Below are 71,822 nucleotides of genomic sequence, written 5' to 3'. Positions count from 1 at the left end.
CGTGACCGAGAAGGAGTGCCTCGCCATCGTGTCTGCACTGCGCAAATTCGACGTCTACCTTGATAGAACGCAATTCGTGGTGCAGACAGACCACAGTGCGCTCATTTGGCTGATGCGGCTCCGCGAGCCTGCTGGTCGGCTGGCGCGCTGGGCTCTCCTGATACAGCATTACGACTTTTCGGTGCAGTATCGAAAGGGGAGCACGAACGTGGTAGCTGACGCGCTATCCCGTGCCCCACTCGCCAGCGGCGCCTTGACGCCTGAAAGCGGACGGGGCGAAACAGCGGACGAGCCGCCGGGCGGCAAGGAGGGGGAACCCGCAAACGGGTTAACCCATTCCGCTAACCAGGCGAGCAGCGCTTCGCAAAGCGGACGAGAGGCAAAGCTCTTCGTGAGCGCCTCGGAGGTGCCGACGCGAACGGAAATTTTGGCTGCAAACCTGAGTGGGGACGAGACCATGCTCCCCTCTGGGATGACTGGAATCGTTTTCAGCCGTAAGAGCTACTGAAAGCCCAGCAAAATGACCCCTTTTGTCGCGAGGTGAGCGACGGTCTCAGGGAGACGGAGCGCCGTGACGCTACTTGTATTGTAGCGGGCGCAGGGGGGGGCAGAAGCCAGCGTGTGTCGCGGCGAACCCCGGGGAGTCATATTTGCTGGACCATGACGGGCTCGTGCTGAAATACATAGCCACCGATGACGAGTCCATCGACCCGTTCAAGGTGGTTATCCCCAAAAGTCTAAGAGGCGCACTTTTGCGATTCTCTCATGACGAACCACTGGCCGGTCATCTGAGTGACTCCAGAGTTTTTGCAAAACTGAGTCAATCGGTGACGTGGCCCGGCATGAAGCGTGACATTATCCGCTATTGCCGTTCCTGCCATGTCTGTCAAGCGGTGAAGTCACGGGGTGGCAAGCCGCCTGGAATGATCATCAACGCACCATACATCAACGGAAAGAAGACCGCCATCAGTCGTCGGCCCTCCCAACCCGTTCAACTTGGAAGTCTGCGAGCGGTGAGTCGCCGACCGGCCCAATTTGCCGCGCCATCGAACTTTGAGGCTGGCATCCACCTGTAACACAGCTGTACAGTGGTATTCACATCTTCTTGTGTACCGTGTATATAATCTGCAAGCTGTTTTGATTTACTGAAGCGTATGCAAGTGTTGTTTGCCTTGTTTTTCCTTTGTTTTCTTACGTTGTTCTGACTGGAACTGAAGGGTAGCTAGTTTTGTTGTGTGTATTCATTTCTTTATTTTGGAACTGAAGTGTAGCTAGTTTTTTTCTGTGTATTCATTTCTTTATTTTGGAACTGAAGTGTAGTTTTTTTTGTGTATTGATTTCTTTATTTTTGGCCGCGTGCTTTGCCGATGGGTAGGAGGGCATTTAAGGAGAGGGGGATGTGGGAATCCTGGCTTTTCGCCGTCGCCTTTGCGCGGCTGTGCCGGCCGCCCGCGTTGTTTCTCCTCTTTCCCTTGCTCCCGCCTCAGGCGGTGGAGAGGCGGCTGGGTGACTAATCACTGTCATTTAGCCACAGCTCCGCCCCGGCTCCCCAAGGGCCTTTGCCATTGGCGCCTTTTGGCGGGAATCCAGGACCCGTTTTGGCGGCCGCGCATCCCGCGACCGTCCGAGCGGGGCCGAGAGAGAGAGATCCCTCCGAGACAGCGAAAGGTGCGTACGTTACTGTTTGTCCCTGCCGGCCTTTGCCGCTCGGACGAGTGCTTACTCGAGCTCGCCCGCACGTGTCCTCTGACCTGCAGCGGCTCGAGCCTGTCCAGCGGGGTCCAGCGACCTCAGACAGGCGTACCTTGCGTTGATTGCCCACTCTCTTTCGCAACCGGCCCAACGGTCGACACGAGAGAGATATCACAGCACTGCCGCGGGGACATTCTCCTGCAGCGGCGTGTTAGCGGCGCGCATAACTCTGGTCGCTTCGTGCGCGCAGCGGAGCCTTGCTCCTCGCGCGCCCCCGGGACGGGGTGACTATTGAGTGTGTGTGTATCTGCTGAAGGACGACGTGAATAAACGTCTCCTTGGTGAACTTGGAGGCCTATTTCTTTGCGGCGAATCGCTCTCCTCCCAGCGGAGGTTGAGTGCACCGCATCGGTGTCCCAGTGTGTGTGTGGTGACGGCTGATCGGGGCCCTTGGCTCGCGCGAAGCTCGAACCCGCGGTGGGTGGTGGCCTGTGTCCACGTAGAAACCCACAATCTTAAACTCATGGTAAAATTATCGAGCTTATCGACACATTAATATGTGCTAAGACAAAAAAATATTACGACTGCATTCGTAATATTCTGGAACCACTGACTGCTGATGCAATTTTCTGGGAGGTTCAAACTTTATGGTTTTCACCTCTGGTTTAACGTGGTCTGCCAAAACTTAGACCTGGTGTGCTCTACACGCACAAGACATACACACATATTTATATACACAGAGAGAATCTTACGGACATATAACCCTCATGTTAGAGAGTGGAGCGGCTTTGCGCACGAGGCTATAACAAGGAATGACTGAGTCTCCAATCTTTTTTTTTTCTTATCTCAGCTTCACCTGAATGAACTACTCCACAAGAACGTCCCCATGTGTGTAGCTGCAGATTAGCAAAGTAATGCAAGTTAGTGTTGTTATTGTCTGTTTACTTTATGAGCTGTAGAATTAATTAGGTTGACATGAGAGTTTTGTTAGGCGAAGAAATTTATTACTTCCACCACAACAAAAATAAAGGCTCGAGTAAGAGGCTTTTTGTGTTCCACTGCGTGGCAATCTATCTATCACAACATTGACCCTTCTCACGTTGCTGCTTATTTATGAGGAAGCTCTCAGCTATTGCTTTGCAACAAGAAAGCAGCAGGGTGCGCACCCTTCAAATATACTTTCTAAAAGAAGTCCATTTCCACGTTTAAGGTAATGTCCCCGCGAAATTAAATTGATTACTCGAATGGCGAGCAAAACAACAACTGAAAATTAACTAATATTCAAAAACAGAAGCTTTGTTGGGTAGAACACAACGGAGATTTCCTTTAGCAAATGTAGAGTATTGTACGCTTGCGTCATTTCTGCTTTAAGGCGGTCTATAGTCTCTGAGAATACAGTTGCCAGTTTGTGCTCGCGTGTGTGTGCGTGTCTCTGTCTCCCATCACTTGTTATTCTGCGCCAAGTTGTCCTGAATAGACGGTGAGGGCGCGCGCTTTCAGAGCGCGTTTAGCAGCGCGCCGAAGCGCGTGGTTTGTTTCATATTTCGCGGACATTCTTTAAAAGCTGGAAAAAAAAAGACCACGTAGAATATATGCTGTTCCAGAAAAATGGATGAGTTGTTTTTAACCTCTTCAGCAAATTAACAAAACGACCACCATCCGAGGTGAATATTTAAAAACAAAATTGCAGTTATTTTTATCAAACACATAAATTGAGTGGTTTTAAAAAAATAGTCTTAGGATGCCGCACGAGAGGAAATAATCTGTCGTTGTTCTCATCTTGCTCCGATGAGCCACCTGCTTTTATTACTTGGTTCAAGTTACGTGAAGCAGTGCTGAGGGTGCACAACTTGCGTAATGACATTAAAGGAATGATAACGCTTGCGCTATTTATTCCAAAGTTTAAAGATCTACGCAACATGCGCAATTGTTCTAATATATTTTCCAGGCAGACACTACATGGAAAGCAATGTGCAATAATCATTTGGCGTTGATGCTACTTTGGCTCATGAAGGAATGTTTGGCGACAAGGCACGTATTGCTGCTGAGAACACTGAGGTGCTGTGAGCGCAAGAGCGGCTCCCAAACCAATTGCGCCGCGACAATACGGACAATTTTGAAAATTCTGGAAGTCTGCTACCTCGCACAGGAAAAAAAAAAAAGATATCACCTTAGCGGCGTGGTCTGTTTTGGGAGCAGAAATTAGGTGCAGAGGTTGAGACTTCTGTCGGCAGAATAATGGCGGGCGCCTTGTCTACGCTCTTCTGCCGTATTTTGCACATGCAAGAAACGATTGAGCGCAGCTCTTCCATGCCACGGCTTGGGAGGAGTGACGCAACTGCCGCGCGTAAAAGTTGCAACAAGAAATGAAGCAGAGCTGTCACATGTCGTTGCAAGACTGGTTCTTGCAGGGCACAGGGTTTGGGAAAGGCGCTACTAGCGCTGCATCTAACTTCTGCTTTAAAGACGGACCGCGACACCGTTCTGGATAGTGGCTTGCCGTTTGTGACCAAGGGGACTTCCATATCTTGAAACCGGTCTCGCGAACAAGAATTGGAATTAAAATTCAATGAACTTATACTCTCGGAAACTTGAATTTTCGTTTATTGATCTGAGGCTATATGAACAACCCTGTCAACGCGGTAAGTACACCATGCAGCTTAATAGATTTTATGGTTACTTGGAAGTGCTTTCGATTTAGGTTACACGATTTGGCACGCCGGAAAACTTGTAGTCACGCGGGGACAAACCGGGATCAGGTTACGTTAAGTGTGCCCTAATGCTGCCTTTACACTCCCCTCGTTTCGTTTAAGCGCTTTCTGTCAAAGGCAAGGTTCGCGGTGTCCGCGTAGCAGCCGTCTTCGTAACCATCCAGCGTCGGGAATAGTTTGACAAACCCGTGCACGTAGCCGGTGCCTCGCGCTAGCTTCTTCGTGCTAGGTGGCAGGCACATCCTCACAGAGACGCTGCCAAGCGCCTATAAGCGAAATAACATCCTGAAATGACTGCACGATGCGTATTCTGAACGCCTGGCAGTAGCAGCCTTCGCATCTTCGAGAAAGCCCCCTACTGCTACGTGGTATGCCACTCGTGTTGCTTAAGGGCTGTGGGAGAAGCCGAGGGGCAGCGTCGTGGTATGAACGGTACACGAATGCGTCAGATCAGAGCCACAATCTTGCGGTGGCTCGCAGAGAGTAAGGACGCTCTTGGAACATTGGTCGAAAACTCACCGCTCGCAAAATGCTCATCTTCAGGTTCACACTCTTCTCACACCATGATGTACTAGTAGTAACCCTCCCAAACCAGAAACGCAATCCTCAAACATTTCTGCTAGGCAGCAGCACTGAATGAAGGTGAAACAATCTCAAAAGCAGGACTTCGACAAGCTACAACGCTGATGACTTGTTGCCATGGGCACATTGCCATGTTTTACGCAATCTATCCGAGATAAATATCACATTGCACCACTATGTTCGTTCAAACCTGGTCAGGTAAGAACCACATTATCAACCGACTTCTTTCAGGCAGCTCTTTTCTGGACGGCCTACATAATACACTCTCCCCTTTAAATGCCAAAGGCTATGGGAAAGCAAAACAAATACGTAATACAAAGCTGTTATCTGTGAGTAGGAGATAATGTTTGCATACCTCCGTTGCAGGTACAACGGCAGCGCCCGCGTGCTTGAGCCTTGTTGCAGCCGCAACCGAGGGTCTGGAGCCTTCATTCTTGGCGGCTGCGCTGAGGGCGACCGCGAGCAGTTGCTCAGCACAGCGCGCATGGGGTGTAGAAGCAAAAAGGGTTTCCCATCCGGGCCGGGGACTTTGGTGGCAGAGAGCGCGGAGCTCGTTGGCCATGTTTCGCGGCGCCTGGATTGCGTGGACTGCAAACTGGGCGCCGAAGAGAAAGAACTGTAGCAAGGGCGCTTTCGTGCATTACGTACCGAGAGCAGCTAAGATGCTGACCCCCTACCTGTGGAAAGGCGGCTGATGGCTGAGCGGCTCGAATGTCCTCGGCCGGGTGATGTCCCTGGCTAGCACGGCCGTGGCCGCCTTCTTCAACACCAGAATATTTTTGGAAGAACGAGATGGCTGTACACTGGTGGTAGAAGACAGGTGCTGCAGTCTGCCGTGATGATGCAAAGGAAGCCTTGAGAAATAGACAATAAGCAGGGCAGAAATGCTCAAGAAGCCTAACGGAGCGATTCGTAGGAGCCACTCAGCCCGCGTGCTCTCTTCGTTTTCGTCGCGGCTGTTCACGCACCCGTAATTTCGAAAGAAGAGGACCGACGTACAAATGTGTTTTCTATAAGGAAAGGCGGCGAAAAAAGCGGAAAGGCACAGTGTATTATGAAGGCCCAGAAACAGATTTTCACCACTCGTCCGGTCGTCTGAACACGAGCGGCTACCCGCAGGCCCACACAAATGAAACGACCAGGGAAGATGGTGGTGGAAAATGTTTATTTGCTCTATTTTACAATATTTTTTTTTGCGGCTTCAGATGGAGTCTTCCATCCTATCATCAGGGTTGGTTCCCCTAGTCCAGGGCTCCGCTGACGGTAGCTGCCCTGCGTTCACGCCTTACTAGTCCTTGTTGGTCTTTCAGGATGTCGCTGGATAGCATCCTCTCCCACTGTTCCGCACTCGGGTTTTCAATTATGGGTAGCTTGTCTGTTTTCTGGCAAGCCCATGCGGTATGGTATAGTGTTGGTTTGTCTCCACATCATGGGCACTCGCTCTTGTACTTTGTGGGGTAGATTTTACTTAGGATGTTTAGGCACGGGAAGAAACCTCTGGCTTCTTCACGTCTAGGACATTACGGTTAATTATTTAACAAGACTGCTACATGTTACCTGTATCGGTTTAACGTGCATGAAACTCATAAGCAACAGGACTTCAAAATGGTGTACCTAACGAACTACCGCGTGCACATATATAAAGCATGCGCACTTGACTCCTCCATGTTCACTTTACCGGAGGATTATGCATTGTTCTCTAAAAAACTGGCAACAACCCCTCTTGCAACTAGGCAGTTTTGGCCAAAGAGAGCAGCGGTTTTTACACGTTAATGGAAGTGTTATTTTTGTCATACTTGTCGAGAGTTATTATTGAACCGGTGGCGGTAATAGGTTAATTTTATAATTAACCAAAAAACAAAATGTATAGTGTCGTAAGCGTGCCCTTAGTCTCCTTTCGGGGGTACCACGATTTCTAGCGCCTGCCTTTCACCCTTCGGTATCAATATTGTGCTTCATTCATGCTCTACAGAAGCACACGCTGTTTCGCGTCACCTAGGTTCTCCTAGGTTTCTGTTCTCTGACCTATATCATTCGTACTGTCAGCCGATTGACCTGCGCTACATGGCTGAGACATGCCTTTAATGCCCTCAGCAACTTAGTCAAGCCTGCATTCTTTCTCCTTAGCGCCTCTGAGTGCACATTTGTCCTCGTATTTCTTGGATGGAATGTGATCTACAACCCCCATGCCGTCTGGACGCTTCCGGACACCACTGTCTTCCAGCACCATAGCTTCTTCAGGCGTTGTCAAAACAAGGCCCTTGCCGGTTATGAGCGTCGTCACCAACCGCCCTTCAGACTTCTGACATGTTTTAGTCGGTTGTGACCGTAGATCATTCTTCGTCGCATTTGCTGTGTTACCACTTCTGCATGTGCTTTCCGAAGTGCGGCTTTGCTCACAGCGGTGCAAAAGCACGAGACTCGTTTTGTATCGCTTGCCGCAATCCTCTCTAGCGTCACTGTTTTCAACCTCCGCATACTCAATCCTTCCGTTGACCCAAAATCTCCGGTTTTTCATTTCTGCCAATGACGATTCACATTCCTTAGGATTATCTTCTTCTACCTCATCACTTCCGGAAACGGCCTTTCCTTCGCTTTCGCCCACCTTCCTATCTGGCACGCTTTAACGCGCCTTCCGCTGTGGTCAAAACTGGAGTTCTCCATCCTGTGAATTCCCCCAATTTCCAACAACCAAAACCTCTCTAACTTTGTCTTCCTATACTGAGGCTACTGCATCCGAAACTAGGAATAATGTTTCATCGGTTGGGGCATTCGTGGCCTGGTCCGCAGTGAGAGCAACAGGTGCATCTGCAACGTACCAGCTATCTTCCTCTGTGGCGCACTGGCAGGGCTGCCCTACAGCTGTGTACTCTAACTCCTTGCCACGATCGTCCGAGATGTCAGCACTTTCAAGCCATTCTAAAATATTGTCCTTAAACTGGTACGAAAAATCGGAGTACGACTTGCTACTTTCATCGTACTCGTACGGTCTCTGGAGCTACAGGAGTGGCAGCCAACACTTCCTAATTAAAACAATTTTTAGCTCATTGTAGCTGGCGATGCCGCCGTCTGCAAGTCTTTGGTCACCTCAAACGCTTCGCTGCAAAGATGGGCTAACAAAGTCTGTGCCCAGCCATCCCGCTCAATGAGCTCTCTCTGGCAGATGCGCTCGAAATCTGCTAGGTAATTCTCCATAACCTCTGCGATCACGAAGGACCGCAGCCTCTCTCGAGTGCGGACCGCTAGTCTCATGCACTGCGGATAGAGCTTTATGCATCTCCAAGGTCATCCGAAGGGCATCAATCTCCAGGTGCTTAAGTTTGGTTAATCGAGCATGCTATTTTTCTGCCTCTTCGTGCTTTTCTTCGATCTAAATCCAGGCGTCATTGGCTTCCTTAGCCGTAGTGTCCTCTGCCCGCACGACCTCAAGAATAAATTGGTAAATTGGTTTTTGAGGAAAGGAAATTGCGCAATATCTGTCTCACATATATCGGCGGACGTCTGAACCGCGCCGCAAGGGAAGAAGGAAGGTAGGAGAGAAAAAAGAAAGAGAGAAAGAGGTGCCGTAGTGGAGGTCTCCGGAATAATTTCAACCACCTGGGGATCTTTAACGTGCACTGACATCACACAGCACACGGGCGCCTCTTGCGTTGCGCCTCCATCGAAACGCGGCCGCCGCGGTCGGTTTCGAACCCCGGTACTCCGGCTCGGTAGACGAGGGCCTTACCACTGAGCCACCATGGCGGGTATCGCATGGTTTCTTTTTGCGGCGCCCAAAATAATGTCCAAATCTTGACAAATTTCGATGAGTTCCTTCATTGAGCACAATAGCCCCTTGCCGGTGGCCCTTTCTTCATTCACTACTATTGAGCTACTAATCGTAGTATGCCACGTGGAAGTAGTGCTCTTCAACAACGCCTTGTTTACTTCCTCACCAACAGGTATAGTCTCAGAACACTCCTACCAGGCTGGAAACAACAAAGTTCTCTCTAGTGGTTCGCACAGCCCAAATCTACAATAACCTGTATTAAAGCAGTCGGGAAAATTGCGGGGAAAACACCAAGCACTCATCGCGCCGAGATCGCTTATCCCGGTCGATCCCGCAGCTGCCATCCACTGTTGGGACTGAGGCATCCCACCGCTGCTACCACTGTTAGGCTTGGGCATCCCACCGATCACATCTACTGTTGAGACTGGGGCATTACAGCACGCTGCCACCACTATTGGAACAGGGCATCCCACCGCACGCACCTGGTTTTCGGTATGAGGCATCCGATACTTATGCCACTTTTGAGCACAGCAGAGCGATGCAGCGGTCAAAGCGACGGTTTGTAAACGAAATATTTATATACAGTACATTCAAGGGCATTACACAGTGAGCAGAGGGGCCAAGAGCATAAAGTACTCGCACAAGGGAACGGAACTATCGTTCGGCAGCCAGGAATCGTTCGACAGCCAGCAATTTGAACCCGACAATCAGGTCACGCCACTGGTCGCCGTTGGATGAAAGGGCTGTGCCGTACAGAGCTTCCGGCTGGGAAAGGGCTGCCAGCGAAGCATCGGTTGAATCTCGAGCCTGCGCTAGCGATCGGGGGGAAGTAATCCTCCGGGTGAGCCTGGCTGATTCATGCTGCAAGCTGTGACTTCTCCGAAACTCGCTGCACAACAAGGCTTGCTTCGTGCGAATGCCAGGCGCACAGCGCTAGCTTCCACGTGATGCCACCGGAATGCGTGCTACAGCGTGTCTGGCGGCTCGTACAACCTCCGTTGTGATCGGATGGGGCGAGCGGTCGTAAGACGAAGGCAAACGCTTGGATTTTTTTTCATGGAAGGATAACCACAGTAAGCGTCTCACCTGCCGGTGGACACCTCCCCAACGTCTTGAGGGAAAGTACAAAGAACAGACTGAACGAAGCAAGACTCAAAGATACATCCAAGTATGGACTCCGGAGTGAGTGTGACCGCCTCAGATTCTTGAACGTGCAATGAACTCGAACAGCACACGGACGTTTCACGCGGTTCAAGTTAATCGAAACCAGGATGCTAAGTTTCGATGTAGGAGAAACGCATGATATACCCGTGTGCTGATATGACGCCTATAGGGCGTCTGTGAGCGCTTGAGAATGACATGCACGCGGAAACGCATGGCAGCAGAGTTACAATGTATGGACATCATGACCGCAACGCGAAGAGAGGAATTGATTGAGCAGTGTAAGGAACAAGGATTTAAAAAAGAAAGCAGACAACGTTTGCGCTAACTCCAAACATAACGTCGTGCAAAGTGTCACAACACTGCGTTTATTAATGACGCTTCAGAGCAGCAAGTACCGGCTCGCTTGCTTTCTTTTTTGAGGTTTTGACGGCGAGCGGCTATCAGGCGAGAGCTGCTTTTTTTAGCTCATTTTATATGACGATAATTAAAACCAGATACATGCCGTGTTTCTGAGAAGACTTCTGGTTTACTGCGAATCGCGCGGACCGGGCGACCATCTATGTATATTACAGAATGAAAATCTGGACAATAAAACGAGCAGAGGGAAACCAACGAAAGAAAAGGCTTCTAATATGAAATACATTTGACAAGAATAATGCGGACACATGCGCTGGTAACGAAGTGACTTGGCTCTCCACAAGTCGCAATCACGGTTTGGAACATCGCGTCGAGCATGTATCTCTGGGCTGTTGGTGCGAGGAGCTTCAATTCCGGCCTGCTTTTCTGTTCGCTTCGCTGCTAAAGGCATTGCGGAAAGCAGTCCCACTGTAACAATCGTAGCAGCAATTATGCGTGTATAATGCTTGTATATTTGAACAAACGTAGGCGTATAATGCATTTTAAGATACATTTTCATTAAACTAGCCACGGAGATTTAGTCATAGGATATGTGTTCGTGCGCGTAATATTAATAATTCCTGTTTCATCCGACCAACTAGCCGCACAATGAAATTGGCGGACGTGAAGCTTCTTTTGCTTGAATATTTCGTGTGTTCCCTTCGTGGTGACTGCTAGCAGTACGGAAGTAAGAGTGTACTGTCAAACGCAATTGAAGGTTATCGCATTCGTAACTGCTGAAAAGGACCGAGAAATATTTCTTACTGGCGGTGATTTACTCCGCAGCTAACATGACGGTGCACATTAGAGGAATCCTTAGTGCAGCTGAGGTCTTGAATTTGTTTTAGGATTCTTGCTAAAATAAACCGTGTTAAATAATCGCAGTAAGGTATGCCACCACCTTTATCAAAAATTTTTTAAATTTTGACTATTAAATTTTTATTTCACATTTACCTTATAAAGCACCGTTTTATATGATATTCCAAAAGCAAGAAAGAGTGAAAAAAAGCCATGCTGGTATTAATTATTCACAAACAAATGCCCAAACTTGGTTGTTATACAAACATTCATAACTAGCGAATGAAGAGCAGGAATTTTAAACTTTTTGGCACAGACTTAGCCAACTAACCATACTGTGCAACCAACTAGGATCTTTGCTATCCGATGATTGGGAAAAAAGTTATAGCAAAAATGCCAAAGAAAACAAAAAAATGTGTCATTTTTGCCTGCATTTCTTGACATAGAACATGATTATATCAAAACTCACCTTTCGATTTAATTTATGCTAGTTCATTGCACAGGCTAATAACAGAGGAAAGAGCGTGCAAAGTTTCATTGAAAAATATTTATTTATTTCGAAGTTATGATTGTTTGCGCAACACGAAAGTGCAAGAAATACAGTTTTGAGAAAAACAAGATTAAAGTTTTTCAATCCTTGTAGAAAGAAGATCATCATGCCCTAGGAAGTTCAAATCCTCCAGGTTCATAGCTAGGGCCCTCCTTAGCTGATGTGAGCTCTCTTTTAGCATTTGTTGCTGCCCGTCCTTTTTGCGGAGATGTTTTGTCTCACCCGTTGATTGACGTTGGGCCTTCATCACATGGTAATGGTCACTGGTGCAACATGCTAGGAGAGTGTGGTGGCCAGATTCGATGCCTGCTTCTCTCAAAATATCTGCTGTACTTCTGTTGCCATCACTGAAGGACGAATTCGGTAGCATTCAAAGCGATAGCGCGAAGGAAACAACTGAGACGCTTGTAGCGTCAGGTATCCCCCTTGCGGAAATTTAAAGCAATGTTTAAAAAACAAAAGAAGCCTTAAAAATTGCCTTTGAGTAATCTTTTACACATCAGACTAAAACAAAACAAAAAATTTTCAATATACGCCGCTGATTATTGCCGAGTTATCATTTTCTGTTAGCAAACCACATTAGTTTCGGTTTCAGAACTGTTCACCACCTGTTCGAAAGTTGGCTATAACTTTTTAACAAAACAAGATACGAACGTTGTTCTTTCTGCAAAACATTTTTGAATGTTTTGGGATTCCCAAAATATAAAAAAGAAAAAATGTGATTTTTCCAAAAAAAAAAACCCTTTTTCAAAGGTGGTGACATACCTTAAGTGGTCACCTTCAGATCGCGCTATACTGTACGTTTTTCATGTTCTCTTAGTAATTTACTATTTCGGGGACGGCGTGGCCCCGACCAGAGCCAAAGTCCCACGACTGTTTGTTAGTGACTTTTACCCCACTATGACATGACGGCCAAGCAGTGCCGAGATGGGGCGCTCACGTTCTCGGGGTTTGGGGGTTGATGTGATTGGTGAACAAAACACACCGTCCACGACCGTCTCCTGCATCCGCATAAAAAGCGTCTGAAAGGAGACCCGACCATCTCCCGCTTTTTTCTGCTGCTCGGGGGATATAAACGCCGCCGATAACTCCCAGAATCTCCCCGAACAAACCTACTGCTTTTCAGTAAGGAGCATCGCCTTCGAGATCAGCTCTCATTCGTGATGAACAGACTGTCGCTGCGCTCCCGGTCCGGATATGTCAATTTACAACTTCACTTAAATTTTAACGTTTCGCTCTTCTTTGATATCGATCTGACTTCCAATAATCCTTACTGCTTGTACGTATTCCGCATCCGCCATGACAGACGTAAAACTGACTTCTGCAAATGTAATCACTTGTGTTTAATTCACTTGTGGCGTACTCTAATAGAATGCAAGTGCGTGTTCATACACCTATGGTAGTAACTTTCCTTTCTTCTTCCTTGAATGGATCTGACTGCGTGCGCTTCTTCTACGATATGTGTACTCCTGGGAATACACATGTGGATATTGTTGTCTTGCGTCATGCAGTCTGTCTTTTTCGGAACGCTGAACATCAACGGGGCTGTCATTGGGTATCAAATTCCATTCCCCTTTGCCTTGCATTTAGAAAGAGCTTCGCATTTCTCCGGCATCAAGAATAGAACGTTTTATGATAAGCGGGGTCGAGATCTTGAGTACTTCTCATTGAGGCTTCGATATGAAGCGGGGTAGGCCTGCCTACACCGAGACAGCGACGCGCTAACAATCAGTAAGGCGTGCGGCGCGTGGCTGCATTCTGGTGTGCCTGGGTGCACATCGTCCCCGCTTTTGCGCAGCAGACGAACGTCCTGATAACGTTTTAATCGTTGCTGCGGCGAACGACTGTGTTAGCACATAAAACATGTTCGACAGCGCTGGCGAAACGCCGCATAGCGATGAAGCCTGCGTTCGTTACCAGATCCAAGCGAAGCGCGAATAGAAATACTCGTCCTCAGAATGGCCGTGTCGCTTGTTGCAAAGGGCTGTCGCCATCATGCGCAACTGCCGACTGCCAGAGTTTTATTGTTTGCAGAATATCAGTAGTCAACTACAGCGCAACGGCATTTGAAAGGAACGATTTTTCGACGGCTACCATTGGCGCTGAATACGAAATACGATTGCGAAGAAATTCACTAAACTAGTTTGGTCCCGCATACCTGTTTCTTCTACTCACAGCTCTTGTGCGCTGTTGAGAGCCATGAATAAAAGTGCCGGTGCAGCCTTTGTACGAAGCATGGCGCCAATGAGTAGGCTTCAAACCCGTATAGTGGGGATTTTGTAGCATCCGGTTATAGCTTTTTCATGATTATGAGTGGTGCAGCGCGAAAGAGACGAAAGACAAAGTTGAAGAACGTCCGTATCCTTCTTCACCTTTGTATTTCGTCTGTTTCGCTCAGTACCACCCACAAAGGACTATTAATTACCAACTCGCCTAGCTATTCATCTTTCTATAGCATTCTCAGGCATGAGCAAAAAAATTCCTCTCGTCTTCAAAAGATTTGAAACACTGGTGTTGCATATCCAGCCACACTGCAAGGCAGAGAAACAAATTCTCCTAAGGAAATAAACCTTCTACAATAGCTTTGTCACGGTCAGCAGCGCCGCGGTTTCATTCTTTGGAGAAACGGTTTCGAATCCGTTGCTCTCCTTCCTTTTTTCACTTATTTTTCGTTTGGGCAAATCAGTAACTGGAAATGAAAGCTGCGAAAACAGTTTGAAATGGAGTGTGCCGCCTGGTGCCATTTCTGCGTTCTTGCACAGTTCCATAAATAGTCAGAATTTTTCTGACGTGCAGTGCGAAATTCGAGAAGGCAGATTTATAGGAATCTTCGTGCTGCTGTATTTACTAATTTCAGACATCAGCAGTATGAAGCACACCATTTTCACTGCAGAATATCTTTATTCATGCCTTGAGTAGCGGCTGGGCAAGCTTCACCACATTGGAAACGGGGAAAATGCAAAACCTTGCGGAAACTTTAACTGCAGTCACGGAGAATGCTGCTGATACCCGCACGTCTTCATCGGGCTTTGGTGCCAGATGCAGCTTGACGGTCATGCCTTCCAATTAATAGTTTTTCTTCAATGGCGAGTACTTATTTTGTACATGGTATCACCATAATTTTACAGTAGGAGTGCGTCCTTGGCCCAAGACACGGCGTGACGAAAAGGGTGCAGCGGTAGCGCTCACAGCGGCTAAGTCCCCGAGGATTCAGAGATTTGCGCCTGGCACGCCTCCGCGGAGGTTGTTCGGCAATTACATCCGCGGAGCTCCACCATGGGTCCTGTGAGCGGCCGGTCTCCGCGCGGTCTCCAGTCGGCGAGGCCGCCCTCGGAGAGTCGCCGGGAAATGAACAACAAGCGCGTCCCAATGATGTAGCAGGTGACCATGATCACAACCACGACGGCAGCAGCGAGGAAGGCTCGCCAGACGCTCCGCGAGTCACGCCTCACCTCTGGAAACACACCATCAGGACCAGAAGGATGGGGCCTGCTCGGTTCGCCTGCACTTCAAGAGGGCTCTATCTGAAGCGTTGCATCACCCATGGACGCCGGCATCCTTCTCTCGTGCCCATCCTCGGTGTGGCCATCTTCGACCCTAGGAACGCTGCCGTTCCCCACAGCCGCCGACATCTGCGCCGGTGTTTCTGTCGGCAGTGGTCGGCTGCCGCGTTTTGAGGTCAGCCATGTGCTGCAGAGCGTGACTCGCGCAGATCGCACGCATGCATTAGCGATCATCATCACCAATGTCGTTCACTTTCTTCTTCTTGTAAAGAAGAATGCGTGCATACGCGTGAGCCTCTTTGCAATCCCTCAACACGACAGTCTGTTTAATTTGGCTGACCGTGTAATGCTTTCACCACTGAAATGGCAGAAGAGGCAGGTATAGGCCCCGCCCTAGCGCACACCCAAGAGAGCACCATTCTCAGCGACTCCAAAATGGGACCAAGAATTTCGAAAAAGGGCGAATTACAAAACTAACACCTTCCTTAATATCATTAACACTACCAAATTCTCATAAAACTATTTCGAACTGATATGCGTCCCAGTCCATTCGGGGAATCTGGTTAACGAGGCAAGCCAACAATAAAAGCCTATGTTTTGTCTATCAGCAGTCGATAAGTCTGGCTCCTTGAATTTCATGAAGGGCTCCGCGGTCCCGTATCGTGATCCCCCTCCGCACAAAAGCGTGACTAAAAATTCAGGGGGCACTTTGACCGTCTAAAGTGCGTAGAGGCGAAAGCCTTTAATGGCTCATACTGTCGTGACCAAGACGTGTTAGCAAATTTGTCCGCGTTTCAGATTGGTCGAATTGGTCGTGACGTCACTGCGCGCGAATTTTGACAGGTGTCCACCGAGATATGTGAGACAGTTACTGCGTAATTTCCTTTCCTCAAGTACAATTTTCATTTTCTTCAATACGGCCCCACTTTCTCTTTCTTTTTTCACTCCACTTCCTCCTTTTCTGTACGGTGCGATTCAGGTGTCCACCGAGATGACAGAGAATCACAGCGTCATTTCCTTTCCTCAAAAAGCGTTGCGTTCAAAGGGCAACGCATCGCGTCGAACGTATGGTGGCGTTCCGTGGACTCCCTGGCAGCGCTACAGCATGCTGTCGCGTTGCACTCCTAAAGAAAAAGATTAACCGTCTTTAATTGGCAGTTAATTAATGCACCAACAGAATGTGAAGTGAACAATCGCGTAGCAGAATGCCGTACTGAGGCTTTAGCCTTTCACCACTTTACCGCTAAAGTTCCTCGTAATTTTTCCACACCACTTTGCCTATGTAACACTGGTGAAGTCACCACTGGGTGACGAATTAATTACAAATTACTCATTAGTGAGTAATTACTGATTATTGACGAAATACTATTTAACAACGAATTAATGACGCTTAAGCTTCGACTTTAGGAGTGGAACGCGACGGCGTGTTGTAGCGCTCCCAGGCAGTCCACGGAACGCCACCACCCGTTCGGTGCGATGCCTTGCCCTTTGAACGCAACGCTTTTTGAAGAAAGGAAATGGCGCAGTAATTATCTGTCATCCTGGTGGTCACTTTAACAGCACCGTACTGGAAGGGAGGAAGTGGTAGTTAAAGAAGAAAGAAAAAGAGGGGCCGTAATGGAAGTTAAGTAATGGAAAGGAAGTTAAGCAGTAACTGTCTCGCATATCTCGGTGGACACCCGTCAAAACGCGGACACATCTGCCGACATGGCTGTCGAGACGGCTGCCGACACGGCTGCTAGTGACAGTATGAGGCATTAAAGGCTTTCGCCTTAAAAAAAAAAAAGAGGTTACATGGCGTCGTCTACAGACGAGGTCGATACGCACGCCATCACTCCTCGAGCACATTCATCCTGATCTATGCAACCCGAACTATAAACAGTGCGGACAGTACGCGAACTACGGTCATATCGTACGGATTGCAAAATAGAGCGACCTCTGGGTGACCTAGTTAATGGTCCTTCTGACGAGAGAGAGAGAGAGATTGGAATAGATTTAATTAATTAATTAATAATTAATTAATTCAATTAGATTAATTCGCAAGACCAGGGTGGTCAGGACACCTAGTCCAGTGCTCCGCTGGCGGCAGCTGATTTGCAGACTAGCGAAGAATAAGATGCTTTACAATCAGTCCATTTACCACTACTCCCGTTTAGCCAGCTGCTGTGAATAAATTGCAGTCTGAATTTTGGTGGAAGGAGCCGGGGTAGCATCATCTCGGCCTGGAAATCCGCAGCCGCATGCTCTCAGTCCCCGCGAAGCCAGAGGACGCCAACTGCCAATCCGTGAAAGTGGATAAGCCCAGCTGTCATCTCGGCTGGTTTCCTCCCAAACGGGGCCCCGCCACTTTAAGCGCAATGAATTATCATGACGTTGAGGATTGACTCACACCCTACGAGTGAATGAGCACATAAAACTAATTAGACGCTGCCACTAAACTCGCAGCGTATTTTTTAGAGCGCAGCTCTTTGGCGCCCATTTCTGCGTTTCGCGGCGTCGCCGTCGGCGTTATTCGTTCTAACTGCAGTGGACACATTAGTCGCGGTTTAAGCTACGAAACCAATGGAGCGGGAGCTCTGAAAGTAAGGGAAAGGCACATAACTGCCCTCTTGGAAAAGTGGACACCTCAGTCGTGCTTCAAGCTACGCGGCGGCAGTGACAGGTGTGCGCTGCATGCGTTGGCGTTGACAACGTTGTGCCATTTTAAGAAAAGCAAGTGCGCATAACTGGCTCCCTGGGTCAGTGGACGCCTGAATCGCGCTTATAGGCACATGGGGTGCTGAGAAAGAGATGCGGGCTGCAAGCATTGACAACGGTGTGCCAGAAGCGCGGCGCCGAAGCCATAGGCCGTCGGCGTTAAATTGTTCACTGGCGTTGGCGTTGACAGCGCTTTACACTCGGATCATTCTAAGGAAAGCAAGTGCGCATAACTGGCTCCCTGGGTCAGTGGACGCCTGAATCGCGCTTATAGGCACATGAGGTGATGAGAAAGAGATGCGGGCTGCAAGCATTGACAACGGTGTGCCAGAAACGCGGCACCGAAGCCATAGGCCGTCGGCGTTAATTCTGTTCACTGGCGTTGGCGTTGACAGCGCTTTACACTCGGATCATTCTAAGGAAAGCAAGTGCGCCTAACTGGTCCCTGGGTGAGTGGACGCCTGAATCGCGCTTATAGGTACGTGGGGTGATGAGAGAGAGGTGTGCGCTGCAGGCATTGACAACGGTGTGCCAGAAGCGCGGCGCCGAAGCCATAGGCCGTCGGCGTTAATTGTGTTCACTGGCGTTGGCGTTGACAGCGCTTTGCACTCGGATCATTCTAAGGAAAGCAAGTGCGCCTAACTGGTCCCTGGGTGAGTGGACGCCTGAATCGCGCTTATAGGTACGTGGGGTGATGAGAGAGAGGTGTGCGCTGCAGGCATTGACAACGGTGTGCCAGAAGCGCGGCGCCGAAGCCATAGGCCGTCGGCGTTAATTGTGTTCACTGGCGTTGGCGTTGACAGCGCTTTACACTCGGATCATTCTAAGGAAAGCAAGTGCGCCTAACTGGTCCCTGGGTGAGTGGACGCCTGAATCGCGCTTATAGGTACGTGGGGTGATGAGAGAGAGGTGTGCGCTGCAGGCATTGACAACGGTGTGCCAGAAGCGCGGCGCCGAAGCCATAGGCCGTCGGCGTTAATTGTGTTCACTGGCGTTGGCGTTGACAGCGCTTTACACTCGGATCATTCTAAGGAAAGCAAGTGCGCCTAACTGGTCCCTGGGTGAGTGGACGCCTGAATCGCGCTTATAGGTACGTGGGGTGATGAGAGAGAGGTGTGCGCTGCAGGCATTGACAACGGTGTGCCAGAAGCGCGGCGCCGAAGCCATAGGCCGTCGGCGTTAATTGTGTTCACTGGCGTTGGCGTTGACAGCGCTTTGCACTCGGATCATTCTAAGGAAAGCAAGTGCGCCTAACTGGTCCCTGGGTGAGTGGACGCCTGAATCGCGCTTATAGGTACGTGGGGTGATGAGAGAGAGGTGTGCGCTGCAGGCATTGACAACGGTGTGCCAGAAGCGCGGCGCCGAAGCCATAGGCCGTCGGCGTTAATTGTGTTCACTGGCGTTGGCGTTGACAGCGCTTTGCACTCGGATCATTCTAAGGAAAGCAAGTGCGCCTAACTGGTCCCTGGGTGAGTGGACGCCTGAATCGCGCTTATAGGCACGTGGGGTGATGAGAGAGAGGTGTGCGGTGCAGGCATTGACAACGGTGTGCTAGAAGCGCGGCGCCGAAGCCATAGGCCGTCGGCGTTAATTGTGTTCACTGGCGTTGGCGTTGACAGCGCTTTACACTCAGATCATTTTAAGGAAAGCAAGTGCGCATAACTGGCTCCCTGGGTAAGTGGACGCCTGAATCGCGCTTATAGGCACGTGGGGTGTTGAGAGAGAGGTGTGGGCTGCAGGCATTGACAACGGTGTGCCAGAAACGCGGCGCCGAAGCCATAGGCCGTCGGCATCCATTGTGTTCACTGGCGTTGGCGTTGACAACGTTGTACACAGCGATCATTTTAAGGAAAGGAAGAGCGCATAACTGGCTTCCTTGGTCAGCGGACGCCCGAATTGCGTTTATAGGTACGCGGGGTGATGAGATAGAGATGTGGGCTGCATGCGTTAGCGCTGACAAAGGCGAGCGAACTTTCGTGATAAAACATGAACTGCCATCTGCCAGGGTGGCAGGGTGAGCGGGGCTTTAATGTACATATAAAGACAAACAGGAATTTCGTAGCACTTATGCAAGAGAACATCCCGTATTTCTCGCTCGTAACGCCTCCCACGGCTGTGACAACCTGGCGAAATACTTGCACAGACCTCGCCTTTGAGAACCAGGCATTGATGCAGCTAGTCGAGCATATATCCATCTATTTCTCCGACCAAAAAACTTCCTTCGCGACAATCAACTGTTAGTGGACTGTTTCTTGAAGAAGGAAAATGTGTGAAAAATAACAAGTTTTCTGCAATTGTATATACATGTCTTGCTAGAATTCTTTGCCTCAATCCATCGAAAAACTGCAACAGCTGATGAGCTGCGCTCAAATTTCGCATTAGGGAGTAACGTAATCGTTGGCCATTTTTTCATCTGGCTGCCCTAGCTAACCTACGACGTGGAAGTCACTACTTGGTCCGTCTTCAAAACGACTTGCCAGAAGTTTTCAGCCGTCCGTCTGCCAGAGAGCTGGGCGCCGAACAGCGCCTACGTGTGCGACAGCACCAGGCCGGCGAGAACTTTACAAGTTTTGTCGACGATGCCGCCGACCTGTGCATGCGAGTGAACGCACAGATATCAGAAGCCGATGAGATCAGCCATATTCTTAAGGGCATTTACAACGACGTGCGTGTGAAAAAGTTGCTCGAAAATCACTTCTGCGAGCAAGCATATTGTGATGACTTGTCTCGAGTACCCGAGACTGCTTGATCATTCCCTCCACCACATGACAATGCCGAGATCCATGCTGTCTCATTTCTGCGAGATATGGTTACAGAGGCGACATTTCGTCGATTGTCAGCAAAAAGGCAAAACACCCAATACTCCCCTCGCTGATGAATCGTCTTAGGAAGCACCTCGACGTCCTTCAAGGACACGTCAACAGTACCATAAGTTTATGTATGATGGTGGTTCTGGACAAGTGCTTCGATATAGCAGCGGCAGGGTTCTAAAAGGAAAAAAATATGTACCGGAATCCGCTAATAAGCAACTATGTCCATCTGGCAACAGGAAAGCTTTTTCATGGAGCCCCTAGCTACTCCAGTATGCGTAATCACATGTGTCGATGTGTGTGTTCAAGACATGAATTTCACGTGCGTCTACTCACCGCGATGCGAGTGCCAGCCAATGTGTGTTTGTGTGTGGACATCACCCATGAAACTCATTGAATTGTGCAATCGTCGATCTTCATTCGCACTTTCGCTTTCCTCCTCTTCCCTTTCCCCAGTGTGGAGTAGCAGGTCAGGGCCATGTTACCACCGGCCAACCTCTTCTCTTTTTCCTCTCGTTAAAATTCCTTTCGCTCTCTCTCTGTATATATATACACACTATCAAAATATCCAGCTCTCTTTCCCGCCTCGGCAACCAGAAAGTGAAGTTGCCGCTGCGCCCGCATGGCCTTAAAGGCCACATTATCCATTCTTAACGGATCACTTCACGAGCCTCGCAATGATATGCTGCGGGGAAACTTGTCATTACACATCGGGTGGTGCATTACGTCGCTTTGCATTCCCGACAAAATACTTGCTCATCGGGCGTCGGCCGCTGCAGTTTACGGTTTGGCATCTCGTCTGCTCAGCGATTAAACATATTGCGATAACTTATATGCGCCACCCACGTTGTCCTCCATGGTATCTCAATTTTTGGCAGGACGACCACATGTAATCTGTTTCTCTCCATTAATATCTATTAGGTAGTTTAAATTATTCACAGCCCAAGACTTAAATGCACTGTTTCACAGCATTTGCACTAGTTTTGTGTGGGATTCATCTTTTGTATCTATGAGGCACGATAACCTTTTCGGGCATGTAAGTGCTGGTTTTTCTACCTGCATGTCAGAGAGATGGTGTCCCGGTTCACATCCTTCCTGGGGCACTATACACCCAATACTGTGTGCATTCTTGAAATTCAATTGAGTTCATCATTTAACGAGCCTAATCTTGTCTTCGAATGTTTCTGATCGTTCCTATGTGTGGTATAAGGAGTTGTATGAATGAAGCGCCGCAAATGCGCCGCAAGTTCTGAGATTAAGTGTAAATCACTTAATCTCTCACTAATTTTTGTTTAAAGAAGCGCTGACATAAACGTGCCACATACTTTCTATCTTCTATTGCCTGAAGTGCTTATGTCGTCGAAAATACAGCCAATGTAACCAGCCCTGTAATCTAGGTAGTCTGTAAACACTCAAAATGAAACAATGTTGACAGTGCAGTGTTCGCTTTTTTTTGTGGTCTAGTCTTTTAACGGAGTGGATTCCAAGAGAAGGCAAATGTAGCAGGGAGCGGCAGAAAGCTAGGTGGGCGAAGGAGACTAACAAGCTTGCGGCGACACAGTGGACGCAGCAGGCAAAGGACAGTGTTAATTGGAGACGCATGGGAGAGGCCTTTACCCCGCAGTGGGCGTAGTAGGGCTGATGATGGTGATGATGAGTCTTTTGTCTTGTTTTATGCACTGAATTCGTCGCGTACATGGCGCACCAACGTACCGTATTTGTTGTCTTTGTCCATCTCGTATATTCACCCCTAAAAAATTTATTTTCCCTTGAGCTAGACATGAATGCGTGAACAGATTATACTCATATGCCAGTTAACACATGCCTGTGAAATATGTCTGCGAAATTTTCCCTCTATTCAGCAAAATTTTTTTTCTTTCCTAAAATATGATGAGCTTCATGTGTTTGTGTTTATTTTTTGTGTTCTTGTGCCCCGTGACAGAACACTTTACCTCGGCTGTGTGATTTGTGTACCCTTGTTCTGATTATTGTGTAGATGACTGCAAGCAGCCTACGAATGCAAATCTAAAATTACTTCCCAAAAGTGTGTGCTGAAATAGAGGAACAACGGAAAAAAAAGGACAGGGTAAAGAATCAGGGTTAATGGGCTTGGGCAGGGCATTGGCAGGGCATGAAATGGGCTTGGGCAGGGCATGTAATGCGAAGGCAAGATAACCGCTGGTCCTTAAGGGTAACGGAGTGGATTCCAAGAGAAAGCAAACGTAGCAGGGGACGGCAGAAAGTTAGATGGGCGGACGAGATTAAGAAGTTTCCGGGGATACAGTGGCGGCAACTGACAAAGGACAGGGTTAATTGGAGAGACATGGGAGAGGCCTTTGCCCTGCAGTGGGTGTAGTCAGGCTGATGATGATGAATGAATCAGGCAGGCGCTGAACTTACAACGTACTTTTTTATTCAGAAGTATATTTCTGAGTAAAAAAAGAAACAGTTGTATGTTTAGCGCCTCTCTGTCCTTTTGCTTACTTCATCGTTCGTGTGTTTTCTTCGCGATGTTCTTCTCTTTCAGTGTGCATTACCAATTTTTCGAGCTTTAGTAGAAATGCGCTGAGTATAAAAAGAACAAGACAATACAAGACTGAACGAAGCGCACTTCGTCGAGTCTTGTGTCGTCTTGTTATTTTTATACTGATAGCATTTCTACTACAGCTCAAAAAATTAAATATCAACTAGCCCCACTTGTCGCATTGTTTGCATTAGCAACGCGCCCGCTACGCTACATTGCAAAAGTGTGTGCCGTAAAGCACATGCATCTACAAATCTTGTTTTTGGGCTAGTTGGTAAGCCATGCTTTCAGTTGTCCTTTTTTTGCGCTGGTTCCTCTGACATGCATCAACAAATGCACGTAATTTGTGAAGAGCAGCTGTTGTGGAAATAAACGTGGCAATGAAAGGCAACGTCTACTAGCTTTCTTGTAAGACAGCAAAGGCTGACAAACAGTGGGCAGCGAACAATTTATTTGTAGTTACAAAAGCCAGGTTCCTCCAGGAAAATACTGAAATTTCTCCTAACTCTATCCGTTCGCGGCTTTAGCAAGTATTGCTCTTTTCTGAACACTCTAGTTTGTGCTTAAATGATTATTAAGAGGAATCCTTTCGGTACTGAGTGATATGCATATTCAGCCTGTGTTGATATTTGGATAGGGTACAGAGGTTGGATTATTTTTCAATGAGGGCGTTTTGTTCTGGGAAGAAGAGGTGGCCCTGTACCAAGAATACTGACAGGCACAATTTCGGCGCGACTTATTTCCGATAGCACTGTGCGATTACGCGTTGCGTTTTAGCATGTTAGATTGATGCGTATAAGATGGCTGAATAAAAATAATGTCAAATGACATCGCAGTTACGATATGAATTGTCTCGTATTGAACTGAAGAGACAGTGCATGTGCGCTGTTCATTCTGCGTGTAAGCCGCTGTACCATTTTTGCAGTAAGTGTACTATGAAGGCAAATCAGCAGCTGCTGGCGTCCCCTGTCCTAGCGTTTTGGAAACGTTGCGAGGTGAAATAAAGTGATTTTTTTAATGCACGTGCTGTAATGGTCCAGTATCATTTCTCATGTGATTCAAGGCCTAATATTTGTTATGCTAGATGTTTGCAGTCCGCTTGCCATTGTGGAAAATTGCATTGGTCAACAGATATTGTCGACTGCGCAGTTCAGCTAATCGCTGAAACCTTTTATGCGTAGCATATTGCAATCACTCAGTTAAGCCCTTGGGCACGGCCGGGCAGCCACCAGACCACGTGACGTGACGTCACGTCACGTGGTGACGTGACGTCACCGAACCACTTAAAACAAAAAAGAAAAAAAAACAAAAAGAAAGGAACGGCTGAGAATGGTGGCGGTTGCCACCGCCCCGTTTCAAAGGGGGCGCTCCTATCCATCCATCCATACGTCACGGAGGAAAAGCTGCTGAGAAAATCGAGTGCCGCCAAGCAATACCTCGCGCAAAAAGACCGCGCAATATGCAACGCATTCTTGGCTTAACCAAGCTAAGCCAGGGCATCTTTTTTTAGTTGCTTTGTGAACAGAATATGTATGATCATTCTGCAATGGTATTGTGCAAACATTACCAACAAGGGAATATATGGGGAAACACATCTATTGCAGGCGTTTAGGGGAGGCTTTCAGTAAATTTCAAAAATCGGCTTTTTGAGTTAAAGATATGGCTTTTGCGGCAAAGACTTACCAGCCTTGGCTAACATCAAAAAGTCGGTGAATTGTGTTTAGCAAGTTGGTTAACTTATTTTTAAAATTTAGCTTTTGAACTACTAGAGTTAGGCCCCTAGTTGCAATGAGCGATTTCCAGCCTGCCGTATCTAAGATTAGGGAGATCAATTTTTATAATCTCGATAACGTGATTACCCTTGGCGCGATAGATCACCAAAATTTTTTTTATTAGTTATGTCCACTGAAAAGGTTGCTTTCGCTGCATGCTCTTCGAAAGCGCATGTATTTTGGCACAATATAGAGAAAATATTGTGGCGCACAGTGGTACGAGAAGGGTTGCAGCCACATTTATTTGAGCTGAAGCCGTTCCATGGACAAAGGCTGTTTGTGCCAGCCTCGAAGAGCTGAAGATGATGGCTGCCGTTCGAGCCGGGCGACTAACCTGTTCTGTTCTGCTCGTTCTCGCGAAGCTCTTCTTCATCGCGCGAGCAGAAGCGGTGGTGCTACAACCTATTTAGCCACAGCAATTCCAAAAACTGATATGGCTATTACTACCGACCGCCTACAAATGTGTAATGGCAACTAGTTGGTAATTGTGAGAGTAAAAGAGTTAATTACTGAAGTTTAGTTGACCAGCTTGCTACCTAAGACGATTCATCGGTTTTCTGGCCTCTGCCAAAATTGGTAATTTTATGCGGCAAAAACTATATTTTACCTCAAAAAGCCTATTTTTGAAAATTACTAAAAATATTGGCCGAAATACCTGATATAAAGCTTACACTATTGCTGATATCTCGTGTTCAGGCTTTTTCGCATCTTGTAAGCCGCTTGGGGCGTAGTGGAGGCATGGATGCCACGGGATTTACACCCTTTATACCTCTGTGGTGAATATGTTCCACCCTGTGTTTCCGCACGCGGTTCCTTGTTGGCGATGAAATTCTGTGAAGAAATACTACGACAGCACCTCTTCATTTGAAGCATGGTAGAAAATTTTTTTGACATGCCCGAAAAAGCGCCCAAAATACAATCATAGATGAGCTGTTCATCCCTGCGCACTGCAAACAGTATACAATCTGATCCGGAGGTGCACATTGCAAACTGTATTAAAAAGTGTGCTACTTCAAAAGACGTGATGATAGCCTAGTAGCGTTTAGAATGGTGCAAAATCCCCAAGAAGGGTTCATTGCGTTATGTCTTTAAGATTTTAAGCAATCAGGGTAGGCCTAAAATAGGGATTTCTTACAGTGCTTCTTTAAAAGTCACATTGCGCTTCACTAGTAGTCCGGTCACAAGTTATCATCTGCGTTACACTCTACAGTAGTTTTTGTGACTCCCTGGGAATTTGCTCACCACACATCTTAGTGAAACAGAAATAGGAGGTGGGTCCTTACATTTTAGGCCATTTTTCTTGTGTTTTTAAAGAAAACTTTTCGCTTTCCTCATGGGAGTTTTTATTATTTTGCATTTGGCAGTTTGTCGACAGAGTATGCATGGCTGAATAATCGGATATATAAAGGGAATCCCGGCCAACTTGGACCAAGATTTATAAAAAACTAAGCATTCTTGAGACCTGCAATCACGTGGATGATGTTAGAGTTTATCTGAAGTTACATTAATATTTTTTCGCTCCTGCTATTTGAATAATTAGTCGAGATAACTAAATTAACTTTTTCAATATACCTTGAAACGTTAAGGCGTCAATAGGAAACTTGTGGAGCTCCACAAATATTGTCCAACCCAGGCACTTCTAACGCGATGGACTTAGCGTGGCCGTTTTTATTCGGGAAAAATGAAAGCCCGCGGAGTTTAAACAAATACCACGTGACAGCGCGCTTCGTGCGGCCGGATGCGCCGCGATTACAGCATTCTCATCCGTGCTTTGAAAAAAAGCATCGCTCACTTCGCGCCTTTCGTGCTGGCCAAGGCAGAGCTTCGCGTTGTGCTTGGTTCCAAGAAAAGCGCCAGTGGGTTCGGGCGGTAGTTGAAAGAAAGCACGGCTCCCGTTTCTGCGGTGATAACTGCGCTCTCACGTTAGCAGAATGCATGCGGAAGAACGATGACAATCTCATGGGATTGAATTTGGGAGGAAGATTTCAATAGGCAAGGGCGCATATGACAAGCCTGATAAGGTCGTGCGATTTACGCTGAAAAACGGGAGCCGCCCTTTCTTCAAATTGCCGCCCGAACCCACTGGCGCATTTCTTGGAACCAAGCAAAACGCGGTGTTTTGTCTTGGGCAGCACGAAAGGCGCGAAGCGAGTGAAGTTTTTTTACAAAGCACAGATGAGAGCGCTGTAATCGGGGCGCATCTGGGCGCACGGAGTGCGGTCTCACGTGATATTTTTTTTAACTCCGCGGGCTTTACTTTTTCCCGAATAAAAACGGGCACGCTAAGCCTATCTCGTTGGGAGTGCCTGGGCTGGACATTATTTGTGGAGCTCTACAACTTTGCTATTGAGGCCTGAATGTTTCATGATATATTTAAAAATTTTGTTTATTTATCTCGACTAACTATTCAAACAGGAGGGGCGAAAAAGTGGTGGTGTAACTTCAGATAAACCATAACAACATCCACGCGATTTCAGTCCTTAATAATGCACAGTTTGTTTTAAATCTTAGTTCAAGATAGCTTGGACTCCCTGTATATATATGCATCCAGCTGCCCTGCCTATTTTATATGGCAGGGCCAAATGGCCGGCTGCTCTGCCTCCATCGAAAGCGGCGCCACCCTTCCGCCATGCAAGTCACTGGCTTGTCTTGAGAAGTTCAAAATGTCTTGGTCTAACTCGTAACTCACGTTACAACGGTCCTTGGTTAATCTTGTCACGGATTACTTTTCCTTGCGCCCCCTTTTGTATATTATCGCTGTTTGTGAAATAAACCTCAGTTGAAGTCCGGCGTTCGTCCTGTCTCGTCTACCTTCGTCCCTGTCTTTTTAGCCGCTGGAATGTATCACAATAGTACTACCAACCAACTAGCCCAACTTTCTACGCTTAATTACGCTCAACACCTGCACTGCTGGGGCGGTCCGTTCTATGATGTCCTGTACATACGCATACGTGCGCTTATTTTTTGTGTTTTTACTTTGTACTTTGTTTGTTGGGATATTGTTTTTCTAGCAGAAAGCTACAGTACGTGGGTCAGAGCCGAGTTTCGCGTGTGCGGGAGCCGGCAGTTCTGCGCACGTGCGAAAACCAAGTGACGTCACGAGAGGCGCAGGGGCGTCGCCTCCTCGCCGCAGCCGTCGCCGACTCCGCCGCCTGACTAGAGATGTAAAATTTCAAGAAATTTTGAATGGCATGAAAAAAACCGTTTTTTACAGGGTTTTTTCCATGAAAAATTGGAAATTTTGCAAAATGTGACAAAAACAAATTTATTTTTAACAGCACAACGATCAATGATAATGCTCCGAAGTTGAGTCGAATATGCAGTTGTAGATGTCATATTGTGAAACGAACTTCTTCATTTCATTTCCTCTTTATTTCCTTTCCTTTCGAAAAGGTAGGAGCTGGGACTAAAAGTTGAAAAAACAGCTTGACAGGGGCCCCGGCCCCCTACATGGTGGCACTGCAGCGTGTCGGAAACAACATCAACATAACAAACGAAAAATAAATACAGATACATATTACAGAGGCAATATAGTTCAAGCGCAAGAAATAAATGCAAATTCAACATTGCAAGGCAACAACAGTTTGTAACGCTTCAGGCACAGAAAAAAAGAAAACAAAGAAAAAAAACAGATGAGGTACAATGTGTTGGACATTCTGGACACAGTATATAACAAATTGAAGCGACAGTAAATTTCTACAAGGGACATGTGTACAATAATTACAGCACAGAAAACGCCTCACATTACAAGATCTAAGAAAACTATAATAATTTCTGCCGACAGAACAGACTGATGGTATGTTTAGGTTCGTATGCTGGATCGAAATTTGACGACTCTAAACTATTGAGCAATGTGGGAGTAATGTATTTCAAAGATTGCGTTTGGTATGAGGTGCGAGGTGTAGGTACAAGCCAATTTTCCTTGTGCCTCGTAAGGCGAGGTCTGGCGTTTTCTTGTAGTTTTCTTGTAGTTTCTTGCAGTTCTTGTTCTATTGCACCGAGAAGATAAAAAATGATTTGCACTTCAGGCGAATATGGAGATATAAATATCATATTTGTCGAACGAACTTCTTGTTCTATTGCACCGAGAAAGGGAACATGAAAACTGATCTATTAGTCACTCCATATCGGACTCAGAGGCACTGTCGCTTGATGCGGCACTATGCGCAGCAGAACCGCTTACGTGCACAGCAGCCTATGTTATTTATGCCGTGTGTGTCGGGCTGTAGAATTTGTAGCCATTTTGTTCTACTTCAGCCGCGAGTTCAAGTATTAGTGTGTTTTTAAGTCAAGCCTGGATCTTATATGTGACCTAGCCTTCAAACCTCGTACTCGCAGCACGAACGTTTTAAAAGCACTACCTGGCACCGGCGATGATGACTTCTCTCTAATCGTTCAACGATGCGCACTGTAATGGTTTTTAAAGCAAAAACAAAAATCTAAACTAAAAGCAGGCAATCATGAAACCTCGAAATTGCATTGTGAAATTTTAGATGTTTTTTTTTCCATTTTTTGTCATCTGAAAAAAAAAACGAAAAAAAACGGCTTTTTTCCAAAATTGCAGTGTTTTTTTCAGGCCCTCACATCTCTACGCCTGACCCACAGATGTGCCTGGCGTTACTGCGCATGTGCGTCGCCTCCTCGCCACAGCCGCCGCCGCCGCCTGACCTTAGCCGGTCCGCGTGTTTACCACAGATGCGCCGCGCGCTACTGCGCATGCGCGAGGAGGGTGCGCCGCGTGTATATAGTGCTCTTGGCGGAGAACTGGCGGTGGGTGACAGAAGATAAGCCAGATTTCCATTCGTGGCTAGCTCCACCACAGCAGAGCTGGCAGCCCTCCACCTGGCTGCCGACATACTAGACTCACAGCCTGCTGTACAGTCTGCAGCCATCCTGAGCGACTCCAGGGTGGCCCTACAGCTCCTGCAAGCGCCACGGTGCCGGCTCCCTATTGCCAGCAAGCTGGTAGCCAGGCTGAACGGCATTTGCTCCCGCGGCTGCTTCTTCTCCCTGGCCTGGGTCCCCAGCTACTTAAAACAGCAACTAACCAAGTAACCCGCATGATAACAAGGATCTCGAGGAAGAGACACGGCATGAAAGATACAGACACGCTAAAACTAAGATACAGCCTCCCACACTATCATTGCACAAAATACGAAATGCAACAAGCGGACGCAATGCTGAGGAAAGCCCTCAAGACGGCGCTTCAACTACCACAGTCAACATCAACCGGCAAACTACTGACTCTGGGGCTACACAACAGTCTCGAAGAACTCCAAGAAGCGCAAATAGTAGCACAGATCGAAAGACTAAAACTATCGGCAACGGGCAGAAGACTCCTGAGCAGATACGGCGATGAAGCTACGATAAAGGAGGCACTGAGCACGGAGACGATACCAGACGAATACAGAAACAGCATGAAAGTAGCCCCGATACCAAGGAATATGGAACCGAGCCTACACATGGTGCGAAGAGAAGCAAGAGCAGAGTATGTACAAAGAACACTGGCAACTAGAAGCGACACAGTGTAGACGCCGCTACATACGCTGAGGACTGAAACCACAAGAAAAGCAAAGTGGCAATGGTGATCAACACGGACCTTAAAGAAATCATCAGCGTATCAATCCGGAACTGTACGGTAGTCGAGGCCGAAGAGGCAGCCGTGGCTCTAGCGGCAGCGGAGGGCTACCGATCCAACAGGTCCTTAACCATACTCACCGACTCACAAGCTGCATGCCGCAACTACCTAAACGGCATAATCAGCCACAGCGCGCTCCGTATTCTCCGCTCAAGCGGCAAAACCGAAAACAACCAGGCCAAACACACAAAAGCTTGGGTGCCGGGACATACCGACATTACGGGAAATCAGGAGGCGGATAGGATAGCTCGAGGGTACGCAACAAACAGAGCATCCAACAATCCCGACCCCGCTGAGGAACCCGAGCCGGTAGCCCAAAGCTATACAGAGATTCTTAACTACTACAGAGGGATCAGACGAAAATACCCACCCCACACAAACAACTCAATAGAGAAGACGCCGTAGCATGGCGACAGTTACAAACGGGAAAACTCCCGTGCCTAAACATGCTAAGTAAAATCTACCCCACGCAGTACAAGAGCCAGTGCCCGTGGTGTGGAGACAAACCAACCGTATACCATACCACATGGGCTTGCCAGAAAATAGATGAGCTAGTCATAATAGAAAACTCCAGTGCGAAACAGTGGGAGAGGATGCTATCCAGCGACATCCTGAAAGTCCAACAAGGACTAGTAAGGCGTGCACGCAGGGCAGCTACCCTCAGCGGAGCCCTGGACTAGGGGAACCGACCCTGAAGAGGAGATGGAAGACTCCACCTGAAGCCGCAAAAAATGCTGTAAAATAGAGCAAATAAACGTTTTCCACTACCACCACATTAGTGTCCAGGGCAATGAAGCTCCTGATGCCCTGGCCAGAGCAGCTCACGGGGGGTCCATTCCCAGCTGTACATCCGTGGTACTTTATTTTTTTATTATCAATACCTCAAATGCCGCAGGAATGGGGTATTACATGAGGTTTGGGCTGAATGTGTCACTAATGGGAGATTGGATGGCAGCCTTGAAGTGCAGTGGATCGGAGTGGTGCACGGAGTCGATTGGCAGGCTGTTCCAGTCTCGAGCAGTTTGCACGAAGAATGAGCGAAGATGAGCTGTAGTCTGTGCGGGGGAAGGGTAGACTGCTTTGGGATGGTTGGTACGGCTTGATAAGCGATGAGCTGGCAGGATAGCTGAAACATCATGTTGGCTGTGATAAAATTTATGAAAGAGGCAGAGCCGAAAGATGCAACGTCTGGACTCGAGATTAGTAAGATTAGCCTCAGATTTAAGTGCAGTGACGCTGCTTTGATACGAGTAGTCCGAAAAAATAAATCTAGCCGCGCGATTCTGAACTGATTCGAGGGTGTTCGAAAGGTTAGATTGATGAGGGTCCCAGACTGAGCATGCGTACTCCAACTTCGGGCGGACAAATCTGAGGTATGTTAATGTTATAAGTGAAGCAGAAGCGAGTCGAAAGTTCCTACGGAGGAAGCCAAGAGTGCGATTAGCTTCGTTTGTTATGTTTGTTATGTGCGCTGACCAATTAAGTGTGTTAGAAAATGTGATGCCGAGATATTTATACGATTGAACAGATGCTATTTCAGATGCACTTATTTCATACTTGAAGGGTTGGTAGTTTTGGCGCCGATGGAAATAAATCAATGACGTTTTATTAGTGTTTAAGGATATTAACGAAGTATTTCACCAGGCTTCAACACGTTTAAGGTCGTCTTGAAGTAAGCGAGAGTCAGAGGTGTTATGGATGGGGCGGTAGATTACACAGTCGTCTGCAAATAGGCGGATATGAGAAGTGATATTATTAGGCAGGTCGTTAATATAGATTAGAAAAAGCAAATGCCCAAGCACAGTGCCTTGGAGGACACCGGAAAGGACCGGGGAACAAGCTGACGAAAGTTTATTAGCATACACAAATTGTTTCCGGTTAGTGAGAAAATTGCGTATCCAATCTAATACAAGGGGGATAATGTGTAAGCTTGAAAGTTTAAGTAGAAGTCCTTGATGGGGAACCTTGTCGAATGCCTTTTCAAAATCCAAAAAGAGAGCGTCCACCGGAATGTTTAAATCGAGATTAGAGCTTATGTCGTTAAAGGGTCAGTCTACTGAATTTTATCGACCATATTTTCTTTGCGGCAACCGATAGCTCTTTACTCAAATTACCGTTTAGCCAGCTGTGGTGCCAAGGAGTGCGGTAGAACATTTTAAAATAGAATTTATTAATGTGGGAACACATCTGTATGAGATGGTAGTCTCATCTGGCAACCATCTGGAATTCCGCCGCGCGGCGACAAACATGGCGGCGCCCGTCGAAGCCGGACCTCTCGCTTCGGACTGAATTCTCGTTGTTGCTGCCTTTTTCAGTGCGTTCACTGACCATAACTGGGACGCCTGTCTTTCGCTTCGTCTCATCTCGCCTATAAGAAAACATAGAAGAGATAAATTTGCTTTATTTTAATAATTAGAGTTACGATTCTGCCCCTCCTAGGCTTAAGTGGAGAGTCGGTTTGTTTACAGCAATGGTTCCCGTCCTGACAAGCAGATGGCGCCGCTATAGGCTGAGTTTATATTTGCGTCTCTGCTAGCATACGCTGAACTAAAAGTGGGAATGTGCCTGCGTTTTGCGTACGTGTAACTATAAATATTCATGTGATTTACAGAAAAAGCGAGCGGTACGCCTTCTACAGTTTACTAGAACAAAACGTGCGTTTCTCTGACATTGGGGCATACAAATGGTACGTAGTATATTCACTTATGCTTCTACAAAAAAAGACTACCACTTTCTTGAACAAAATGAACGTTTGGGGTCGCCACTATGCTTTTTTACGCGACTTTTAACGCCGAAATAAAATATAAATTCCTGCCTAAACCGGGCGCAGACCCCTCGTTATTGATGTTATAGGGTGCCAACTACCAGAATATGCCATTATTTATACACTCATCTCGGTGAGTAGACTGACCCTTTAATGAATAAAGCTAGTTCAGTATCACATGATAGCCCTTTGCGAAACCCATGCTGATTAGGATGAAAAAAGTGACAGATATCAGGAATTTTACTATGTGAGAGTAAAGCACATGCTCCATTAGTTTTGAACAAACGCCAGTTAGTGAAATGGGACCATAACTAGAGCATAAAGATGGAGGACCTTTTTCCGGGACTGGAACAACCTTGCCTACTTTCCAGTCTTGCGGCACCACTCCTGATGACAATGATTGCTGGAAAATATGGCATAAAATCACACTGACAGTGTTTTTCGTATGTTTTAGTACCTTGGTGTTTTAGTACCCCTGGATGCTGCCTGTTCCATCACAGAGCGGCAACTTCTCCTGGGGCACCCTGACCCCAGGATTGCCCAAGGGACCCCCCCCCCCCCCCCCCCCCCCCCCAGATCCTGCCGGACAAGGGGATTCCAAGGCAGCAGAGGTCCCTCCTCCTCCGGCTCCGTGTGGGCTGCTCATGGACTGGGGCAAGGCTCTACCGCAAGGGTTTGGCCCCCTGCGCAGACTGCCCCCGCTGTGGCCACCAGGAGGAGACGATAGACCACCTCCTGCGCGGATGCCCCGTCTTTGCCGTCCATCAGGCAAACCTGGCTGCTTGCTATAGGGCCCGGAATCGCCGGAACAACGCGAGGAACGCTTCGCGAAAAGATGTCACCAAGAAGCCGAACGACGCGCTATGGCGACCGCTGTGGCCACTGGTAGTCAACAAAGTGAGGAGGAGGAGCAGCAGAAGGAGGAAAACATGGAAGAAGATTCAAAGACTCACCGCTACACTGAATACGTCTGAAGACTGACTGAAAGTGCAAGTGCGTCCAGAGTGTTTACGTCGAACTTTCTGAACAATCCGTTGGGCCATGTTTGTGATGTGTGAGATACTATGGCATTTTCGCGACGTATATCAAGGCTTAACCTTAGCTAAGCCAGAGCTAATTTTTTGTTCTCTCTCCTGGGTTCGCCACCCACACCGAAGTGAGCTTCTCCCCCAATATTCTTGCTGACGCCTTCTGAGAAGCAACTCGTTCCCTCCCCATCTACCGCTATAGCTGTTATACCTATGCCTCTGCCGCTGTCTTTCTATTGTTCTTTTGTTTTTATTTTTGTTTTGTTTACTTTACTTTATACCCTTGACCTTCGCAACCCTCCTTCTCGTGCCCCTAAATCGACCGGAGCACTCTTGCGTCTTACACTGGCTTTGGCTCTCCTTCCTCTAGTAGGAGAGAGAGTGATTTCACCTCTCCCTTTGCGTACGGTGCCATGAATATGCGAAGTTTTATTCATTCGTGTGTATACCCTGATGAAGGACGGAGGACCGTCCTAAACTGTTGGTAATAAACGAAGATAATCGGAAAGTTGTGACCCCTTCATTCTATATATATATATATATATAAGGGAAGGGTAATGAGGGGCTCGTTATAAATATGACAGAAGCCAACAGCCACAGAAACCAAGGGGCACAGAGGATTTTTTTTAAATTTATTTATTTTGTGGTGTTGATCAATTTAGAATATTACTGAATATGTTATCGCTTAAAGATAATTGATTAGAAAAGCAGAAGAAAAAACAACCACATGCCGCCGGTGGGATCCGAACCCACGACCTCCGAATTACGCGTCCGGTGCTCTACCTCTGAGCTACGGCGACGGCTGTCAATTCTTCTGCTTTCGGGGGTATTTATGTTTACAAGTAACCTAACCTTGAGAGTGTTCAACAGCGCCACCCACGTTCATACGCGGCGGACGTAGAACGTCCTGAGTTACCGCAGGTGTGACGTAGAACGTCATCGAACGGAGAGAGTGGAAGCTGAGTGAGAACCCTCTTATGCTTCCTATGGCGTCAAGGCTGCCAGAATCGAGGCCCTCGCTAAGCAATTAAGCAAACAAGGGAAGGGTAATGAGGGGCTCGTTATAAATATGACAGAAGCCAACAGCCACAGAAACCAAGGGGCACAGGGGATTTTTTTTTTAATTTATTTATTTTGTGGTGTTGATCAATTTAGAATATTTCTGAATATGTTATCGCTTAAAGATAATTGATTAGAAAAGCAGAAGAAAAAACAACCACATGCCGCCGGTGGGATCCGGATCCCACCGGCGGCATGTGGTTGTTTTTAGAGCGCAGCTCTTTGGCGTCCGTTCCTGGGTTTCGCGTCGTCGTCGGCCTCGTAACCAGCTCCGCCCCCAATGTCACGCTTTTCAATTGGTCGAAATGCTCGTGACGTCACAGTGCGTGAATTTCAAATGGGGCCAATTGTACTTTGGCTAGTAACCATGCAACCAATCAAAGGGATCGTGTAGTGATGCTGCAACTAAGTTGGACTGAGTTTAGTTAATTGCTTAATTAATCAATTAGCCTAATTAATATAGAGGAGAATGAAGAGGTCAGAAGAAAAGAAAAGAAAGACGCGCGCCGCAGCGACAACAGCGTCCGCGGAAGGAGACGCTGCTGAAAAAAACAGATAAGTACGAAGCCGCGTTCCCTCCACCACCACGCACTTCCCCACTCAGTAAGACGTTGCTCGTTTCATATACGTTGTGTCGAACATCCTAGACAGTTCCAACAATTGACAGGTTAATGACAGAACACGATGGATAGAAATACAATAATATAAATATGAAATAGCCTAATTAACCTTTCTAGTTAGACCGCATAAATCAATAAAACCGAGAACGAAATTGGTCGAGTTGGGGAATCGAACCAGGGTCTCCGGAGTGCGATACGAGCACGCTAGCCACTCCGTAATGCCAGCTGAATGGTTTGGAATGAACAAAGGCGCGTCTAGCTAATACGGCGTCTTCGTTCACTCCCATCTTCCCCCTTTCCCTTACGGCGAGGTGCAGGTGTCCACCCAGATATGCGAGAGAGATACATTTCCTTTCCTCAAAAAATAAATTTACCGTCCAGCAAGGCGTACAGCCGAATTGGCGATGGCGTTCTGTGGACTCCCTGGCAGCGTTGCAAGACGCTGTCGCGTTCCACTCTTACAGGCGAAGCTTAACATGTTAACCACACATCAGTAACACACGCAGACAGCCAATGGACGCGTCATTCGCTGGCAGCACTTCATTCATCATTCACAACCACATTCTTAACGTACGCTCCCTTGCCGCACATGCCAAGGACGTTCACCACGATCACATTCTGCGCCATTCCTCTGTACTTTGCTTTGCTGAAACCTGGATGGATCCCAAAGAGCCTCTCAAAATCATAGATTTCCTATACTGCTGTGGTGCTCGCAGAGACCACAACAGAGCGGCGGGAGTCGCTATCTACTTGCGCACATGTCTCTCTGCAATACCAGTCGAAATGTTTGGCACGTCACATGAAGTTGGCGAACTGTGCGCCGTAAAGTTGCCCAACGGCTTGCTGGTAGTAGCTGCCTACTTCGCCCCTACCGCACTCACGAAAGACGTCGTGCACTTCCTGCAACTCGCATTAACCGTCCATCGATCCACACCGATGTTAGTAGTGGGGGACTTTAATGTTGACATAAAGACAAACAGCAATTTCCTAACACTTATGCGGGAGAACATCCCGTTCCTCTCGCTCGTAACGCGTCCCACGGCTGTGACAACCTCGCGAGGCACTTGTATAGATCTCGTCTTTGAGAATCAAGCATTGGTGTACCAAGTCGAACATATATCAGTCTATTTCTCCGACCACAAAGCTTCCTTCATGACTGTCAAGAACTGTTAGTGGAGTCTTTGTTAAAGGAATACGTGTGAAAAATAAAAAAAAAAATTCTGTGATAGCGCATACATGTGTTGCTCGATTTCTTTGCCTCAATCTATCGAAAAGGTGAAACAGCTTATTTGCTGCGCTCAAATTTCGCATTAGGAAGTAACGTAATCGTCGGTAAATTTTTTCTTCTGCTTTTCTAATCAATTATCTTTAAGCGATAACATATTCAGTAATATTCTAAATTGATCAACACCACAAAATAAATAAATTTAAAAAAAATCCCCTGTGCCCCTTGGTTTCTGTGGCTGTTGGCTTCTGTTATATGTATATATATATATAGATGGTGAATAACAGTATTCGTGTGTCGATTCAGTGCCAAGAGCCCCGCAAGGTTCAAGATACTCGTAGTCTTATTGTGGCAGAACGGCAGCTGTTTATTATGTTATTGCGATGTTTCTGCCTATACCTACTTGCGCGTACTGTGTTCACTGCTCAGTTCCACTGAAGAGTCATAATTTGCACTGTTCAGAAGCCAGCTGGGATAAGGTGTCAGGTTCTGCGGAGCTACTGTGGCTAAAAAGCACGTGGCCTACAAGAGGTAACCGGAAAGGCGTTCCACTTGAAATATCTGCAACTACGTTCCGAGTATTTCAGGTATGCTGCACCTTTCCCGCTAAAACTTGAATATTATGCGCCACTTCTTTTTGGAATATGTACATCACAGTTCCAGCTATATAGCTGGAACAATTTCGCAAAAAAGTTCCAGTTCCTAAGTGAAACCGTAAGTGGAACTAGTCTAAGAGCGTAAAGGGGATGCCCTCGCAAGTGAAGGCAGGGGCTCGCGTATTCACGCAAGGAACGTGGGGCGGTGATTGTTTACAATACCTCTATGGAAATGGTGTGAACAAGTCTGCATTAAATGACATTAAACAATGTCTTTCACTTGAGATTTTCAGTATTTTTTGATACGATGGCAGCTACACGAAAGCCGTTGAGCATGTGCGTCGAACGAACAGCTGGACAGAGTGTGACTGAATAATTATGGTCGTCAGTCTCCCAAATCAAAATCAGTACAACTTTATTTCACTCTATAGTAAGCGTGAACGCTCTATTATAGATTTGGCGTCGGTCTTATTGCTAGATTACTCCGGTTGGTATAACTAGCGTACCACGCGTGAATTTCCAGATATTCATTCTGAAATTGGCACTCAAGTTGCGTTATTACCCACCCTACAAGGTCGCCGCGGTATTTATGTGGTAATGGTACTCGGCTGCTGACCCGAAAGACGCGGGTTCGATCCCGGCCGTGGTGGACGCATTTCGATGGAGGTGAAATGCTAGATGTCTGTGTGCCGCGTAATGTCAATGCACTTTATAGAACCCCTGGTGGTCGACATTATCCAAAGCTCTCCACTTCGACGTCTCTCATAGCCAGGGTAGCTTTGGGACGTTAAACCCCATAAGCCCGAACCAAACCACCCTAGACACTGACCACCACCGCCTGCTACATCCTCCCTGCAGTGAAGCATATAACCAGGGTGGTGTTTCTTGAGCTTCGCCATGAGGGGATGAAAGGTGAGGTGAACCGTAATCAGCTACAGCGTTTTCTCTGAGCCATTGGCAGACGAAACGCCACACGCGGTAGCTGTGTTACACCGGAAGGACTTTTGCAGCCATCTTCATCACCCTTTGCATGCCTGCACGAGCATACGCAAGTGTACAGACGGCAGTGCTATCTCGCGCAGCTCGCTCGCGTCCACGGTGGACGAATAAGCTGTATTCGGCCGCAGTACTCGCATCTGGGTGTCCCCGAGGAACGCAGGACTTAGCCCTCGCTCTCGCATGGGCGCTAGTCACACTTGATAAATTACATTGTGTCTTTCGGCTCCTTTGTTGCTGACAGTCGCGAAGAGAAGCGCTCATCGCCTGTACTCAAACATAGGCACTGCCAAGCAGTCGCGGAGCAAGCGGACGATATCAAACCGCTGCACTGTGAAAGAATGAAGCCCCGTTTTGTTTCACGATGCAGGTATTTATTGTCCCCCCTCCCCCAATTTTTAAAATCAATTCTGTGTTGTAGTCCTGTAGTCCTGCCATGCCTGTAGTCCTGACATGAAACTCAGCTCCCCATAAGTCGAAAGAGTGAATGCTGAACGCGCATCGTGGTTTTTTCCCCGTCTCGTACAGAAAGGCCTTACGGCCGCCGCGGTGGCTCAGTGGATATGGTGCTCGACTGCTGACCCAAAAGACGCGGGTTCGATCCCGGCCGCGGCGGCTGGAATTTCTTTGGAGGAGAAATTCTAGAGGCCCGTGTACTGTGCGATGTCAGTGCACGTTAAAGAACCCCAGGTGGTCGAAATTTCCGGAGCCCTCCACTACGGCGTCTCTCATAGCCTTAGTCGCTTTGGGACGTTAAACCCCATAAAACCAAACCAAACCAAAGGCCTTACGCTTTCAGTTATAAGCGCACAGTATTGTTTATTGATGCCAGTCACGACAGCTTCGTTGGTTATGCAGCTTCTTTATTTGTGAGCACTGCGGCGAAATTGTTTTTTCCTTGCCTTCTGTCGGTGTGTCATGACGGTGTGTCGTCCATGGGCGCTTTTCACCAAAACACTCGTTGGTGGGCTGTGTATTGATGCGCTGAAGTTCGACACTGTCAAGTGCTTGACTGTGACGATGCGTGATCGTCGTTTTTATCAACTTCCATCTGCAGCGCGAGAGCAGCTTAATCTCGAACAGAGCTTAACCTGAGCCTAGTATTGTCGCGAGACGTGCCGATGGCCCAGCAAAGCAAAACCATCAGCCAACCATACTAAACACATGCACATATGCTTTCCTACATCCACTCGGCTTGGCTATGTTGGAACCCTACCAATTTTCCCACGTCTGGCACAAAAAACTTTCGTTCAATGGAATTTCCGGCATGCAGCTCCATTCTATTCCTTCTCTAATTATCACTATGTGTGGGAAGCAGTTTTTTTTTTCACGCCAGATTTCCTTTTGGCATATAATATTGAAAAGGCATTCTCGGACTTAGTGAGTAATAGCTTTCGCGCAGAAAGTGTGTGGCATCTCATTTTGCTCATGCCAGTACGTCGTCACAAATCGAAAGCTCGGAGGAAAATAGAGGTTTGAAATTCAACCGAGCTTCAGGCCACTGCCTCCCACATGTCACACGGCCAATGGTCACGTGCCCGGCGGCGAAAGGAAAATCTCTCGTCAGTATGCGCACCTCTTTTGCTCTCGAGAGCAGTTACCCAGCATCATGTCGAACGAATTATAGAGCAACTGGAACCGAGTTTACATAACTGTATAGATAAACGAAAAACAGGCTATTCCAGTAGTATCAACTTGGTCCACATATGTTGCACTTACGGAGCTAGGAAAGAGGGTGCCACATTTTTTGTCCCATAAGAAAAAATTTAAACGAGTCTCGTTGCAGAAGAGTATATGGAAGAGATGTTTTAAATAGAACTAAGGCCGAGCCACAGACGCTGCTGTGGAACCAAGGATTAGAGTCTACTGGACGCGTATATTACGTTTATTCGTTGATACAAAGGTCGCAACCACTTTTCTTTCAGGAGAAATTGAGCAGAATCTGATTTCGTGACGCACGCCGAACGAAGTCTCTACTACTTCCACACGCTTGCGTCAAGCATGATACATGCTACACATAGATTCACCGCAGATGAACTCGGCAGTCGGGCCACCAATCTGCGTTCACTGAGGCCGCGCACTTCCGGTGAGGTCACATGTGCTTGCAGATGAGCTGGCAGTACTGGAAGGTTGCTCGGTCATGGTCTTTGTCTACACAAGCTGCGAGAGAAAGCGAACGAAGCGGAGGATCAGCACGGCGCAACCGAGTTCATTGCCATAGGAAAGCAACAACAAACTCAAGGACGGCGACATAAACGGGCAGATTGTCATTTCAGGCACAATTCGAAGTAATTCCATGCCCAGCCTAGAAATAGACAAATGGACGGACGGACGGACGGACGGACGGACGGACGGACAGGCCGACAGACAGACAGGCCGACAGGCCGACAGACAGACAGACAGACAGACAGACAGACAGACAGACAGACAGACAGACAGACAGACAGACAGACAGACAGACAGACAGACAGACAGACAGACAGACAGACAGACAGACAGACAGACAGACAGACAGACAGACAGACAGACAGACAGACAGACAGACAGACAGACAGACAGACAGACAGACAGACAGACAGACAGACAGACAGACAGACAGACAGACAGACAGACAGACAGACAGACAGACAGACAGACAGACAGACAGACAGACAGACAGACAGACAGACAGACAGACAGACAGACAGACAGACAGACGGACAGACGGACGGACGGACGGACGGACGGACGGACGGACGGACGGACGGACGGACGGACGGACGGACGGACGGACGGACGGACGGACGGACAGACACCACCACAGCCACCTAACCTAGTAAATTAAAGCGGCTGTATCAATTTTTGTACTTTATATTTTTTTACAATGAATCCTAGACCAGTTATTTTTTCCTCTTCAAGGCTACTTTTCATGTTATCTGGTATATTACTTCGGTGTTTGTGGCAACTGGTGCAATTTATACGCTTTCCTTTAATGCAACCAGTAGTCTTGTCTTCCTCGCCCTTACTGCTAATGTGTTAGTTTTCCTTTCAAGACCGATAAAATTCAAAGCTACCAGATGGCTCATCATGTCCTATTTGATATCTGGATATAGCTTTACAGTCCAGTAACACATGTTACAGTCAAAATATCTAATCCAGCCGTCTTCATTTCTCGTTTATAAAGAGCTTTTTTATTCTTGATAATTCATGATTATGGCTAAGGGTCCAAATGGGGGGAAACCCTCTGTTTAACAGGGATTCAGTGCGTAGCAGGCTATTTGTTAAAGATAAACGCCGTCTTGAAAGGGCCTTCTGGAAAACCACTGGGTTCTTTAATGTGAGATGACTCGGATGCACTAAATGTATATATTCACAATCGAAAAGGGCAAACATTTCACTTGGTTAGGCCAAATGCGATTTAGGTGCGTTAGGGCTAGTTGCGCTTAGTTTAACTTCAGACAAATATTGGCGAAATCACTGAGTGGCGGCCTCAGTTCTAGCGCACTAAAACTCCGTGTTACACTTCAGCTCCAAAGTAAGGGTTCGACGCTATGGCGTTAATGGCTGAAGGCCCATATCTACGGAGAAGGTTATTCTCTATATTACACGCGTAGATCGTTGGGAGTCCTCGTACCACTCCTGGCACAGTATTCCAGTGGTTAAGTGAAGCGCCATGACCTTGCGATAGCAGGTGCTGCCACCGTTGGCGCTTCTGTGACCCAGGTCCAAGGTTGGTCTTTCCGAACAATCCTTTGAGACTAATCATTAATTGAACTGCCATCTGCCATGATTCTCAATTTGATCAGAGTCCGGTGGACGGGTTGGGATGGAGGGCTCTAGTGCTGGCGCTCCAGAATTTGTTGCGAGTCAGCATTCCTCTGTGTCCTCTACTTTCCTCTTTCGTCTCTTTCGGACTGAATGACTCGCAATGAATTAATAGCTACTTTAGCAGCCATCGATCGCTCTACACTCAGTCAAAGCTGAAAATGAGCTGTGTAGGGTAGGCACGGGCGTGCATAAACGATGATACCGTCTATTAGGATGCGCAGTTGTGGAATTTGAGGCGTTTCTCATCTTTCTTACACACCTCTCTTGACCGGGAAACAACACCTCGTGTACGCCTGCTAGCTAAGCACAGTTTTTTTCCTATCAACACTCGCTTATAGCAGTTAGTCGGTAGGCAAAACCAAGAAGCCAGCCATTAAACATTAGCCTGTGATGTCGGTTTATCAAGTGCATGCAGGGCACTATCAAGAAACCATGCGTAGGCGTCCTGTAAAAGTATCTTTTGACTACTGCGACAATTGAGCCGCTCTTCCATCGCTGCCATTAACACATTGCCCACGTAATGCTCCACCATCTCGCTCAACCGAGAGCGACAACCTAATGTTAATACCTCTACCGAGTTATTAGAAGTAAACTTCCACATTCGCTATTTGTCGGTCGATGCATTTAATTGCCATTTGCTTCTAATGATGATAGCAATGCCTTGTATTAGCAAACGTTCATGTAGTAACAACTGTGCAATAATTTCTGAGAAAAAATTGTGCGTAATGACGTAAACGCCAAGAAAGACAACGAATTTTGATAACAGAAGACTGCCATAATAAAAAACAAAAATAGACAGTATTGGTTCATTCCACCCAAATTCAACCGAGTTTGCTCTCGACCGTCGCGTATTTCTTCTCTAAAACTGATGCTTCTTTCTGGAACTGTCGAATGTAATTTCCCTGACTATTCTTGGGAAAAAATTTTCACCTTGTGGCAGCCCTTTTAATTTTCTAGACCAGTGCCTATCTAGGTCACAGCAAAAAATTTGAAACATTTAGTTTTTTATTTCTACCCTTAAAATTTGCCGGAGCAATGGAAAGCATTCAACTTTGTAATCAGCCATCAATAAGCTTCCAGCAAGCAATATTTATAATTGTTTTATTCTTTAGTTCAGCACAAAATGAATCATTACTACTATTTTCAAAAACGTACGCGACAGTCGTAAGCACTATAAAACGCTGCATAGGCTGCATGAAATACTTACTGCTAGGTGAAAGTGTTACAAATGGAATAGAACAAAATGAGTGCGTGAAAAATTCAAAAATTACGAAAAGTTAGGTTTGCCGCGTACCCAGGCCGAAGTTCTGCGGTGCAAGCAAAAATACAAAAATGCGGCTGATTGCTTAGTTAAGAAAATTGTAATTACGCTTAGTGATTTTTATTTGAGGCATTTTTGTCATAGGCGAGAAAAATGTTTTGGCTAAGCGGCATCGCCGCCAGTGATTGTTGTCCTGTATTTTCACTGCACTGCACAACACTGCAGCGCCGCAGCTAAGAAGTGTGGTCTGCGATACACTCACATGTCCAGGCGTTTGTGTTAATACAGCCTGACTGCAGCCGGCAGCTACTCGTACTACGTATTGTGTTTACAGGAGCAGGGCCGCGCACAGTTTCAAGTGACTCAGGCATACGACGCAATGATACAGATATTGGCGCATGCCGCCACTGGAGGTTCCGCTTTGTCTTCTGTTGTGCCCTTCATACTCTCGCCCAGAGCCGACGAATTTCGTCGAGCTGCCGGACCATGTAACAGCAGTTATTCGCCAAATAGAGCAGATGCAGTCGAGGCGCTATCCCAAATACAGGATAAGGTATTTTGCTGTACGAGTGGAGCGTACACAGCAGTAAGGCTCTGAGGCACTTCCTTCTGGTGAAGATGTTAATAAAATTTGCTATATGGTGCAGGTTTAGCTGTAGTTACCAACTTCGGCCCAGTAAATATGAAGTAGATAATACGTTGAACATCATGAGTCGATAGGTTATCTTCGGAAAGGTTTGTGTTTTTTTTTCTTTATGAGATAATAAATTTAGATCCACTGCCTGAAACAACATAATAGTCGGCGGCTACGGCTATACATTTGCACGGAACTAGTGAGACGGCTGCTTATTGTGACGACTCTCAAGGCATGCTAGCCTATATTCCTCAATGGTGAAGTTGCGTAGCGTGTGTCTACCAAAGAGCTACCTCTTGATGTGCCCAGACCGCAATCTTGACCACAACACTTCTCCTCGTTACTGTGTCATGGTCACTCAGCTGGTGGGATTAAGCCCATACGACATTAGGACCGCACGACGTTAGTCGACCATTTTCTTGTATTTCCTCTGGCCCACACACGTTTTATTGCCACAACAAAACGCGTGGTCTGCACGTGTCTGTTAAATTTAAATAATTGCTGCAGAGAAGTCGCGCCCCGGAAAATAAATTGCAATCTGTGAGTTGAGTAACTGAGTAATTATTCACTAAAAGCGGGCTGGCGCGAAGGCCCGTTTAACAGGAGGCGAAGTGGGGGGGGGGGGGGCATAGAGATTACATATTACGCTCAATGCCTGCCTTGCAGCGTTGATCGGGCCCAAGCGTCGTTACTTGGCACAGTATATTCACTCTATGGGGTGGCATGTGTGGTGTGGTGTTTTTTCCTTGATTCGTGGTAGCCGGAGCGGTCCCACAACATATGCACTACTGATGGGCGGGCATCTGTGTTACTTTCTACACGGGCCGGTTGCCGCTTGGTAGTTGACGTCTTTATCCAGGTCGTCATTCTCGAGCTCGAGATGCTCGTGGCGAGTGGCGCCTTCTCGGGGGACTGAGATTTGAAAACCGCGTTGTAACTGAGCGCTTATTTTGCGCGAGCTTTGTGGATTAAGACTGGTGCTCCGCTGAGAAGCCAGCGGATTGTATCTTGTGATTGTGACTTGTGATTGTGAGTCTACACCACGAGGGCCAGCTGTAAGCTATATAAGCCAAAAAACACAACCAGATTTCATATACGAATACACGAACACGGGCCCTGCGTACGATCGTGGTATCCACTCCCGCAGGATAAGACCAAGAGCGTATACTGATATTGAATTCGAATGTTCGGTTCATCAGGAATGAAGCAACTTGATTCTGCAGCTCTCAGGTCCACCTGGAAAGCAGAGCCCAAAACGACAGGGGTTTGCTTCTTCGTAACTGATGAGAGTGGGCCATGTAGTGCACAGTTGCATTACGGGCCAACAGTCACCGGCGGTGATGGCGTTCAAGATGAAATTTTTTTTTGTCGCCTGAAACAAGAAAGACTCCGACAAAAATTGAATGTAATTGCAACTGTATTAGCTTTGCTATGAGCCGTATTTTTTATTACTCTTTGGCTGACCTCGCTATGAAATTTAGTGTTGTATACGCCGAAAATTGTACCTTTTCGCAAGTTATTGTTTTCATTAACCTGTTTTATTCTATTCGAGTTCAAATATTTTGCTAAGTAGTGCATGTCTTACACAGTCGCCTAAGAATTTTATATTTCGCACTAATTCTGCGTACGTTTCCAGAAAGAATTTGTAAATGCAGTACTTCGCTTGGGCTAAATTAAAGACCTAAAAATTACGGCAAACTTTCTTGCTGGCAGTTTATCTTGGCTGATACCAAAGTGAAATTCTTTTATACTGTTCAAAAAAAGTTTCAGCGTAGAATGTGTTGACAAATTTTGTGCAGTCTTTTACTGGTGCCTGGTTCTGCATTCGTTCGAAAAATTAAAGGGCTGGCAGATTACCCGAAAACTCTTTTCCCAAAAATGGCGAGAGCAATTGCGTTCGGCAGTAGAATACAGAGCCAAAAATTTTTGGAAGAAATCAGGGACCGTCAAGCGCAAAGTCTGGTACGTTTAGCGTGGAATGACGCTATTTCATTTGTGGAAAATGACATTCGCCGAAAAAATCGGAGCTTCGGAAAAAATCCGAAAAATCCAGCGAATTTTCATCCAGCGAATTTTCAAAAAACAAAAACCGAAAAGTCCAAAACCTCTAGTTGCACAGGGGTCCTTTAAACTCTGATATTGACATAGTCCACTCGTTAGTACACTCCATGAACATAGTATGTCGTTGCGACAAATTCGGCGCGCATGGAAGAAAATTCCGCTCGCATGAGGGTCCATAGCGGGCGGATAAACGCACCCATTGTCCGCAGGAGGCACCAATCGCAGCACTCGCATCTGCCCCCGAACCATGGCACTCTCGAATTGCAGGTAACTGTAGTCTGCGCTTCGCAAAGGGGCTCCAGTTCGCAGATGGAGGCGCCCAGACAGGTCTCGAACTTCGCTGCGAATGTGGGAAACATGATGTTGGTTACCAGTACTCGCAAACCATCGAAAGATTTCTTCCCGGTTAGTGTGGCTTGCTTTACGTGCATCTAAATGCACCCCCAGATTTCGTGGTCCGAGTCACACGACGCGCTATTCGCCACTATGCATCAAGACATTGAGAACCACGGCGCTGACGATCCTACATTGAAGGTCAAAGAAATTCACCTCGGTTCAGCGATGGAAGTGACCTAGGATCCGGATGAGAATGAACGTGTCAAATGTATTCAACGCGCGCTCGCATGAAGTGCGACACGCAGTGGTGGTGGTGGTGGTGGTGGCGCAGCCATGGCGGCCGCGTTTCGATGGTGGCAAAAAAACAAAAAATGACGATCGATTTGCGTAATTGGAACAAATGCGAATTAGGTCTAGCAATTTGCGGCCTTTGTTTTGCATTGTTTATCTTTGATTTGCTTTTGTTTATCATGGTTATGCTTTGTTATTTTTGATATTTATATGTTATTAAGACGTATATCAACTGTGTTCAGCGTGTTGTATGTGTTTGCATGGCACAGATGAAGGACAGTAGATACATGACACAATGTTTATTACAGTCGTTGTACCCATGATTATCAGCCACGGCTATTGTTCTGCAGAAAATCCGGCGTCGGCGGAGTTTAGGCGTCAGTTGCCTTGTGAGCAGAACAAAGCATGTGGCGCACCTGCCACCAAGGTCACATGACCTTCCGAGGTTAACCGGAAGAGCAGAAGAACAAATTCTTTTTCTGTTAACATGGGCCTGCGTGCTAACGCACTAAGATGCCCGTATGCTCGCAGATTTGAGAGGAAGTTAAAGAGTTAAAGTAGTGGAAATTAATCCGAGGCCCCCAAAAAAGGCGTTTCTCAGCCCCGCATGCAACTGCGGGACGTTGAGCCCCATGCCACGCATGGCAAGTACAGACAGAATGATTTTATGCTCATGTTTTTGCGCAAGCAAGATTAAAGGGAGAATTCGTCCTTTTCGTAGTTCATTCCCAATCCATTTCAGATTTATGTAACCATAGAAGAATACTGTAACAGAGAAGAAATCAAGCCGAACCTAGTTTTTGCAAATGATATAAAGCATTGTGTGCTCAAAATATAGAAACCTTTAACTCACTATATGTCAAAGTGGCAGAATTTTTAAGCGAGGGTTGGTTTCAGCACCCTCTCAAGGCGAATTCTGGCCAACACTGACCGTAAACCAACAAAGCCAAATCTGTCCTAAACTTCGCGAAATTTATTGCTTGTATGGTTCCGGCAGAAAAAAAAAAACTCTCCCACCAGACCTCAGGGCCAAGAGAGTTTCGAAGCAGAGGTGGCATCGAGCAGCTTCATTTCTCAACGCCTTCGTCCACCCGGCCATTGGCGCAGAATCTCGTGCTTTGTGTTCTGACTGGTAGCTTCTCTCGCTACGTGGCCTAAATCACCTCCTTCGTCATCTTCCAACCGTTTCTTCTGCGCTTCAAAATGATTCGCTACAGTAGTTCTAAGCAACTGCCAGGCGCGGAATCGTCTTCACAGCCATTTTAAATGAAGTGTTTTTTTTTTTCAGAGAGCAAAACCGACTTCCAGAGTAAAAAATCCGCAGAGAACAACGCGAAAGTTTTTTACACGCGAAAACCGTAGCGCTATCAATATATTAGTGCGCTAGCCCCTACAGTGGGCATTGGATGGAGTTAGCAGTCGTATGTTTGTTTGTTTTGAAAGACAGAGGTTTATTGAAGGCACTAAGACCTCAGGAGCAGTGCGGCAACAGTCCGTGCTCAGCCAATGCGAGCCCACAGCACGCGCAGCGATGGCAATGCCACCGCTACACAGAATGTCCGTCTTTGCCGTTACAGTTTGTATATTTGTCTGTTTCTTTGCCTGCCTGTCTCAAGCCGGTATTGTGGCAGGCTGTTGACCTGCCCACCGGGTGGCACACAACCTGCCCACCATCCGGTGGGCATATACAGGCGTTTCAGCGAAGGTTCCGATGATTTTCAAAAATTGGTTTTCGATGTAAAAATATGGCTTTTTCAGCACAGTAATACCAGCCTTGGCGGAAACCAGAAAACGGGTGAATTGTTTTAAGCAGTAAGCTGGATAACTATGTTTAATAATTAACTTTTTAAGTAGTACAGTGAGATGCCTAGTTGTAAGCATAGATTTTTAGGCGGTCGTTAGTAAGAGCCTTTTCAATTTTTGTGCTTTCGAAAACGCGATTATTCTCGGCGCTGTAGCTCGACAAAATTGGCTACAGCGCTCCAAAATACATGCACTTTCGAAACGCATCAAGCCAAAGGAACCGTTCCATCAGTGAAAAAAAAAGGCCGCCACCGTCTGGAAGACGTTAAAGTAACTAGCGGTAGCTATTTGGTTTGATAGAATTGATATGAATGAGATTCACACGTCATTCTCGCATACTTCCACCTCAATCAACCTTGTTGGACCATGACGTCATCATTGGCCTGGATTGGCTTAGAGAAACTTTATTGATCTAAAAGATCAATGGGGTGGGATGAATGGCCCCTAACGGAGGGCGACCTTTCTCACCCAGTCCGCAAGCTTGGCTTCCGTGTTCTTGTCAGGCTCCCTCAGGAGCCTAAGGCAGGCCTCCCGGGAGGGAGCCAGTAAAGGCCTTTTGGAGGTGGATTTTCCTTACAGTACCATAGGATGTGTTAGTCTGTTGCTATGCTATGGTACCGCAATGTAAGCAGTTAGGATGATGGGCTGTGTAGTAATTTTACAAAGAAGAATGGGGGTCATGACTGTCCCTAGTTTAGGCTCTACCTAGGTTTCTGGCCTGTTGTCTGGTAAGGTCCGGGTGAGATGCAGGGTAAAGTTTCCGCGCCACACGGAGCTGATTGGTCATTTCTCGGTAAGTGAAAGTTTCGTTGATGCGGGACTGCGAGACACTCCCCGATCCCTCCCGGTTTGTTACAGCTCGGTCATATCGGTTCGCCTTCTCGTTTCCCGCATTTACCTCGTGTGCCGGGACCCGAATCATTTTTACGCGGCTTATTATTAACGACACAGGCACGTTGCAACGCGTTCTCGAAGGGTGCAGCAAATGCAATAGAGGACGCTGCAACCGAGAAGGAATGCAGCACGCATCTCTGCATCAATGCGGAACTTTCGTTCTGTGCCATAGTTCACAGACATTGTGCGACAAAGAGCATATGCTTCGCATCGTACACTTAAAGGGACACTGAGGAGATCACTATTAATATATTTTTTATAGCAAAATCCGATAGTTCGGCATGTCATGGCTTTGTTGCCACTTGGCCGGCAGCGAAAAATGCATTTATTTCTAAGAAATTTGGATTCAAAGTTGAAAAGGTTTTTCCCGCCGCTGTGATTCAAACTTGGGATTCGGCTATGACGACAGAGGACTAAGTGACGTGAAACATGACGTGATGCAGACTCCGTGATTTCTGGCTGCCAGCAGTGCGGCCTAGCAGCAGCCGAAAAGAAAGCTACCGCCGGCCGCACGTTGAAGGCATCTATCGGCTATTGCGGCCGTCGCTACAGTCGCTTCGCTTACGTTTGCACCGGCGTTTTGCGAGCGTTACTATGGATCTCGTTCTCGAAGTCGTCAACGAAGTTCTCGCAAATAGACACCTTTAGCATACCGTGTACCTTGATACCGCTAGCGGAATACCGGGAGCCCGCCTAACGCCGGCGAGCAGGCGCTGATTGGTCCCGATGCTTCAGGCGAGCGCGTAGCTGCCCGGCACGTGGCGCCATCTGGCGATGTCAAGGAGATTTGCGCATGCATTGGCTGCGCCTCAGTGATTTGTGCTTCTCGTGTCCTAGCGTTGCTAGAACCATTGGTTCCAGCAACACTGTTTTGTTATATGACGTCATGACGCTTGTACTTGCGAGTTTGGCCTGTGGCGGCGATACCTGTATTTTGGTTCTTGCTCTTTTCTACGTTACAAGAGCTTTGTTGTCAGTATGAGTGGCGTTTTTGTAATCAGGAGCTGGTATTCTGTCGATACAAGCCAACTTCAATTTCTCCTCAGTGTCCCTTTAAGGGTAGCTTAACGGTCGTACAAATTTCGTTGCTTAGTACATCGCAAAATCAAGCTATGCTGAAAATTCGGGTCAGGAGTTAAGGAACTCGTCAGTGAAGTTTTTTCGTCGGGTGTGCAATGCCAGGTACACGTTATGTTACCTTGATGTTTTCCGCTGCAGTTTCTCTTAATTTGCGAGACTATCCTCAGACACCCTGATAAACCTGATTGCGACTGACGATTGTCATTAAGCACACAATGACAACAGGCAGCTTTTCTTTGGCGAGTGCCGGTAACCACATCCCTGATGGCTATGTAAGCACTGGGGTCGACGAAGCATCGTACGAGGAGTGTGGTGTGCGCAGAGCAAAGAGCTGAAATTTTGCTGATGCTGCGTTAACCCTAGCGTTGGCATTGTATGCACATCCTCCTTTGGCAGCTACCAGCGCTGCGAGCGGCGAATCCGTCAATTACGTTTTGTGCTCAGGAAATCAGTTGAGGATGTCAGGGTGGCCGTGGCTTAAGGAGGCTCGTTACTGCCGATTAGCCTTAATAACTTTGTATAATTTAGATAACTCTTCCTCCTTGTTGGATATCCAGCCGCTACTGAAATTTTCGTTCCTAACTTAGTCAAGAAAAATGTGTGCAGAGACGGAACAATGCATGAGTTGCAACAATAAGCGTGTACGAAACAAATGGCAGCGCCCCCTGCACTATTCTGTTCACTGGCGCTATTGCAACACATTTGCGTCTCACCTTTGAGGTAGCTCTCGCCATAGGCTGTGACGTCACCGCATACCCGAGTACCCTTTTCTTCTTCCACGGGAAAGAAATAGAAGTAGACGACGACGATGGAAAAGACGGCAACGGAGCAGCTGAGGCACACAGTGAAGAACAGGCACCGACACTGGGAGTAGAGGGGCAGCAGGGGAGCAGAGCAGGGCGGGCCCTTCATTCCTTTCGTAGGGCATCACACTTGCACGCAAGGACGTGAAAAGTACAACGCATGCCGCTCCCTATTTCTGACAACCACACGACACCAGTACCATCCCACCGGCGGCATGTGGCTGTCAACATTCTATTTATCGTTCAAGCAAACGATTACATTGCCAGTTTTCCCCTAACCATCACTACTCATGTCTACAGTCACATCAGATCGAACACAACGCGCCTAAACCTTACGGGTAAACAGAGTTCGGTTGGATAAGCAAAACTGAGACGCAGGGATGCGGCCCGTTGGACCTTGCCAGAACTGCAACGAATCAGCCTCCCTCTTCTTCGACTCCTCCCCCGAGAATTTAGCGCGTGCTGCTTATACCCGTGGGCATACTGAAAATTCCCACAGTTCTCGCAGGGAAGAAGGCAGAAAAAATAATTCATGAAGTATTGTACACAAGACAAATGCTTCTGAAAACAGTGCTTGATAGAAAAGCAAACCGCTCGGGCGCCCCGCGCAAGAACGCCTGCACTGGCATCGAATATTGCAGTGAACACGGTACCGCGCTTGAAACGTATGCCAATTGTTAGGTAGTAGAAAAAACAGGCGGTAATATTACGCTGCCGAAAGCCCAAGAAAGCTATCATGAGTGGGCATACGCGAGTGAAAATTTCCCCAGCAAACGTCGCGCCGTCAGTACTGTCTACGTCTCTTGAGACGGAAGTTTGTTTGCTGTTAGCATCAGGTTGGACCCGTGTGCAGTGAGTGAAGCTGCCATGTTGAGAAAGACAAACCCTTGGAATCTAGATTAAAAACCAGGGATCTCAAATGAGGACCACTCACTTAAGGAATTTGCTTCCTTTGATAAAACTGCTTTGGAGGAACCAGAATGAAAGATTGCCTTTCTAAAAAAATTATCCTTCAGCGACAATGTCGAGCAACTCTCAAATTTTGCACAGGTAGCAGAGCTGAGATGTACAGCCTTTGTCAAAAGTTTAGAGCCCAGGGGGTTTGCTTCTGGGCCACATTGCTTTTCTCGTAATGCGTCCTCAGCGTCCCAAATCTCCTGAAGGTAAGAAGATTTTGGTCCTGCTCCCTCCGATGCGTAGGACTTCCATTAGTGCTATAGGAGCGCCACAATAGTGCTTAGAAGCAAACCCCCTGGGCTCTAAACTTTTGACAAAGGCTGTACATAGAGCACAGAAGGTGCATTTGCGAGGGACCAAAAGATTTTAGCTTAGATGTCTGCAAAGAAGAGGGGCAAGCTGGCAACAATTTAGAAGAAGCGTATGATCTATCGGGAAATTACTTCACTGAAACAATATGACTCAGAGTGGCACGAGCTGTTTACTTGTAATAAAGCTGTTACGGGAGATGCTTATGGAAAGAGCTTTCACCGGTACAAGATGAGTTATCTAGCTACGTACCGAATAATTAGTGCCAGTAGTGAACTCAACCTGCGAAATTCTTCTGAATCGCGCATGCACATTACATACGTTAAGTCACTAATATCATGCAGGTAAAATGTTTACAGACGATTTCGCATGCAGTGTACTCACGTCGAGCACGCCTTCCCTTCTGGGACTGGCGACGACGGGAGGTTCAGGTGGCTCGTCTTCGATGTGGGTGGATTGCGCAGGGCTCGATGTTTCCATTGTGCGAAGGAAGTAAAGCACAGCACGCAGTGGGCGCCGGAATCGCCTTGATGCACGAGGAAGAGGAGGAAAAAGAAAAACAATGAGAATGATGCCGGAACCAGTTGGAAATTGAAGCATATATTAAGCAACAGCCGTTCTGAGGGCAAACAAAAGCGTCGTCGGTTTAGTGCCACAAGAAGAAACACCACTGGATCTGTGCACTCACGTGGAGAGGTGCGTCGGGCGCCACAGCAGGCCTGAAGAAAAGGCAGTTATGTACTAAATATGGAGACACTTGTGCGTACGTACTGAGAGATGATGATGATGAGAGCCCCCAAGGCGCTCGCGTTTCTGGGCTTTCTTCTTCTTTGACACGATGTTCTTGACGCCTTAAGGCATGTGGCGTATGCGCACGAGGGAGCGGTGCTTGAAAATTAAGCGGTGAATGCCCATGTGAAACTCGACAAACGCATTAAACTAGAGAAAAAAGACGAGGGATTAATACAACGAAGAACGAAAGGTGAAATAATAATGAGACGACGAAAAACAGCGAGGATTGGGGACGTTTTTGCGACAAAAAGGAAAATAACAAACGTGGATTTAGTTAGTCCACAATTGCACTGAGAAGCTCGATATCGTTTTGCCTATATTGCTTGTGTAGCACGACTCCGTGGATAGTTGGCTAAGACACAGGTGGCCTATTGCTGAAACAGGAGTGTTTAGAGGGGGAAAAGGAGTAAGTAGCCTTGCTGAAACTATGCTTTCATCTTCATACTGGTTTTGCAATCAGAAAGATGTAGGTGAGACCCGCCGGGACCGCGGACATTGTGCTGAGGGTATTTACATCGTATTGACTCACTGGTGACGTATACTGGGCGTTTCAGTTAAAAAAAGATCAAGATTAGAAAAGAGAACATGCTCCGATAAAATTCAAATACGTGGTGTTGATGGCAGTCCTCTGTACCAGCTAAGCAGTTTTTTTCAGTTCGCCTGGTTTCAACATTGCGCAATTTTTCTGTCGTTAACTGAAGCGCAAAATTTAAATACGACAGCGTTAAGGCCCTGTGTTGCACAAAAGCCGGCGTTGTCGTCAATGGCCATTCGTCAAAAATCGTCATTCGTCGTCGTCAAAAATTCACGAAAAATCTTCAAAGAAGAAAACTAGGTAGCACCTGGGCCAGCTAGGTTGTGTGACCTTGTGACGAATCATAACCTGCCCACCGTAGAAGGTGGCAGTTAAATTAATGATTGGTCTCGAGGGGTTGCTCGGTAAAGACACCCTTGGTCTTACAAGCCTCACCGGTGCAGCATCTTTCATCACAGGGGAATGGAGCATCGCTTAACCGCTGCACCATTCTGCCAGAAGTGGAATGAGAAATCCCAGGAATCTAAGGATGTAAAGCACAGAATGACCAATTCCGCACATATAGGCAATAACCCATTCACCCTATTGCGGTATACCGTTAGGGTGGAGTTAAGTGACCCCTCATGTTTTCAATATAACATTCTATAAATGACAATTTTAGTTGGTTTTTTTAGCGTGGTTCCTTCTTATGAACTTGAGGTAAAGTTGACGAGATGTACTATTGTAACGCGCTATTATCACTCTCAACCATGCCCCGATTGAAAATCACTCATTCGTTATGAAAAAAAAAATACGCGTCCGCGCTTACTTTCCCTACCCCGTCGGCGTTTGAAATGCGTACAAGGCTTCCAGAGCTGCCGCGCGCACTAAATGTTCCCAAAATGGGCATTAAAAGAATAGCCTCCTGAGAAGTGTGAGGAATCACCGCAATGCGCAAACAGCGAAAAAAAAAAACACGAGAGTGCTCCATGTCTTCATCATAGCGGCCGACCGATAAAGAGATGACCATATCGAAGGAAAAAAAATTTCTTAAGAGGTGTGACGGTGATTTTCACTTGCCAACACTACAATCTCATTCACGGCCAGACAAATTTCGTGGATGTGGTGCGCAGCGGCGGTGCATCGCACCGCAATGCAGCGCCTGCCCAAGCCCCGTTTACCGGCACTCCGGCAGGGTCCTCCACGCGCCGGGCATGGACAGCGTCCTCCAAAAAGGTCCAGCCGCCCGTTTAGATGGCGGACAGCCAGGCTTCTCCTTGTCGGAGGAGGCCTGAAGCCTGCACGCTCGCAGTTTCCTAGCGCGCCCGAGCGAGGAGATGGAAGACCCCTTTCCCTCCGCCCTATCATGCTCTTGCTGCACGGACGGCACAGCTCCCTCGTGCGTGCAATGATCGATAAAGAGATTATGTCGCCTCTGTTATTTTCAATGTCAGCCAGATACTGCTCACCCAACCGATCCAGGAACTATTCTACACTCTTTTCCTGCTCTCCGATGCCGCCTATTATTGGCACCTGCTCCAAGGCTACAGGGAGGAGAATACTTGCATGGTGGAGACCTACCATGGGACACGGATAAACTGACAAAACCGTGAGCGATCGCATGCAGCTTCAGAGAACGGCCTAAGCAGCCGATCCTATAGAGTCACTCCAGTTACTCCACCTACCTAGCGCCGCGTCCCGCCAACTAATTGCACTGAGCCATCGAAAAGGCTCCTTCTGCGAAGCGAGCGATGTCAGTGCACGTTAAAGAACCCCAGGTGGTCGAAATTTCCGGAGCCCTACACTACGGCGTCCCTCATAGCCTGAGTTGCTTTGGTGCGTTAACTCCCAATAAAGCAAAACCATATAAAGGCATTCATTGCTGGCGAAACAATAACACCGACTAGGAATAAAATACGCTAAGGAATCGCGGTCGTCCGACTCACTAGCAAGGTTACGAGCGAATCTTCGCCTACTCTAGGACAGGGGAGAAACTCTGAAATTGGACTGGAGGAACTAACGGAAATGTTCGCACGAGGCCACACCCCGCTAACGGAGAGCGGAGCACCGCGCCGAATAGTCTGCACACGTCGAGTTCCCGAGGCCGAAAAGAAGGGAGTCTGGAGAGCTGCATCTTATTGCCGTATGTTACGCTCAGTGCCGCTGCGGCGCAGGCGCCCTACGTTGTCAGTAAAAGTAGCTAGAAACAAGGACACCGCGGGGAAACAACTTCAAGAAGACGGAGCTGCGCAGTTGCTGCACAGTGTAAATTCCAAGGAGGATACACAGAATTTGCTGGAGTGGAGGCGGCGCGCTCCGACCGAAGCCGCCTGCCGCCATCTTACCAGAGGCAAAAGGCGCGCTTGGCGCCGGATCGCGCCGCTTGTTTTCCGGAGTTGTTTTGCAGTGCAAGTTGACGTGATGGGCATGTAAACACCATCGATTTGGTTATGGTTGCCTCCTGCGTTGCCTACGGATGTGCAAACAGGCTAAAGAAGGGTTTCGGCCTCACATTTCACCTGTATGTAAACGAAAACACGTTCGATTGAGCCACTACACTTGCGTTGCCGATGGCTGCCAATTAACTGATAAATTGTGTGTGCGTGCAACGATTAATAGTCCTGGAATTACCGACAGGCTTCCAAAAGATGCGGAGCTGCGGAGCCAGACAGAAGTGGCTTCATCAAGCTCTGGAGACTGCTCCAAAGACATCGTCTCCATTCTAAAGGCAACAACTACAGGAGCTTTGGTAGATGAAAGCAGCATGCTTACTGATATGCTCATGTCATCAATCCTGCAGGCCGACGACCATGACTATACTCATCGCATTGACTGCCCAGAAAGCCTGTCAGCTTTTGTCGGTGCTGTAGTGACGTACATTGCGGGTTTTGTTGTTCGGAAAGTTTGTTCAACGATAACATGTGAACAGTGCATCGCAGCCCTGCATTCGGATGAGCTGCCACCTTTAATTAGGCAAAAGAGCCGAGGTGGACTTATTTCACCGGAACAAGACGTTGTTAGTCTTTGTGAAGCAGTTGAAAAGGGGCTTCCACGGCTACAGGCAGAATATGATACTGTTAAAATGGTGACGACAAGATCGAAACACCTCATCCTTGAAGTCCTGGGAACCTCCACAGAGAAAAAGTGGTTTAAGAAACTGGAGCACCACATCCTTGACCTTGACCCACTTGACAACCATATTTATAGTTTGTGCAAAAAAATCGCTGAAGAATATGTGAAGGTGAGAATACATCACATGACAAAAGAACGAAACCGTAAACTAATCAAAAACAAAGTGAGACCCCTTTTGTCGAGGGTGATTATTTTCAATCACCAGTAGGGTATTTTTCATGATCTGTTTGACTGCGAGTAAGATTTTTTCCTTAATATCTGCGTAGTTGAGCTGTCTTCTGACAATCTGTTGGCTGCTGGTTGATGGAAAATAAACGTCTAAAACTAGAACCGCACATGTGCATTCCTTTTGAAATGCGAGCAGCTGCATCAGCAAAGCGAAAAGGCACGAGCTTTTCTCCATAAAATGCGTGCACTTAAACTGGCTTTTACATGCCAATTGGCTGATAGTTGATGGAAACGAAACGTTTATAACTAGAATCACTCGTATTCGTTGCTCCGCAAATGCAAGCAACTTCATCCGCAGCGCGGAAAAGCACGACCGAGGCAGCGCTAAACTTTTCTCCTCAATACCTAAGCTGGAAATCTGCCTTCTACATGCCAGTTTGCCGCTGGTTGACGAAAAATAGACGTTTACAACTGGAACTACTCGTTTGCGTTGCTTTGTAAACGCGAAAAAGCGCGGCTGCGCGATGCTTTTCTCCTTAATATTTACGCAGTTAAACTGCCTTCTTCAAGCCAGTTGGCGGCTAGTTGATGAAAAATAAACGTTTACAGCTAGAGCCACACGTTTTCCTTGATTTCTGAATGCTAGCAACTTCATGAGTAGCGCGAAAAAGTAGAGGCACGGCTGCGCTCCACTGCTTTTTGCCTCTGCAGGCTGCGCTATGCCTGTCTCCTTAATACTTCTGCAGTTAAACTGGCTTCATCACGGCAGTTTGCTGCTGGTTGATGGAAAATAAGCACTTACAACCAGAAACACTTGTTTTAAGTGCTTTCTGAATGAGCGCAACTTCATCAGCAGCGCGAAAAGGCAGAAGCGCGGCCAGGCGCGGCTGCGCAATGCGTTGCTTTTTGCCTCTGGTAAGATGGCCGCCGCCTGTTCGGCGCGGCTTCGCCCTTGCCCATAGGCGCGTATGGCCAAGGCCTTAGCAAATAACCTGTCACATCCACTGGCTTCCACTCCAGCAAGTTTTATATACCGTCCTTGGTAAATTCCAAGTGAGTGCAAGAGCAGTAGGGGGCATAAGATGGTTAATTGGGCGGCTGAGATTCCCAAGTCAATATTCCCGCTATCCGTTGTTTTTGTGCGCATGCGGCCCCTCCTGGTTGGATAATTAGGCCGTTATGGGGCTTTCGGGTTGCTGTACGGTGCATTATTGCTTGCGCTGCACGTGCACAATGGCACCGCACGTATTTCATTCCCTTCATGCGGCACGTGCTGTGTTTGCATTCAGTTTGGCTCGCACTCAAATGCCCTTTACTTGATTTGCCTCGTGGGCCGTCTGCTACGATCTCAGACCGCACGGGCTGTATTCTCATTGCTCTTAGGCTCCATACATCATTCACTTGCAGCCGGTCTGCCCAAATCTAAATTTTGTTTTTTTCCCCCTTTATTATGCTCCTCTCATTTTTTGGGGCATCCCGCGCGCTCCGCGCGTCAATGGACGCCCGGGTTGCACCTTGTTTCGTTCCATTGTCGTGCGGATCGCGAGGGGTCATGGATCGGCCTCTAATTGCCCCGTCCCAGTGTTTACATGCGTGACAGGAGCGCGCAGGGGCGCGTGTTCAAGAGTTTGCACTTATTTTTCACGATGACTGGCTCGTGGCGGTCATCAGTTTCAAACTCCCGCGTTTCGGCGGCCTTAGCAAATAACCTGTCTGCGCGCAATTCGTGCCGCAAATCCATGGTTCACCATACTTCTGTCACATCCACTGCTTTCTTTCACCCTTCCCCTGCCCCTTCGTTACCTTCACAATCATTTCGCTGCGTCATGCACACGTGTCGGGGCCTTGAGCTATGTCTGAAGCCCGCCCACTATCTTGGCAGGGGATTGATTCCCCCGCACCAACATTTTTTTTCTTTCTTTCTTTCTCTTTCTTTTTCGTTTTTTTTTTATATCAGCGTCCTGCACACGTGTTGGGGTGCCGAGCTATTCCTGATGCCCGCCCACTATTCTGACAGGGGTTCGAGTACGCGCACGGATACCTTTTTTGTTTCCTTTCCTTTTTTACCATTTTCTTTTTTAATTTCTTTTTCTTCTCTCACCACATTTCTATCATATCCACCGCATTCTTTCACGCTTCCCCTTCCCCTCATAATTTCTTCCCAATCATTCTGTTGCGTTATGCACACATGTTGGGGGCGTGATGCTGCTGGCGGTTGTTGTCTGGGGAGGGGGGAGAGGGGGAAAAACAGTCTTCTCCTCAGTCCTCGCAGAGGTACAAAACGACCAAGTGAAGGCGAGCGGTGGCTCATTTCGTCTGGCGCCCAACGGTCGGGAGGATGCCGATTGCTGGCCTGTGTGTCTGCAGCCAGCCCCGTAGCTTAATGGCCAGCCCCGAGCACATGGCCGACTAGGCGTCGCTCGGATTCCCTGCCGTGGACACCCCCCCTCGAACCGCCGCCACCGAGACAAGTCGCCGCGATGCGTCGTCCGTATTCTCTGCCGTGGAGTCGCTACCGGATTCCCTGGGACTCCCTGCTATGCTTCAGGAATCCTGCCCTAGCGGAATCGGCCTGCTGAAGTCGTCCAGCGTTCACATGTGCACAGCCGGTCAGTCGGTGCAATTGCGACAACCTCAAGTTGCTTATGTATGACAGGAGCATCTATTAGTCTCCTGTCGCACCCGGAACGGCGATGGACTTGCTATGGACTTCCGGACAATTATGTGGACTATACGTTACAGTGCATTTTCCGCACTGGTGCTTCCTTGGCAGTGGTGCCTTTCTTTTCGTTTTTTTAAGTCTTTTTTTATTTCCTTTTTTATTTTTGTGTAAACCTTCCCTTCACTTCTCTTTACCCCGCTTCACTTCTAAAGCTTCTTTTCACGGACACCTCGACGGATCGGCTGCCAGAGCGTACTGCATCTTGTAAGTGCCTATAATATTTTTGTAATTTTGGTTTTCTTTACAGGGTTTCTTTGACTATACATTACAGACTGTGGCGTTGTGTGCTTTTTTTAGCTTCGCGTGTAAACAAATAGGCTGTGCTTCGCTTAGCTTCGCGAGTAAACATGTAGGTATTGATACAGTAGCCCGCACCCCCCAACAGCTTACATTGTCCCCCTCCGAAGGGCTTGTGTTCATACATTTTTCTTCTAGTCGGTATGGCTTCCTGGTACTCAATCCGAGCATCGCGGACATTTTCGTGTGTCATGTCATTACATTTCCTCCAGTTGCAGCTGCGCTGTGACCTTTCGAACGGTCTTTGCGTGTGTCGGGTTTACAGGTTGAGCTATTACTGACTCCCGCGCACTATCCTGGTAGGGGTTCGATTCCCCGCACGAACCTTTCCTTTTTTTTCTCCTTCTCCAGCAGTCTTGCGACTTCTGACATGCAATACATTATCTTGAATCTACATAGCTTCCCGGTCGCTTGCCTTTGCCCATATTGGTATGTGCTCGCAATCGGGCATGGCATCCAATCTTATGGGTATTTCATTCACAATTTTCCTTTTCTTCAATTACCGGCTGCCTTCGGTCTTTGGAACATTACCATTACCTCCTGGTTACAGCCTCCTTTTTTTTTTCTCTTTTTCTGCACCCCTGTTGGTGGTGGTTGTTCTTGGGGGGGGGGGGGGGTCTCCTTGGTGGAATTCCTCATACATGCTAATCTATCTAATCATACATACTAATCTATCCGAGCAAGCCCCATACCTGTCATGTGTGCAGCTATGAGGGTCCTACTTATTCATCTTTGTCAAAACATTACCTCTCGGCACACGACCTCTACGTGGTTTGGAAATGCGAACATTGCACCAAAAGCAATCCACAGGCATCTGAACTCATCTCGCACCATACCCAGTGTGCGAAGCGCTCGGCACTGTCTTTAAATGAGGCCGTCCCGCAAGTTTCTGAGAACAACATCGCTAGTAATGTTTCAGGCCAAGGTGAGCCACCTGGTCCTTTGCCCACAGAGACCTGGTCGGCACCTCAAGGCGTATAGACGAAGTCGCCGGGCCCTCCCCGGTCTCGAGCCGCACCCACGGTAGGGAGTCTGGGAGGGGTACCTTGCCGCCCTTGCAAAAACCGGGGGATATCACCCTACTTTACCCACCGTCCTTGGTTAAGTGTATTCCCTGCCGGCATATAGATTCAAGTCGCCAGCGCCTACAAGATCATTACATGTAGGTGCATCATATGCCGGTGCGATGGATATGTAGGAGGTGTTTTTGAGCCACATATGACCTTTTAAGGTCTGTATCTTCGCACTACGCCAGGTGTAAAATAAGTGATCCCCCTCCCTCCGCACTTGAGGGGCTGCCCTCCAGTCGCTCTCTGGCTGGCGCTCGGCATGGTGGAACGGCGGGACTGGACTACTGCCCTTCAGGCAATACTGGGGGTATCTCTCCACCACACAAATCGCATTCCTTCGCATCGTCTGGTGAAGATCTACAGCAGTTCGTTAAACTTCAGGTAACATTACGAAGACCTGTCGGTCCAATAACACTTAGTCGGTATCTGCCTGGCCGGTCCCATGACAGCATTGCACCGCAGCTGGGTATCTGGCGCTACGTGCGCATCGCACAGGAAGTCCTAACAGGCCTGGTGCTGCCCACCCGCCCATCGCGCCGCGTCACCTCTCGTCATTCTAAGGATACAACACGGGAGTTTTGCGACCGGCTGCTGTCTTCCTCCGGCAGCTCGCTTGACAATGGGAAGTCACCGACTGCCCCTTTGGCGCCCCCTGAGATATCTGAGTCCGCTCCATGTCTTGACGGCATTGGCAAGCAGGAATTTCCGGGCACGGAGACCGATCTCTACGTATGAAACGTTGCTCTTAAGACGGTATGAAACAAGTGTTGTTAAAAACAATTGCTTTATGTTACAGCTGTCTGGACTGAAATACAAAGCGTCTACATACTCTACTCGAACAGTTTTGAATTGGTTTGTACTTAAGACCCGCACAAATTACGGGTATCAAATGCTGAACTTCACTCTCCCACATTTATTAAATAAGAAATCCTTATAAATGTATAGCTAAATAATGCCAACAACTGTTATGTCTTGTGTGTTTGTACGTTTTTTTTCTCTCTGAAAGTGCCCTCGTATTGTTTCTTTCGTTTGTTTTGTTAACGTGAACAAGTGTATCACTGCCAAGCTTCTGTAGGGTGCGCCGGCGTCGTCAAGCCTTGCCACTGGCTTTTTGCCGGTGCACCCAACATCGCCATGATGTTCAAAAAATATATTCTGATTCTGATCTGTCTGCTGTTTCGTGGGGTTATCCGCCGAGGTTACTGCCGCCTCTATTGAGGCTCCACTTCTACATTCCAGGTCATTCTCATGGCCTGAAGGCATACGAGATCCGGTTTCAGTCACCAGCAGTCCTGTGGTTCCAAACATAGATCCCCAACCAGTACTGCCAATGTAGCAACCAGCTTACAGCTGTGCTTTGGGAAAAATTTCCCCGGCTTCACACAAGTAAATAAAACCTGCTGCATCTCCCTCTACTAGGGATGGCGCCATGGCATTTCCGTATGCAGTCTCACCGGGTGATCTCTTATCCGGTGCATCTCCTGAAATTCAGGATAGTGCCCCGTCTCCTCTCACCTCTGCCCGGGGTGCTTTAAGGAGTACGTAGCAGTCCGTCTTCCAACGCTTTTTTTTTTTTGCCGGAGTCTCAGGGGGGCAGGGGGTCATCGCCTCCTCGATCACATGCGCAGAACGGTTCGGGGCAGGCTGCCGGTTCGTCACAACTCTCTGAAAACTCCCTCGAAAGTTCCTTTTATAGTATTCCGGAAAGTCCGGAGATGCAGGCTGATGTGGTCGCTGCCTCTTCACTTGCCACGGGTCGCCCTGAAAAGGACACCTCGGAGATGTCTGAAAAGAGCTCCGCTTTGGGGAGGCACCGTTCCAATTCCTGTCCTGCGCGAGGGGTGGCTTACCGTAGTAATGGTGATGGCGGGCGGGTGACTAGCACGGCGCCTGTGTCTACAGAGGTCAACGATACGATTGACAATGAAGATGGGCTTGTGCCGCCTAGGTGCCATGCTGCTTCGTATGCAAGATGGACCGATGCCGAAGTAAACATAATTATCGACTTAGAACTAGATCTGCCCCCAGGACAGCGCTATCACAACACTGCTATAGCAGCACTTCACCAGATCAGATCTATTGACGCTATACGCGGGTTGCGAAAAGGCGCAAAATATAAACACAAATTAGAGGCAGAAAGGGAACGACGCCGTCGTCTCGGTGTTCGCCCTTCAGTTTCGGCTCGCATTCCACTTGCCACTTTGCCCCCCGTTCGTTACTCCTCCTTGCCCTTCGCCACCTGGGGATGCGGAGAAATCCCTCATAGCGCCCCCCACCTTAGATTTTCCAGAGGTTTTCATTGCCTCGCAAGATATGACCTCCACAGCTCGGGCTTGGCCACCAATCTCTGTAATGGCCCTCTAACCAGTTCAAACTTTAATATTCTTTACGACCGCTTTAAAATAACAGCGAAGCCCTATAAAGCGCTCACAAAAAGGGTGAAGCCAGTTGTTCGCCGCCCGAATGAGTCGGCGAAGAGTTACCATCATCGTCTATATAAATACCATCAACTTCTTTATCATCAAGACCCTAAGATACCTCAGTCGATGTCACACCGAGGGCGGGGACATACCCTTAAAGGTGCACTGAAGATGAATCTGAACTTGTCTTTTTGCCGCGGGAACTCGATCTACCAGTTCCGAGCTTTCTTGGAAACTGCGATTTACTGCCCTGTGTGGCCGATTTCCCAAATTAAATCGAATTAACGTCCGGCTCCCGCCTTTTTTTTTAATTCTGCCTCGTACGGTGGGCGGCGTCGACCAACGCGTGGAGCGCCTTTCACCCAGTCCCGTGGCGGCTTGCCGCTCTGCCATCGCCGGAGTAATACGTAGTAGTCCGTAGTAGCAAATAGTCCGCGCGTATTTTTATTTGTTCGGGCTTATTTTGCGCTTATATTATCTGCGAATGAAACTATTTATTCATGGAAACATAAAAAACAAAATAAAGCGAAAGCAAAGCCTCCACGGGACTGGGTGAAAGGCGCTCCACGCGTTGGTCGACTCCGCCCACCGTACGAGGCAGAATTAAAAAAAAAAGGCGCGATCCGGACGTTAATTCGTTTTAATTGCGGAAATCGGCCACACAGGCCAATAAGTCACTGTTTCTAAGAATGCTAGGAACGTGTGGATCGAGTTCCCGCGGCAAAAAGACGTGTTCAGAATACTCTTCAGTGCACCTTTAACTGAGATTCACAATCAATACGATGTCCTTTTCCAGAGTGAGTCCCCTGAGGTTTCGGAGGTAGGAATTCAGCCCGGCATACTGCCAAGTTGCCTAATTGCGTCAAAGCTCACTGTACGAGAAGAACCAGACATACGCAGGAACACTCAATGGCACCAATTTTCGCCCGCACAAACACATTTAAAAATAATTACTTCCCTAGAACTGTATCCGAATGGATTGCATTACCTTATCATATTTTTCTGTCCAGCAATTTTGTAGCAGAGTTGGAACGTCATCTCTTTATTTCATGAGTTTTGTTTGTTTTGTGTTTCGATGCCTGTCTATATATTCAATTCTGATTGATTGTCTGACTTATTTCTTTTTTTCTCTATGCATATGCTTGTCATTTTTTGTATTGAAAAATGTTTGAATGTGCCCCTCCTGCTAGGACCATGCATGGTCCGCAGAATTTCAAATAAATAAATAAATAAATAAATCAGATGCTCCATTGTTCACTTCCAGCGAGGTTCTCCTATCCTATCAGGAAATGCGTGAAAATTCCGCACCAGGTCCTGACGGCCTTACTGTTACTTAGTTGGGAAAAATCCCTCTTGACATAATAACACTCATCATGAACAACTTCCTATGCATGCATTGTCTTCCTGAGGACCCCCGTGTGTCACGAACAGTATTCATCTCGAAACGTGACATTCCAACCTCGGCTCTCTCGTCTTATCGTGGGTCGCTTCACTGACACTTGTCATTTTCATCCCTTAGAGAGCGGGTTTTCTGACGATCGCTCGGCACAGTCCAACCTCCTCCTTTTGCAGGGTATGATGAGGTGGAGTAAAATTAATAAGAAAGACTTCTATGCCGCCTCTCTCGACTTACGAAAGGCGTTCGATAGTGTCAGTCACCATGCACTTTTCACAGCCCTGAAGGAGGGGGGTGCGAGCCCTACGTACCTGAACACTGTGCGAGACATGTATTCACTGCAGAGGACTACATTTTCCTATGCTGGGGCCACGGACGGGGTCCGCGTGTTCATGCAGCGGGGGATAAAGCAGGGTGACCCATTGTCACCCTTCCTATTCAATCTGGCACTTGATCCGCTGATGCATGAACTAAACGGATCTGGTTATGGCCTTCACATTAAGGACATCACCCTGGCTGCATTAGCCTATGCTGACGACATTGTACTTGTCGCCAGCAGCCTCGCTGAACTGCGGAGAAACCTGGACGTTTTAGTAAAGTATTTTTCTAAATTGGGTCTTGCTCTGAATCCGGACAAGACAATACTTTGGGTGGCACTACGACGCCCACAGGCTGAAGTGGTTTGACTCCGCCATCCCCGAGCTACGGCATGAGGGTGCTGTGGTCAGGCCTAAAGCTCGTAATGAGCCCATCCGCTACTTGGGCGTCGATTTGTTTGTTAATAAACCGCCCTGGGTTTCAACCGAAGTTACTAATCACCAATTGGCTGCTTTGAAATCGGCTAGGTTGAAACCCTTCCAACAGTTGTACTGCTTCACCAGCGTTCTGGTGCCTAAATTGCTATATGGAACGTCCAGCATTCTCGCGGCGAAGAAGTGCGGGACATATCTCGACCGCCACACCCGCATCGAGGTCAAGAGGCTTTTGTACCTACCATTATCATACCCTCACATAATCCTTCATCTCCCTTACAACCAGGGGGGGGGGGGGGGGGGGGGGGCTGGGCATATTACACCTCAGCCGTTTGGGGCCGGAAGGTAAATTGAAGGCCTTTGCCCGTTTGCAGAGACTCGGCTCGCCACAGGTGGACACTGTTATTGAGGAATGCCTTGAGGAATGATGACAGAGATCAACTATATCGCCACCTCAACGTCCCCTTAGGTGTATCCGACAGGGCCGATGTCAACAAGGCCCTTAAGACATCCCGAACAGCTGCACTACAGGATTGGGAGGATTCTTACCTACACAAGGACCTAGGGGCATTCCGTCGCGAGCCACTTGGCTGAAGCCAAATTCGAAGTTTTTGAAAGATTGGGATAGGATAAAAGCACTTCGTTTACACGGTGACCTATACCCATCCAGGTCCCTATATAACAAACAGTCCACTGATCATTCCACTAGACTTTGCCGACGCTGTAAGTTCCAGCCGGAGACTGCTGCACATATTGTAGGCAAGTGTAAATCCGTCCACCTCCCCAGGATCGCGCGCCATAACTTCATCGCTGCTGCCATTGCCACTAAACTGAGAGAGATTCATCCCGGTGGCCAGGTGACCACAGAAAAAATAATCACTGATCGTGCAGGGACGCGGCTCAATCCGGACATCGTCCTTGAGCTGGCCCATTGCACGTACATTTTAGATGTGGCGGTCACCTGGGACTACGACACCGAGACATTGGAGCGCATGTGCAAACACAAGCGAGATAAGTATAGGACCCTCCCAGAAGTAGTGGCAACACGTAGTAAGCCCTGCAAGGTCCTAGGCCTCTCGTTTGGTGCACGTGGGCTCCTCTGTGCTGGTACCAGGAGGGCAGTAAAAGAACTGGGGCTATCAGAAAGGGATTTGATATGGTTGAGTACTCGTGCTATTATTAGCACATTAATTGTCTTCAGCAGATTTGCTAAATTGGTATGATTTGCTGAGCCCCTCCCAGCTCATCCGCTAGGTCTCCTCATTTGGTTGCATGTGTTGTAATCTGTTTTTATTTGTTTATTTATTTATTCCATATTTATTTCCTTTACCCGTTTTTTCTTCTCCTTTCTTTCCTTTTCTCTCCTTTTTTTTCCTTCTCTTTTGTTCTTTTTTCTCTTCTCTTTTTTTTCTTTTTTTGTTCTCTCTTTTCTTTTCATATGATTTTTTCTCTCTATTTTTCTTTTCTTTTTCTTTTATTTTTGCTTCTTTTCTTGTGTTTTTTTCTTTCTTTAATATTTACTTTTCAATATTTTTTTTTTTTGAGTGAATGATTGTATGAATGGGAACTGCCTCACTCTCACTACTTTGTAAGTGGCATTTGCCACGATGTAGACATTTTCTTCTCAGCACACAATTGCTGCAGTAGGGGAACTTATACCTATTAAAAATCTAATGAAGAGTTCTTTGTTAGTCTAAAGGCGCCTAACAAATGTGTGTGGGACAGCCGACCCTTCTGAGGTGTGTCACCACTTTTATTTCTCGTTGTCTCTCACTATGTGTTTTGTTTATTCCCTTACCCCCTTTTCATTGTATCTATATTTATGTTTTCTATTTTTTCCTCTTATGACTACTTTGTATATTTAGCTCCTGCCAAGGACATATGATGTAACCTATTTTTTATACTACAACAAAAAAGAGTGTCTTCGCGCCCAAATTTGGGCCCGACATAAAAGCTGCGTGCTGTAAACTGGCCGGCGGGGGCTGCGCCCCAACATTTATTGTTGGAAATAAAAATGTAATGGCCAAAGCTTGCACAGCGCTGGGTTAATTGGCGGGATATGGAAGTGGTCTTTGGTCTTCAGTGGACGAAGTTGGGCTAAGCACGGTGGCATTCCTTACATGGGGGACGTTGTCCTAGCTTGGTATAGATGATGTCGCGCCGAAAACTCCCGTTCCTATTATTGGTAATGTGCTCCACATGAGGAAGTCAGCAGTTTGTGGGTCTGCGCGGAGTTTGAGTTTTCGGGATTCCGCCGCCTCTGCTCGTTTGATTTGTGTGGGCCAGCGGTTGGCCGCTCTTCTTTAGTCGGCCGGATGACTGCTGTACATCTTACTCTTGACGTTCTGAACACAAGTACATTTCCGCCTTTAAACGCGAAAGCGTTCAGGACCCCGCGTCGCAGAAAAGACGGTGTCGGCGTTGTCGGCGTTGGCGTTGTAGCACGAGAATCTCAGTTTAAAAAAAAAAAAAAAACATGTGGAGATATGGGGAATCGAACCCTGGTTTTTCAGATCGCGATGTGAGCATGCTTTTCTCGTTTTCTTTTACAGCGTGGTATTTATTACACGCCATTATGTGGAGAAAAGAGCTATACGCATTATTTACAACGGAGTCAGAAGCAGAGCCAGTTGAATGGAAACACAACACAACACAACTAAAACACGCCTCTTAACACAACTCAACTAAAGCGGTGGCAAGGAAAGTCAAGACATGAATAACGTGAACCAGCCCGGTTGATAGTCACAGCTTTCGTAACTGGCTTTGAGATGGCGCACCATCTGGCAGCTCAGTCTACTCGAGGAGACGACGGGCTGAGTATGCCGGTCCAACATGCGCGTCTTCCACAGGCTGCGGAGTCCGAGCATGAAAATCATGTAAAAGGGTTCATGGTCACGTTGGGTGGCCATTAGGAAAGCCACCGTGTCTTGGCACACTGACAATTCAAAACCGTCTTTCTTTAATGTCCTTTGTAGAGTCTCCCTAAATAACACCGCGTTTTTGCCGCCAATAAACCAGTGTTCGATGGTTTCAGGTGCACCATGTAGGCGACAATTTACAGAAGAAACAAATATTTTTTTCTGCGAAATACGGAGGCTCCTTGGCTGGAACGGTATAAAAAGTGGCCCTAGTGAATGCCTTGTGTTTTCTGACATTGTGAAGTGTCATTCTGTACTGATGCGTAGATGAGTAATTATGAGTATGAAAATTTTGAAACGCCACCCGATAACAATCATGTTCTACATTATAAAGCATTTGAACGGACTGCCATCAATTGTGGGAATGCAGCGTCATCTACATTGCCGCGACAAAAGCAAATGCGAATAGCTTGCGCTGAGGTACGATAAGTGGTGTTCTTAGGTCAACAGAGTTCTACGTTCCAAAGCATGGAGGAAAAAAAAACTAGGAGGGAGCATGACGTCACACGCTCAGCGTCTGCAAGCCATCCTCCTCTGACGCCGCTGCCGAGGGCCCTTTTGCGCACTGACTCTTGGGAAATAGGCCCTCCACAGTTACCAGACTGCCAACCAGCGGTGCTTTTTAGTGAACGTCCGTGCTCCGATGTAGCGCAGAAGCGCAGCGCCTGTGTTGCAGCTTTGGCGGAATGCGTACCGAGGTTGTCTGAAAGCTCCGCATCTCAACACTTCTGTTGATTACACTCTTGAGTTTTTGGGTGCACTGTAGAAAACTGCAGGTAAACTTTTCATCAAAGGGTTCGTCGGTGGGCACTGCGCATTTGAACTAACGTCGCTCTATACGTATACGGTACTCCAGTACCGACGTGAAGAGGCGTTTTCATGGTATTGCTAGAAATACAAATTGCTCATGCCCGCTCTGAACGTCGCTAGAATTCAGAATTTTTCTCAGCGGCGTGCGGCCGCGACATCGTCGCTGTTCAACTGTGGTTCATAAAGAGAATGGAAAGGAATTCCTTTCATCGTTATACACACATACGGAGCGTTTATTTCAGCGCATGCTATAAGCGGAGAACTCGCGAATAGGCGAAGAAAAAGTGCCTCTAAAGAAGGGCTCAGTGGCTTCCAGAGAGCTCACGGCGGACGGACGTGTTTAACGAGTGCTCCGGCGCGCTGCGCAAGATTCTATTTCTCGGGCAGGCGGACTTTGGCCCGCCCATGGGCCCACCGTGCTCCGCTATTCTCGAGGCACAAGTCGCGCTTAATACGCTCGCGCAAATACGCTGTTCCGACTTGAAATGCAGCAGTAAAGTATTTCTCTCCCTCGCCGTCGAGAGAGAGTGCCGGCGGCTTTACGTCTGCCCCTGCGCGGGGTCTCCTGGCCCTCGGTGTTAGCTTGTTTGTCGGTTTTGGCGCCGATGCTCGGAGATGACTCGGTGCTGTGGGCTCACACCGTTGCTCGAGAACTGGCTGCCCTTGTCGGAAGACGACGGCGGATACCGTCCTACAGAATAATGTAGCTTTCATTACTACGACCTGACAGGCGCTGCAATTAGTGATTGTAGCAAGAGTTTTCTGTTTGTGATTGTGATGAGGCCCCCATGACGGCGCTCTTCCGCACGGATCCTGCATCCCGGCACGGAGCATTTCATCGCGCAACTCAGACGATCCAGCTGCACTTCGCGAAACACACGGGCGCACTGAGGCACTGGCCTCTCGGCACATACAAATCTCCATGCTGCACGGCCTGTGTGCGCTTCTCAAATTTCGAGCGCAGCCGTGTTGGTCGTCTGACACAACGCAGCGAGAGAGCGAAACCGAAACGGAAATCCGGCTAAGAGCTACCGCTGCCTTGTCACGTGAGGGCCTACTTCCCCATGATGCTTTCCATTACATTTTTTACGACTAGGCTTCAAGATTTTGACGTCACGCTCACTGCTAGTTTTTTTTCCTCCATGTTCCAAAGGCACTGAGGCTATGAGGGACGCCGTAGTGGTGGGCGAGGGTAATTTCGGTGACCTGGACTTCTTTAACGTGCACTGAGATCGTGCAGGGATTGTGGATTTGAATTTGGAGGTCCAGCAGAAGAAACCCTTCAAGACGCCAACTGGTCAGAACGCAGAGCCTGCCAATAACATGACGATTTCGCCCCTGCGGGCCAGCGTGGGTGCAACCCTTAGGGACCTCTTCGGGCTTCAGACGGGCAGGCAGCGGTGGCCGGAACTCTGTTCGTCATGTTTTGTGCGGACCTCTACCACTGCGATGTCATGGACCCGGTACCGCCCGACCGCCTGTGATGTATGCGTCTGTGTGCTGTTGTGATCATAGAATGCGACGCCAACAGCGACCTCCATTGTGGCCTCTATTTCTGTGTTTTCTGCTTCGCTACAAACCTCCTGCCTTCCCTGAGTGCAAGGTGGAGTTTTTCACCGATATGTAAGGCAGCTACTGCGCCTTTCGTTTCCTATAAAATCACAATCAAAATGGAGACGCACAACGGCCAATTTAGGGAGC

At 47.7% G+C, this 71,822-nt stretch overlaps 2 protein-coding genes across 2 annotated transcripts; one reads left to right on the top strand and one right to left on the bottom strand.

Moving 5' to 3' along the window:
- Positions 1-40,986: 40,986 nt before the first annotated feature.
- Positions 40,987-53,610, bottom strand: LOC149356273 (uncharacterized). Its single transcript, XM_089577762.1, has 4 exons — positions 53,515-53,610; positions 51,775-51,925; positions 46,854-46,997; positions 40,987-41,054 (listed from the first exon to the last, which is right to left on the bottom strand). Exons 1-4 carry the CDS (start codon positions 53,608-53,610, stop codon positions 40,987-40,989), a joined length of 459 nt encoding a protein of 152 aa, XP_089433888.1.
- Positions 53,611-56,886: 3,276 nt separating this feature from the next.
- Positions 56,887-57,776, top strand: LOC149356272 (uncharacterized). The gene is made up of 2 exons (XM_089576295.1): positions 56,887-56,957; positions 57,074-57,776. The coding sequence occupies exons 1-2, from the start codon at positions 56,887-56,889 to the stop codon at positions 57,774-57,776; spliced, it is 774 nt and encodes a 257-aa protein (XP_089432421.1).
- Positions 57,777-71,822: the final 14,046 nt, after the last annotated feature.

Source organism: Amblyomma mixtum, chromosome 3, assembly GCF_055824585.1.
Source record: "Amblyomma mixtum isolate Tamu chromosome 3, ASM5582458v1, whole genome shotgun sequence".
Lineage (NCBI taxonomy): Eukaryota > Metazoa > Arthropoda > Arachnida > Ixodida > Ixodidae > Amblyomma > Amblyomma mixtum.
This window is presented reverse-complemented; position numbering and strand designations above follow the sequence as displayed.

What these genes read in the sequence shown, in the direction of transcription:
- LOC149356273 (XM_089577762.1), bottom strand. Translation starts at nt 53,610, where the DNA reads ATGGAAACATCGAGCCCTGCGCAATCCACCCACATCGAAGACGAGCCA. An exon ending in GAAGGGAAGGCGTGCTCGAC is followed by an intron (nt 51,926 to 53,514) that starts GTGAGTACACTG and finishes CTCTACTCCCAG; the next exon opens with TGTCGGTGCCTGTTCTTCAC. An exon ending in TGGCGAGAGCTACCTCAAAG is followed by an intron (nt 46,998 to 51,774) that starts GTGAGACGCAAA and finishes CCACATTCGCAG; the next exon opens with CGAAGTTCGAGACCTGTCTG.
- LOC149356272 (XM_089576295.1), top strand. Translation starts at nt 56,887, where the DNA reads ATGGTTGCCTCCTGCGTTGCCTACGGATGTGCAAACAGGCTAAAGAAG. An exon ending in TTCGGCCTCACATTTCACCT is followed by an intron (nt 56,958 to 57,073) that starts GTATGTAAACGA and finishes AATTACCGACAG; the next exon opens with GCTTCCAAAAGATGCGGAGC.